We start from the raw sequence: 63,460 nt of genomic DNA, 5'->3' as shown, positions 1-63,460 counted from the left end.
CTATAGCCCCTGGAGAAAGTCCCTATAGCCCCTGGAGAAGGTCCTTATAGCCCCTATAACCCCTGGAGAGGGTCCCTATGGCCGCTATAACCACTGGAGAGAGTCCCTATGGCCCCTATAACTATTGGAGAGGCTCCCTATAGCCCCTGGGAAGGGCTCTACAACCCCTGGAGAGAGTCCCTGTGGCCCCTATAGCCCCCGGAGAGGGTCCCTGTGGCTCCTATAAGCCCTGGCAAGGGTCCCTATGGGCTCTATAGCCCCTGAAGAGTATCCTTATGGCTCCTATAGCCCCTGGGAAGGGCTCTACAGCCCCTGGAGAGGGTCCCTGTGGCTCCTCTAACCCCTGGCAAGGGTCCTTATGGCCCCTATAGCCCCTGACAAGGGTCCCTGTGGTCCCTATAGCCCCTGGCAAGGGTCCCTATGGCCCCTGTAGCCCCACGGGAGGGTGGGGGGCTCCGGGGGGGGGTCTCACCAGGTCGGGTCAATGACCTTGTACCAAGGGGGGGGCAGCCCCTCCAGCCGCGAGGCCTCGTAATCCACGTGGGCATCATCGTAGTCCTCGGCGATGATCTCCTCCTCCGGCTCTGCGGGAGGGGGGGCGGAGCTTGGACATGACCACGCCCACCAGGTGACCCTTCTATGGTCCTAGCCCCGCCCACCACAGCAACCCTTCTACGGTCACAGCCCAGCCCCCAGCTCCCGCCGGGACATAGCCGCGCCCACCAACCCCCCTTATATGGTCATAGCCCCGCCCCAAGACTGCTCCAGCTCCGCCTCTCGCCGGGCTGGCCACGCCCCCTCCCCGGTACCGGAGGGGTTCCCCCCATCCCCGGTTCTTACCGGGCTCTACGTGCTTGAGCAGGCCCCGCTTGGCCAGGCGGGACTGCAGCGCCACGGGCAGCGGCATCGCCTCGGCCTGCGGGAAGGGGGCGGTCAGCGGCGGCACCGGGAGCACCGGAAACACACCGGGACCCCAACCGGGAGACACGGAACCGTCCCGGGAGCTCCTCCGGTTGCCCCGGAAGTTCTCCGGGTCCTCGGTAGCCCCGCCCCCGTTGTTCCGGTAACGTGGGACCACCACACACCCCCCCCCGACTTGTACCTTCGGCGCGGCCGCCGCGCTCCTCACCGCCGCTCGTCACGTGAACCAGCGAGGCCAATCAGGGAGCAGGACGCCGCGGAGGCCAATAGGAATGCAGCCGTTCACCCTAATACCAATGAGAACGCGGTCACGTGGTGGAGGGGGAAGGGAGGGGCGAACCGGCAATGGAAGCCATGGTGACTGAGGTGTGTCCCGAATGGGCGCCGCCATCTTGGCGCTCGCGAAAGCCACTTCCGCACTCTGTGCTTTCCTGGACTACATTTCCCATCAAACCCCGCGCCTCCCTTCCCGTGGTGCCCCGCGAGCACCACTCTTTCCAATCGTGCTCTGCGCGGCGAAGGCAGCGGCGCCATGTTCCTGCAGTGCTACACCGATGAGCGTGGGGAGCGCGTTTACACACTGAAGGTACCGGGGAGGGGAGACCGGGGAGGCTCCGGGGGTCCCGGCACGGCTCGGCCTCACCCCTTCCCTTCCTTCCATCCCGCAGAAAGTGTCCCCGGGGGGGCACCCCACCCGCTCGGCCCACCCGGCCCGGTTCTCCCCCGACGACAAGTTCTCCCGGCACCGCCTGGTGTTGAAGCGGCGGTTCGGAGTCCTGCCCACACAGCAGGCACGGCCTGTCCTTTAACGGAGGGGCCGGCCCCGGCGGTCGCGGAATAAACCCCATGGGACACATTCGGCTCCGCGTCTTGAAGGGGGGGGAAACGGGAAAAGGGGGGGGGGGGGACGGACACGACACGGGAAAGGGAGGGCGGGCATTAGGACCGCACCTCGCCTGTTTCACGTAGCCCCGCCCCTAGCGCCCCCACCCAATCAACGCTCAGACTCCAACCCCGGCATCGCCTCCCATTGGCCACGCCCCTGCGGCAGAGAGTGGGGCGTGGCCTCGACACGTCACGCGGCGGTGGTGGAGGGCGCGCGCACACCCCTCCCTCCATTCCCGCCCTCTCCCCCTCCCCTCAGGTAAAGATCGTTCCCGCCTTCAAGCGTCGGGGAAAGGGCGGGAGAATGGACCCAAAATGGGGTTTTTTAGACCCAAAATAGGGTGGGGGTGGGAGAGGGAACGAGAGGGATCGGTCCCAAAAAGGGGGGAGGCTGGGATATGACCCGAAAAGGGGCGTTTTGTCCCTAAAAGCGGGCGGTGTAAGAAGGGAGCGGGGTGGGAAGCTCGGAAATCGGGGGGTTTTGCCCCAAAATGGTGGATTTAACCCCACACACACACCCAGGGGGGTGGGTTCCTCAGGAGGTGGGGATGGGAGCGTCGGTTTTTCCCCAAATGGCCCCATTTCATCCCAAAACAGAGGCCAGAGGCCCTGATTTTCCCCCAGAGCAGAGGTTTGCCCTCAAGGCATCACTTGCCCCCCACCCCAGTACCTTTTTTTCCCATTATAGCATCATTTTACCCCCAAATCCATCAGTTTTTCCTGTCAGATCATCACTTCTCCCATCAGAGCAGCATTTTCCACCTTGGAAATGTCATTTTTACCCCCCAAAACCAGCATTTTTCCCTCAATGCATCCCTTTTCAGTGTCAGGCTTTTCCCTCCAAGTGAGGGTTTTTTCCTCAAAGTGACTTTTTTTTCCAAAAACACCTTTTTTTTTTCCTCAAAACACCATTTATTTCTCCCATAATGTTCCATTCCAGGCCAGAGCTGTATTTTCTGCCTCAAAGTGCCTGTTTTTCTCCCAAAATTACCTGCTTTTTCCTTCAGGATTGTATTTTTTCCATAGCAAGGAGAGTGCTTTCCCTGGAATGTGATTCTCCCCCCCATATTGGTGGGTCCTGCCCCAAAGCCTCTCTTTTCCCCTCAAAAATTCCACTTTTCCCCTCAAAATAACTTATTTCACTGTAACTGCTCCTACCCCAAAAGTTTTCTCTTAAAATGTGGGGGTTTTTTGCGCATGGGGTTGGTTTGGTTTGTTTTTTCCCCACAAAAATATCTATTTTCCCCCCAGAATGGCAGAAACCTGATTTCTCCCCAAAATGCCTATTTCCCCCCTTATTTTGCCTTTTTTTTCTGGAAAAAAGTCCAAATTTGCCCCAAAACTGTTCATTTCCCCTCAGAAATCACTTTGATCCCCAAATACAGCTGTTTTACCTCTAAAATGCCCTTTCTTGTAGAAAAATACCCATTTTTACCTTTAAAATAGTTGGGTTTCTTTGGAACAGTTGTGGGTTTTTTTTTCAATATTACAATTTTCCCCTAAAAATTCCTTTTTTTCCTGGGGGAAAAAGAGTAAACCATGTTTTCCCTGAGAAACAACAGCATTTTCCCAGATATGGCTATTTCCCGTAAAGCTTCAGTTTTAATGGCGATAAAAATCCATGTTTCCCTGAAAAAGTCTCTTTTCCCTCAGAAATAGCTATTGTTTCCCAAAATAGTTATTTTTCCCTAAAAAATCCTTTGTTTCGATACAAAAAGGGCCACCTTTCTCCTAAAACTGGCTGTTTCTCCTCAGAATTCGGTTTATTTTCCCCAAAACCGGCCATTCTTCCTAAAAGTGGACTAAACCAGGCGTTTCCCCCCCAAAATTATCGTTTCTTCTTGAGGTATTCATTATTTAAGTGTAAAAATTCAGATTTTTGAGTCAAAATATCCCTGTTCTTCCCCAAATCGCACTTTTTCGCTCAGAAACAGCTTTTTTTTCCTAAAAACAGAGCCGGTTTTCCCATAAAATACCGGTTTATTGGAATTAATGCCCTTGTTTCTCCCAATCCCGGCTCTTCTCTCCCCATTCCCCCCCCCCCGCAGTGGCCATGTCGGGGGCGGGGCCTCGCGGAGGGGGCGGGGCCGACCCGTCCGAGAGCAGCCCGGAGCCGCCCTCCCCGTCCAGCTCCCGCCCCCCCCGCTCCGACTCCAGCCCCAGCCCCAGCGAGCAGACCACGCCCCCTCTCTCTGGCCGCGCCCCCTCCCGCCAAAGGGGCGGGGCTTCCTCTCGCCGCGCCCCGTCGGAGGCCGGGCTCGCGTGTGACCGGCACTTGGCGCTCTTCGAGGTGAGCTCTGCCTGTTAATTAAAGGCGGGTTGTTAATGAGGGTATCCTCATTAATTGATTAGAAAATGAACATGAGCCGGCTTCAGTGTGCACTCGCAGCCCAGAAAGCAACCATATCCTGGGCTGCATCCAAAGGAGCGTGACCAGCAGGTCCAAGGAGGTGATCCTTGAGTGAGACCTCACTTGGAGTCTTGTGTGCAGATCTGGTGTCCTCACCATAAAAAGGACATGGAATGTGTGCAGTTCTGGTGTCCTCACCATAAAAAGGACATGGAATGTGTGCAGTTTTGGTGTCCTCACCATAAAAAGGACATGGAATGTGTGCAGTTCTGGTGTCCTCACCATAAAAAGGACATGGAATGTGTGCAGTTCTGGTGTCCTCACCATAAAAAGGACATGGAATGTGTGCAGTTCTGGTGTCCTCACCATAAAAAGGACATGGAATGTGTGCAGTTCTGGTGTCCTCACCATAAAAAGGACACGGAATGTGTGCAGTTTTGGTGTCCTCAACATAAAAAGGACATGGAATGTGTGCAGTTCTGGTGTCCTCAACATAAAAAGGACATGGAATGTGTGCAGTTCTGGTGTCCTCACCATAAAAAGGACATGGAATGTGTGCAGTTCTGGTGTCCTCTCTATAAAAAGGACATGGAATGTGTGCAGTTCTGGTGTCCTCACCATAAAAAGGACATGGAATGTGTGCAGTTCTGGTGTCCTCACCATAAAAAGGACATGGAATATGTGCAGTTCTGGTGTCCTCACCATAAAAAGGACATGGAATGTGTGCAGTTCTGGTGTCCTCACCATAAAAAGGACATGGAATGTGTGCAGTTCTGGTGTCCTCACCATAAAAAGGACATGGAATGTGTGCAGTTCTGGTGTCCTCACCATAAAAAGGACATGGAATGTGTGCAGTTCTGGTGTCCTCACCATAAAAAGGACATGGAATATGTGCAGTTCTGGTGGCCTCACCATAAAAAGGACATGGAATATGTGCAGTTCTGGTGTCCTCACCATAAAAAGGACATGGAATGTGTGCAGTTCTGGTGTCCTCACCATAAAAAGGACATGGAATGTGTGCAGTTCTGGTGTCCTCACCATAAAAAGGACATGGAATGTGTGCAGTTCTGGTGTCCTCTCTATAAAAAGGACATGGAATGTGTGCAGTTCTGGTGTCCTCACCATAAAAAGGACATGGAATGTGTGCAGTTCTGGTGTCCTCACCATAAAAAGGACATGGAATGTGTGCAGTTCTGGTGTCCTCTCTATAAAAAGGACATGGAATGTGTGCAGTTCTGGTGTCCTCACCATAAAAAGGACATGGAATATGTGCAGTTCTGGTGGCCTCACCATAAAAAGGACATGGAATATGTGCAGTTCTGGTGTCCTCACCATAAAAAGGACATGGAATGTGTGCAGTTCTGGTGTCCTCACCATAAAAAGGACATGGAATGTGTGCAGTTCTGGTGTCCTCACCATAAAAAGGACACGGAATGTGTGCAGTTTTGGTGTCCTCAACATAAAAAGGACATGGAATGTGTGCAGATCTGGTGTCCTCAACATAAAAAGGACACGGAATGTGTGCAGTTCTGGTGTCCTCAACATAAAAAGGACATGGAACTGTTGGAACAAGTGCAGAGGAGACCATGAGGATGATCAGGGGCTGGAGCATCTCCTGTATGAAGATAGGCTGAGAAAGTTGGGGCTGTTCAGCCTGGAGAAGAGAAGGCTGCGTGGAGACCTCATAGCAGCCTTCCAGTACCTGAATTGGGGCTAATAGGGATGCTGGGGAGGGACTTCATTAGGGACTGTAGTGACAGGACAAGGGGTAATGGGTTAAAACTTGAGGGAGGTTTGGATTGGATATAAGGAGGAAGTTCTTCACTGTAAGGGTGCTGAGGCACTGGAATGGGTTGCCCGGGGAGGTTGTGAATGCTCCATCCCTGGCAGTGTTCAAGGCCAGGTTGGACAGAGCCTTGAGTGCCATGGTTTAGTGTGAGGTGTCCCTTGCCCATGGCAGGGGGGTTGGAACTGGATGATCTTAAGGTCCTTTCCAACCCAATCCATTCTATGATTACCACCCGTGTTTCCCACACAGGAGGAACTGGCCACCCGTCCCCGTGTCCCTGCCATGCTGCGCCGCATCGCCCAGTACAGCGCCCTCAGCCCTGACAGTGACACACCGGTGAGGCACCATCCATGGGGTGGCCATGGGGTGTCAGGGGGTTCCCCTGTGCTCCCCACACCGTGACCATGTGTGTGTGTTTGTCCCCTCCTTATGCAGCGGCGGGTGCTGGGGACGCTGTTGGGGGTGGCGGTGCCGGCGCTGCAGACGCTGCTGGGGCTGGTGCTGGTGCTGCGGCTGCCCTGGGTGGTCGGCACTGGAGGGGTGCTGCAGGCCTGCACCATCGGCTTCCTGCTCAGTGCCTGCGTGAGTGGGGTCAGGGGGCATGTTTGGGGTCAGAGGGTCATCTGTGGGGTCCTGGCTGGGGTCAGGGGTCCTGGAGTAGGGTTACAGCTGGGTCATGGCTGGTTTGGGGTCATGACAGGTTGTGTGTGGGGTCAGGGGTCACATCTGGGGCTGGAGGGTGGGGGGGGGTCTGGAGTCATGTCCTGGGGTCATGTTAGGGGCTGCACCTGGGGTCAGGGATCATGTCTGGGGCTCCATGTTGGTTCAGGGGTCATGTTTGGGGCTGTTGGGGGGATTGAGTTCATATCCTGGGGTCATGTCTGGGTTGGGGGTCATGTTAGGGGCTGTATGTGGGTCAGGGGTCATGTTCGGGACTTAATGTGGGGTTAGGAGTCATGTCCTGGGGTTATGTATGGGTTGGGGGTCATGTTAGTGGCTGTATGTGGGGTCAGGGGTTAAGTCCTAGGATCATGTGTGGGTCAGGGGTCATGTTAGGGGTCTCGTGGGGTCAAGGATCATGTCTGGGGTGTGTGTGGGGCCAGGGGTCACGTCCTAATGTGATGAGGGATGTCCCAAAGTCACCCATGGGAAGGGGTCAAAGGTCACGAGGGTAACGGGAGGTCAGAGGTCACAACCCTCTCCCCCCCCAGGCTGTGCTGACCGCTGTGTCACTGAGCGCCATTGCCACCAATGGCCTTGACCCCGGTGAGTTGGGGGGGGCCCACAAGTGAAAGGGTAAAGTGGGGGGGGGGGAGTCCCTCCTCCCAGCCCCACCCCCCCGCTGACCTCACGGTTGGGCCTGGCAGGGGGCTGCCCCTTGGGGCTGCTGTCGGGGGCGCTGGGCCCCGAGGCCGGGGGTGCCGTGGGGCTCTGCGCCTTCCTCAGCGCCGCCTTCACCGCTGCCGCCGCCGCCCTGGGCACCGCCGAGATCCTGCTGGTGCGTGGCGCGGCCCCTTTAAGGGGAGGGGGCGTGGCTACGGGAGAGGGGCGTGGTTTCCTCAGGCAGGGCAACGGGATTGGTCCGGGGGCGTGTGGGGTGGGATCTGATTTAAAGGAGAGCGGCCTTATAAAATGGGGCGGGGCTTCCCGTTGTGGGCGTGGCCTCCGGGGGTCGCTGTGCCCCGCTGGCCGCGTCCTTTCCTTCCCCATAGGTTTACGTGGCCCCGGGCGCCGCCGTTCTACCGGGCCGAGGCCGCACTCGGCGCCTGAACAACGGGCGCGGATACGGGGCCGTGCTGCTGGCGCTGCTGGGGCTTGGGGCTGCCGCCACCCCGGCCCCCACTGCGGCCGCCACACTGGGCCCTGCTGGGTTGGTGCTGGCACTGATGGGGCTGCAAGCAGGGGCCCTGCGTGCTGCCATTATGGGGGGCCCCCCACACCCGTGAGTGTTCCCCCCCCCCCAAACCCCCTTTTTATCCCCCTAACACCGTGCTGCACCGCACTAACCGGCATCTTGCCCCCCCACCTAAGGCTCTGCTTGCCTGCCCAGCCTGGTGGCTGCCTTCAGCCTTGCCCCATAGCTCTGCCCCACAGCATGGGCAACAACAGTACACAAGGAGCCACACGGGTGGCATTCCCAGGGCCCAGCACCCACCTGCTGGCACGTGAGTCCATATGGGGCAGATGGGGGGTGCGGGGACACCCTAAGGATGAATGGGGATAGGGGTGGGAGGGACCCATGCGTGTCCTGCCCCACAGAGAACCTGTGGCCCCGTCCCATTGAGGTGCGGGGGGGAGCAGCAGAGGGTGAGGAAGAGGAGGATGATGATGACTCCTCATTTGGGGTGCTGTTGGGGCTCAGCCTGCCCATCACCTCAGGTGAGTGTGGGGACCATGGACATTGGGGGGGGGGCACAACATTGTGTGGAACAAGGAGTTTTGGGGGGGGTCAAGACTCCAAGGGGGACCCAGGGGGTTGGGGGGGGCAGTTATTTGGGGTGCACCCTGGTGTTCTGGGGGTTGGGGGGGGCACTGTTATTTAAAGGGGATCTTGGTCTTTGAGGTGGGGAGACCCTGGTGTCTTGGGGGTGACCCACATATTTGGTGGGGGGGACGACACACACAACCCTGGTGTTTGGGGCAGGGGCCAGAATCCCATGCAGGACCCTGTTTTTTGTGGGGACCCAGGTATTGGGGGGGCGAGGTTCAAGCCTCCAGGTTCCCAGGGGACACGTGGGGGGCACCCCATGGAATAAACGGGGGGCTCACGGCATTGTTTGGGGTGCAGGAGTGCTGTGGGGCTGCAGCCGCTGCGGGGAGCTGCGGGACATCGCCACCTCCATCCCAGCCGGGAGCCTGGGGGCTGCCCTGGCCACCACCTTGGCCTGCATCCGCCCCATATGGGGGGGACCCCAGCATCTGGATTGGGGGGGGGGGGGTGCCCTGGGGAGGGGGTTATGGTGCAGAGACCCCATGTATGGGGTGAGGAGTTGGGGGGGGGTCTGGTTTTTGGGGGGCCATTTCCTTGACAGCCCAGACCTGAGCATGGCCCTGCTGCTGGGGGCCTCCATTGAGGGGCAGCTGCTGCGGGACAAGTGAGTGGGGGGTCCCCAATGGCCTTTGGGGGGGGGGGGGGTCGCTGATGGTGTTGCTGGGAGATCCCTGTTGTTCCTGGGGGGACCTCTATTGTCCCCATGGGGTCCCCACTGTCCCTATTGATGTCTCCTGGGGGGGTTCCTATGGTCTCGAGCATCCCAATGGGGTCCCTGGGGATGTCCCAGTGGGTTCTGGGTGGTCTCTAAGGGAATTCCCAGTGTTCCCTAAGTGTCCATGATGTCTCAGTGGTGTGCTTGGGTGCTACCTGTAACATCCCACTATTGCCCCCCCCAGGTTCGGAGCATCCCTACGGGGGACACCAGTATCCGGGGTGGCTTCATGGCCGTCCCCATGGGTACCATTGGCTGGGGCCGTGCTGTCAGCAGCAGGGGCCGGGCTGCAGGCGCTGCTGGGGGGCAGCCGGTTGCTGCGGGGCCTGGCCCGTACCCGTGCCCTCCCATTGCCACACGTGAGTACCCAGTGTCCCCAGTGCTGTCACTGGTGCTGTCACCCCCTCACCGGCTCTGTCCCCACAGGCACTGGGTCACGGGCGCCTCTGGCCATTGGCAGCAACGGTGACCGTGGCTGAACTCGGTGTCCTCTTGGGTTCCCTTGACCTCCTGTCACCCGTCCTGTCCGTGTGTGTGTTCATGCACCCCCTTTCCCCTCCCCATCACCCCCCCAATGACATCATGATGACGTCACACCGCATCACCCAATTCTCATTCATTAACAGCTTTTGGCTCACCTCTTACCTGGGCTTGAACCTGGCCTGTGCCCTTCAAGGGTTGTTGCCCACCCCAGGATGGAGCCCCCGTTGTCGCCTCTATCATTGGTGAGCCCTCCTACCTTGCACCCCCACATCTCCTTCCTTATGGCCAATCTAATCTGATTGATAGCAATAATTTCACTAGGAAAACTCAAAAGTAGCATCAATTTCTGCACAACAAAAATCAACCAGGTCCAAAAGGAGAGGCTGCAAACACTTTCAGTGTTAATAGTTCCATTTAAACAACAGTATGTGCAATAGACACAGGCCCTATATATAGACCCTCACATTAGCTAACCCTAAATAATGCAAATATGATAACAACAGGTGACAGAAGTATAATTTTTCATAAAAAGCATAATTTTATATCAACATGTATGTGCATGTGTATGAAAATGAACACATGTACATAGACTAGGCAGGTACACACACACCCCCCCACAATATGTGTACAATATGCATACATACCTGTCAGGTAGCACACACTTAAATGTTCTCTAGACATTTCCTATGGGATATTTCACTAACTGCAAATGTCCACACAGCATTTTACACTAGCTGTGAGGACACAACTAAAAGCTCTGAAATTTAGGTTTTTCTTCATGTTATCTCCATTGCAAATGTCTTTCTTTGCTCCTGGAAAGAACTGCCAAAGTGTTAAACCAGAGTAGAGGAAATAGGATAGGAAATTGGATAGGAACATATTGAGTTCCTATAGTTGGTTTCTTTAAAAAGAAGCACCTTTAGGACATCATTGAAGCACCTTTAGGACATCATAGAAGAATAATAAACCCTAAAACCCCCCCTCCATCCACAGGGCAGCATCGCTGGCAGGCGCAGGGCTATGCCTGGCACTGATGCTTGTTGCCTGCTGGTACTGTGGCCTGCTGGCCCTTGGCATCGGTGCCACTGCCTACAAGTACTTGGAGTACCGGGGGTAAGTGGGGTACATGTTTGGAGGGGGGGTCCCATGTGGGTTTTGGGGTCCCCCATCTCCTCCCTATCTCCCTGTTAACAGGGCACAGAGTGAATGGGGTGAGGGCCTGCGGGGTCTGTCGCTCAGTGCAGCACGGTTTGCCCTCCTGCGCTTGGAGGACGGGCGGCCGCCCGCGGCGAGCTGGAGGTGAGCGCTATGGGGCAATGTGTGGGGCAGCTGTGGGGCACAGAATCATCCAATAGGGTCGCAGGAGCAACCAGGGTGGAAAAGCCCTTTCAGTTCACCCAGTCCAACCGCTCCCCAGCACTGCTGAGGCCACCACTGCCCCATGGCACTGAGGCATCGTCTCCATGGGGTGTGAGCACCGTCAGGGACGGTGCCTGCAGCCTATTCCAGTGCCTGAGCACCCTCTGGGGCAGGGGTTGGTCCTCAGCTCCATCTAAACCTCCCCATGGTGCAGCTTGGGGCTGGTTCCTCTTCTCCCATCCATTGGGAGCAGAGCCCACCCCCTCCTGGCTCCATCCTCCTGTCAGGCACTTGTAGGGAGCTCAAGGTCCCCCCTGAGCCTTCTGAACCCCCCAAGCCGTTCCCCATCACATTTGAGCTCCAGGCCCTGCACCAGCCCCATTGCCCTTCTCTAGCCCCACTCCAGCCCCTCAATGTCCCTCTTATAGTGAGGGCCCCAGAGCTGAACCCAGCACTCGAGGTGCAGCCTCCCCAGTCCCTGCCCCTGCACTGGTGCTGATCCAGGCCAGGATGCTCATGCTCAGCTCCATCAATCCGGGTCCCTTCCCATGGGCAGTTTCCAGCTGCTCCTCCCCAAACCCCAAGCCTGGAGCCTTGCATGGGGTTGTTGTGGCCCAAGTGCAGGACCTGACCCTCACCCCATTGGCACAGCCCCATGGATGCAGCCTGTCCAGCTCCCACCCAGCCTGGTGTGAGCTGCAGACTCACTGAGGGTGCCCTCGGGCATGGAATCATCATCATGGAATGGTTGGGGTTGAAGGGACCTTAAAGCTCATCCAGCTCCAACCCCTGCCATGGGCAGGGACCCCTTGCACTGGAGCAGCTTGCTCCAAGCCCCTGTGTCCAACCTGGCCAGGGATGGGGCAGCCACAGCTCCCCTGGGCACCCTCACAGGGAAGAGCTTCCTTCAATCCAGTCTCAATCTCCCCTGTCCCAGTCTGACCCCATCACCCCTTGTCCTATCAAGTCCCTCATGCAGGTCCCTCCCCAGCATCCTTCAGAGCCTGGAACCTGCTCTGAGCTCTCCTCGCAGCTTCTCTCCTCCAGCCCCAATGTCCTCAGCCTGGCTCCTATGGGAGCTGCTCCAGCCCCTGCTCATCCCCTTCTGCCCTTGCCCTTGCTCATCCACATCATCCATGAAGTCCCTGATGCTGAGCCCTAAGAGACAGCACCGGGGATGGGGAGGGGATGGATGGGGATGGGGATGGGGATGGGATGGGGATGGGGATGGGATGGGGATGGGGATGGGGATGGGGATGGGATGGATGGGGATGGGATGGATGGGGATGGGGATGGGATGGGGATGGGGATGGGGATGGGGATGGGGTGGGGATGGGGATGGGGATGGGGATGGGGATGGGATGGGGATGGGATGGGGATGGGGATGGGGATGGGGATGGGATGGATGGGGATGGATGGGGATGGATGGGGATGGATGGGGATGGATGGGGATCGGATGGATGGGGATGGGGATGGGGATGGGGATGGGATGGGGATGGGACGGATGGATATGGATGGGGGCCGCTCACCCCTGCCCGTGCCCGCAGGCCGCAGCTCCTGGTGCTGCTGAAGCTGGATGAGGAGCTGAGGGCGACGCAGCCGCAGGTGCTGGCGCTGGCGGCGCAGCTCCAGGCCGGGAAGGGGCTCACGGTCGTCGGCACCGTGATCACCGGGGAGCTGCCCCGGGACCAGCCCCGGGCCCGCGCCGCAGAGCAGGTGGGGTCCTGTGGGGCTGGGTCCCTATGGGGCTGGGTCTCTATGGATGGGGGTCCCTATGGGGCTGGGTCCCTATGGGGCTGGGTGTCTACGGATGGGGGGTCCTATGCGGCTGGATCTCTATGGTTGGGGTCCCTATGGGATTGGGTGTCTATGGAATAGGGTTTCCTATGGGATTGGGTCTCTATGGATGGGGGGTCCTATGGGGCTGGGTCCTGAATGGGTTGGGTCCCTATGGGATTGGGTGTATATGGATGAGGATTTCCTATGGGATTGAGTCTCTATAGATGGGGGTTCTATGGGGCTGGGTCCCTGTGGGATATGGTCTCTATGGATGGGGGGGCCCCTATGGGGTTGGGTCCCTATAGATCTGGTTCCCTATAGGGTCAGCTCCCTATAGATCTGGTTCCCTATGGGATTGGCTCCCTATAGATCTGGTTCCCTATGGGATTGGGTCCCTATAGATCTGGTTCCCTATGGGATTGGCTCCCTATAGATCTGGTTCCCTATGGGATTGGCTCCCTATAGATCTGGTTCCCTATGGGCTCGGCTCCCTATAGATCTCTCTCCCTATGGGATTGGCTCCCTATAGATCTGTCTCCCTATGGGGTCAGCTCCCTATAGATCTGTCTCCCTATGGGCTTGGCTCCCTATAGATCTGTCTCCCTATGGGGTCAGCTCCCTATAGATCTGTCTCCCTATGGGGTCAGCTCCCTATAGATGTGGTTCCCTATAGGGTCAGCTCCCTATAGATCTCTCTCCCTATGGGGTCAGCTCCCTATAGATCTCTCTCCCTATGTGTACCCCCAAGCGCTGACCCCTTCCCCTCCATTGCAGGCCCTGCGGGAGGAGCTGACCGGCGCCGGTGCCCGCGGCTTCGTCCAGGTGCTGGTGTCACCGGGCCGGGGCCCGGGGCTGGCGGCGCTGGTGCAGGGCTGCGGCCTGGGGGCCCTGCGCCCCAACGCCGTGCTCATGGGCTGGCCCCATGGCTGGCGCCGGCGCCACGACCCCGCGGCCGCACGGAGATTTGTGGGTAAGGTTGGGGGTACAGGGGGGGTACAGGGGGGGTATGGGGGGGTACAGGGGGGGTACAGGGGGGGTCTGTGCCCCCCAACTCCTCAATTTCACCTTTTCCCCCCCATTTCAGAGCTGCTCCGGGTGGCGGGGTCCGGTGGCCGCGCGTTGCTGGTGACCAAGGGGCCGCTGGGGACTGGGGCGCCGGGGGGCACCTTGGATGTGTGGTGGGTGGTGGGAGATGGGAGACTGCTCACCCTGCTGCCCCTCCTGCTGCGGCAGCACCCGGTATGTGGGGCTGGGGGGGGTGGTTGTGGGGTGGTGTTGTGTGTAATGGGGGTTTATGGGGTACTGGGGGGGGGGGGTTGGGGGGGGCTGTGGGGTTGGTGATGGGCAGAGCTATGGGGTGGGTGATGGAGTGCAGAGGGTGCTGGGAAGGGCTATGGGGTGCTGTGGTGTGTGATAGGGGGGTTATGGGGTGCTGGGGGGGGCTATGGGGTGCTGTGGTGTGTAATGGGGGTTTATGGGGTACTGGGGGGGCTGTGGGGTTGGTGCTGGGCAGAGCTGTGGGGTGGGTGATGGAGTGCAGAGGGTGCTGGGAAGGGCTATGGGGTGCTGCGGTGTGTGATAGGGGGTTATGGGGTGCTGGGAGGGGCTGTGGGGTGCTGTGGTGTGTGATGGGGTTTATGGGGTACTGGGGGGGGTTATGGGGTTGGTGATGGGCAGAGCTATGGGGTGGGTGCTGGGAAGGGCTATGGGGTGCTGTGGTGTGTGATAGGGGGGTTATGGGGTGCTGGGGGGGGTTATGGGGTTGGTGCTGGGCAGAGCTATGGGGTGGGTGCTGGAGCATAGAGGGTGCTGGGGAGGGCTATGGGGTGCTGAGGGTCAGGTAGATGATTCTGCAAGCAATGAGTGCTGTAGGGCAGGTTCTATGGGGCGGTGGCTGTGGGGTGACCCCAGTGAACGGCGGGGGTGCGCAGGCCTGGCGCGGGTGTTGCGTGCGGCTGTTCACGGTGGCGCTGCTGGAGGACAACAGCGTGAGGCTGCGGCGGCTGCTGGAGGCCGTGGCCCGGCGCCGGGGGCTGCCTGCACAGACCCACGTTGTGGAGCTGGTGAGAGCCTGGCAACGGCACAGCGGCACCCATTGACACCATGGTATCACCCCATTAACACTGTGGTGTCACCCCATCAACACCACAGCGTCACCCCATCAACACCATGGTATCACCCCCATCAACACCACAGCGTCACCCCATTAACACTGTGGTGTCACCCCATCAACACCACAGGATCATCCCATTAACACCACAGCGTTACCCCATCGATACTGTGGTATCACCCCATCAACACCACAGCGTCACCCGTTAACACTGTGGTGTCACCCCCCCAACAGCACAGCATCACCCCAACACCACCACAGTGTCACCCCTTAACACTGTGGTGTCACCCCATCAACACCACAGTCACCCGTTAACACTGTGGTGTCACCCCATCACCATCACAGCGTCACCCATTAACACCATGGTGTCACCCCATCAAAACCACAGCGTCACCCATTAACACTGTGGTGTCACCCATTAACACCACAGCGTTACCCCATCAATACTGTGGTATCACCCCATCAACACCACAGCGTCACCCCATTAACACTGCGGCATCACCCCATCAACACGAGGGTGTCACCCCATCAACACCACAGTGTCACCCCATTAACACTGTGGTGTCACCCCATCAACACCACAGCATCACCGCACCACCACCATGGTATCACCTCCATCAACACCACAGTGTCACCCCATCAACACCACGGTATCACCCCATCAGTACCTCGCTGTCACCCCAACAACACCTTGATGTCACCCCATCACCACTGCAGTGTGACCCCAACACCACCTTCATGTCACCCCCATGCTATGACATCGCCCCACACCATGGTGTCACCCCATCAATATGTCACTGTCACCCCAACACCTTGAAGTCACCCCATGCTATGGCATCACCCCACACCACGGTGTCACCCCATGCTATGGCATCACCCCACACCACGGTGTCACCCCATCAATCCCTTGCTGTCACCCCACACCACAATGTCACCCAGCGCTACGGCATCACCCCATTGCCTCAGTGTCACCCAATGCTATGGCATCACCCCACACCATGGTGTCACCCCATCAATACCTTGCTGTCACCCCACACCATGGTGTCACCCCATGCTATGGCATCACCCCACACCACGGCGTCACCCCATGCTATGGCATCACCCCACACCACGGTGTCACCCCATCAATACCTTGCTGTCACCCCACACCACAATGTCACCCTATGCTATGGCATCACCCCACACCACGGTGTCACCCCATCAATACCTTGCTGTCACCCCACACCACGGCGTCACCCCATGCTATGGCATCACCCCACACCATGGTGTCACCCCATCAATACCTTGCTGTCACCCCACACCATGGTGTCACCCCATGCTATGGCATCACCCCACACCACGGTGTCACCCCATGCTATGGCATCACCCCACACCATGGTGTCACCCCATGCTATGGCATCACCCCACACCACGGTGTCACCCCATGCTATGCCATCACCCCACACCACGGTGTCACCCCTTCAATACCTTGCTGTCACCCCACACCACAATGTCACCCAGTGCTACGGCATCACCCCATTGCCTCAGTGTCACCCCATGCTATGGCATCACCCCACACCACGGTGTCACCCCATCAATACCTTGCTGTCACCCCACACCACGGTGTCACCCCTTCAATACCTTGCTGTCACCCCACACCACGGTGTCACCCTATGCTGTGGCATCACCCCACTGCCTCAGTGCCCCCCCCTTGCCCCGCTCTCACCCCTGAACCCCCGCTCCCCCCCCGGCAGCACGACAGCGACGTCTCCGCCTACACCTACGAGCGGACGCTGATGATGGAGCAGCGCTCCCAGATGCTGCGCCAGATGCGGCAGGCTCAGGTGACCTCACCCGTGATGTCACGTGACCTCACACACGTGACGTCACTCACCCGCCACGCCCCCAGTGGTGATATCATCCGTGACGTCAGAGTGACGCCTCACCCCCCCCCCCACAGGCCCCCAGCACAGCCGGGGAGGAAGAGGAGGAAGAGGAAGAGGGAGGACTCCCACGGCGAGGACCCAGCCCGTGAGCGGCACTGGGGGGGGGACTGGGATGTACTGGGAGGGTGCTCACGGCCCTATTGGGATGTACTGGGAGGATGCTCAGGGCGGTAGTGGGATGTACTGGGAGGGTGCTCAGGGCCATACTGGGATGTACTAGGAGAGTGTTGAGGACCATACTGGGCGGGCACTCAGGGCCATACTGGGATGTACTGGGAGGATGCTCAGGTCCATCCTGGGATGTACTGGGAGAATGCTGAGGACCATACTGGGAGGGCACTCAGGGCCATACTGGGATGCACTGGGAGGGTGCTCAGGGCCATACTGGGATGCACTGGGGGGTGCTCAGGGCCATACTGGGAGAGTGCTGAGGACCATACTGGGAGGGCACTCAGGGCCACACTGGGATGCACTAGGAGGATGCTTAGGGCCATACTGGTACTGGCGGGTGCTGAGGGCCATACTGGGACAGCACCATCCCATACTGGTTTGGGGGGCACAGGGAGGGTCAGGGCCATGGGGGGGGGGTGTCCTGGTCCCAACTGGTTGCACTGGTCCCAACTGGTCGCACTGGTTCCTGCCGGTCAGGGGGAACGTGCGGCGCATGCACGCGGCCGAGCGGCTCAACGAGGTCCTGGGGCGGCACTCGGGGGGCGCCCGCCTGGTGCTGCTGGACCTGCCCCCCCCGCCCCCCCGCGGGCCACGGCCCCTCGATAACTGTATCCTGGAGGAGTGGGGGGATGGGAGGGTGGGGGATAAACGGGGGGGGCAGTGGGGAAAATTGGGGTCAGTGGGGCAGCCATGGGGCAGAGGGGTCATTGGGGCAGCTGTGGGGCAGAGGGGGCTGTGGGGTAGCTGTGGGGGGCAGCCATGGGGCACAGGGGTCACTGGGGAGCTGTGGGGCAGAGGGGGCTGTGGGAGCAGCCATGGGGCAGAGGGGTCACTGGGGGAGCTGTGGGGCAGGCATGGGGCAGAGGGGTCACTGGGGCAGGCATGGGGCAGCGGGGTCTCTGGCGTAGCTGTGGGGTAGCCATGGGACAGAGGGGTCACTGGGGGAGCTGTGGGGCAGAGGGGTCACTGGGGCAGCTGTGGGGCAGAGGGGGCTCTGTGGCAGCCGTGGGGCAGAGGGGTCACTGGGGCAGCCATGGGGCAGAGGGGTCACTTGAGCAGCTGTGGGGCAGAGGGGTCACTGGGGCAGCTGTGGGGCAGAGGGGGCTGTGGGGGCAGCCATGGGGCAGAGGGGTCACTGGGGGAGCTGTGGGGGCAGCCATGGGGCAGAGGGGGCTCTGTGGCAGCCATGGGGCAGAGGGGTCACTGGAGCACCCATGGAGCTGTGGGGCAGGTCCTTGACATGGGGCAGACCTCGAGTTCCTGGAGGTGCTGACAGAGGGGCTGGGGCCGGTGCTGCTGGTGCGAGGAGGGGACGGGGACAGCCCTGGGCCCTGAGCGCACCAGTACAGACCAGTGCTCCCAGTTCACACCCCGGCGCTCCCAGTACGATTCCAGCCTGAGCCGCAGCTCTTCAAGCATGATCCCAGTACGGTCCCTGCACTTCCCAGTATGGACTGAGCCAGTGCTCTCCAAGTCAGGTCCCATTATGGACCAGTGCTCCCAGTATGGACTCTTAAGGCTCCCAGTTAAATGCCAGCCTGAGCTAAAGCAGGACCCCAGTGCGGACCCCAGTGCTCCCAGTTGAGCACCACCACTCCCAGTCCAGATCCAGGCCTTTGCCAGCCCCATTGGACGCTCCGCTCCCAGTTCCATCAGCCACTGGTCCCAGCCTCACCGGGACATCGCTCCCATCGGGAAGGGACCAGACCCATCCAGTACCCACACTGGTGAGTGCTCCCGGTCCCAGCGTTCCCCATCATCCCCCATGGCCCATCCCAACGTTAAACTGGGGTTTAACACCAGGGCTCCATCTCAATGCGTTGACAATGGCGCTGCCGTCCCCAAGCGTTCATTAACGCGCTAATTAACGCTCTAATTAACGCTCTAATTAACGTTTCTGACCCCCCCCCCTTCCCCAACAGGGACGACTGAGCCCCCCCATACCCGCTCCATGCTGGGCCCCCCGAGGGGCTCCACCACCCCCAATCCGCTGCTCCACACATGCAATAAAGGCCTCACTAATTAATAACCGGCTTAATGAGCGCTTTAATGACCTTCAAGCCGCCGTAGCGCGGGGGTTGACGGGCGTTATGTAAATGAAGCGAAGTTTCAGCCAATAAGGGAAAAGCTGGGTGGAAGAGCCAATGGGAGGAAGGGGAAGTCCCGCCCCCCCCTTCCTCCTCCCCGCGCGCGCGCTGCCCGACGGGCGGAAGTGAGGTTAAAAAAAAAAAAAAAAAAGGAAGAGGGGGCGGGGGGTTTAAAAAAAAAAAAAAAGAGGAGGAGGAAAAAGGAAAAGGAAGAGAAAGAAAAAAAAAAAAAACTTCGGCGGCGGCGGAAAATGGCGGAAAATTTAAAAGGTTCGCGCGGGGTGGCGGGAAGCGGCGGCGGGAACTGGCGCCGCTTGGCGCGCTTTCTTCCCGCGGGGCGCGCGGCGATCGTTTGGCGGGAGATAAGGGGGGGGAGGCGGGGAACGGAATCGAACCAGGACCGAACCGGGACCACGGCGGGGGGGGAGGGGGAGGGGGGGTGATGTCGGTTCCGTTTCTCCCCGTTCCGTTCCGTTCCGTTGCGTTCCGTTGCTCCCCGTTCCCCGCCATGAACGCGGTTCCGCCCCGCAGCCCCATCGTGCTCCGTGTGCTGCAAGTCCTCATGGCCGCAGCTGCAGGACCTGTGCCGCCGGGAGCAGCTGCGGTGCCGGGCCCTCGGCATCACCCGCCGCAACCTGGGCGACTTCGAGGTCGAGTACCTCTGCGACTACAAACGAGTGCGGGTGAGCCGAACCCCCCCTATAAAACCCCCCTTTTTAACCCCCCTTCCCCCCATATAGGGACCCCCCCACTTTAATCCCTGCCTCCCATAGAACGAGGAGTTCTACCTGGTGAAGTGGAAGGGATACCCCGAGGCCGCCAACTCGTGGGAGCCCCGCAAGAACCTGCGTTGCCGGGGGTTGTTGAAGCAGCTCCATCAGGACCTGGCCCGTGCCCCTGGAGGCCCGGTGGAGCCCGGCCCTCGGGGGCTTCCCGCTCGCGTTGCTTCCTACCTGATGCAAAAGGCAGAGCAGCGCCGGGCGCTGCAGCGTTGGGAGCAGCTCCTCAACAGCACCCGCAGCCACCGGGGCCGCATCAGGGTGGAAAACGAGGTGGACTTGCACGGGCCCCCCCGGGACTTCGTTTACATCAACGAGTACAAGGTGGGGCCCGGCGTCACCCTGACACCGGTGGCTGTGGGCTGCGAGTGTCAGGATTGCATGGCGGAGGCGGCGGGCGGTTGTTGCCCCGGTGCTTCCCACAACAAGTTCGCCTACAACGAGGAGGGTCAGGTGCGGATCCGAGCGGGGCTCCCCATTTACGAGTGCAACTCGCGGTGCCGCTGCGGCGCCGACTGCCCCAACCGCGTGGTGCAGAAGGGCATCCGCTACGACCTCTGCATCTTCCGCACCGGCAACGGGCGCGGGTGGGGCGTCCGCACCCTGGAGCGCATCCGCAAGAACAGCTTTGTCATGGAGTACGTTGGGGAGGTGAGAGGTGGCAATGGGGACATTGGGGGGGGGGGGGGGGTGTTGAATGGGTGGTGGTTAATGGGATCTGCCCCAGATCATCACGTCGGAGGAGGCGGAGCGCCGGGGGCAGGTTTACGACCGGCAAGGAGCGACGTATCTCTTCGACCTGGACTACGTGGAGGACGTGTACACGGTGGACGCGGCGCACTACGGCAACATCTCCCACTTCGTCAATCACAGCGTGAGTGCGGGGGGGGGGCAGGAGGTGGATTGGTAAGGGCAAGGTTGGTTAATGTGGGTGAGTTCCCTTCATATGGGCAAGGTTGGTTAATATGGGTGAGTTCCCTTAATATGGGTGAGTTTGGTTAATATGGGTGAATTCCCTTCATATGGGCAAGTTTGGTTAATATGGGTGAGTTCGCTTCATATGGGCAAACTTGTGTCATTTGGGCAAATTCGCTTCATATGGGCAAATTCGCTTAATATGGACAAATTCACTTAATATGGGTGAATTGACTTCATATGGGCAAATTCGCTTCATATGGGTGAATTCACTTCTTATGGGCAAATTTGCTTAAATGGGCGAATTCCCTTAATATGGGCAAATTCGCTTCATTTGGGCAAATTCGCTTAAATGGGCAAATTCGCTTCATATGGACGAATTTGCTTCATATGGGCAAATTTGCTTAAATTGGCAAATTTGCTTTATATGGGCAAATTCGCTTCATATGGGCAAGATTGCTTATATGGGCGAATTCGTTTTATACAGACTTCATTTGGGCAAATTTGCTTCAGATGGGTGAATTCGCTTCATATGGGCAAGTTTGCTTATATGGGCAAATTCGCTTCACATGGACAAATTCGCTTCACATGGGCAAATTTGCTTATATGGGCAAATTTGCTTTATATGGGTGAATTCATATGGGCTAGTTTGCTTAAATGGGCAAATTCGCTTAATATGGGCAAGTTTACTTCATATGGGCGAATTTGCTTCATATGGGCAAATTAGCTTAAATGGGCGAATTCCCTTAATATGGGTGAATTCCCTTAATATGGGCAAACTTGCTTCATATGGGCAAGTTTGCTTTGTGTGGGCAAATTTGCTTAATATGGGCGAATTTGCTTCATATGGGTGAATTCGCTTCATATGGGCGAATTTGCTTAAATGGGCAAATTGTTTAATATGTGTGAATTCACTCAATATGGGTGAATTCATATGGGCAAATTTGCTAAACGTGCACGAATTCTCTTAGTATGGGCAACTTTGCTAAATATGGGAAATATTCGTTTAATATCGGCAAGTGGGAGGGGCTTCGTCTGCCGAGGGCGGGGCCTGTGGGTACATGATTGGCTTATCTATGGGAGTGGGTGGGGCTTCGTAGGATTGGGGGTGTGGCTTTTCGGGGCTCCGCCTACTGCAGGGACACGGTATCCTCAATGGAAGGGGGTGATTGGCCAGCGGCGGGGGGGGGGGGGGCGTGGTTTCAGCTGTCACAGGGGTGAGGCTTGCTTTGGCACCGCCCACTGTGGGGCTCTTATCCAATGGCATCGCGAGGGGGGCGTGGTTTCATCGGTTGTGGGCGGGGCGCAGTGCGACCCCAACCTGCAGGTGTACAACGTGTTCATCGAGAACCTGGACGAGCGGCTCCCGCGCATCGCGCTCTTCGCCACCCGCTTCATCCGCGCCGGCGAGGAGCTCACCTTCGACTACAACATGCACGGTACCGGCCCCCCTCTGCCCCCCAACCCCTGCCCCACACCTCAGCCCGCTCACCCCGGTGCTATGGGGCCACCAAACCCCACATCCCGCACCCCATTCATTGTGCTTTCACCCCCAGTGGACCCAGTGGACGCCGAGAGCACCCGCATGGACTCCAACTTCGGGCTGGCAGTGGGGGGCTCCCCCCGCGCCCGGGCCCGTATCGAGTGCAAGTGTGGGGCTGCTGCTTGCCGCAAGTACCTCTTCTGAGCCCCACAGCGCCGGGGCAAACACGCTTGTTGAACACAGAGGGGTGCAGTGCTGTGAAGTGGGGGGACACACACACATGGTAAAGGGGGGGGGGGGTCAGGCATGCTGCCGGCGCCACACGATGACGGTGCCGGTGGCATCACTGGAGGCCAAGAGGCTCTCGTCGCAGTTGAAGGCAACAGCGAGCACGGCGCCGCCGTGGCCCTGCAGGGTGTTAACGGTGGCTCGCGCCGTGCGGCCCACGTCGAAGAAGTGAACGCAGGCGTCCTCGCTGCCCGTCACTGCGGGGGGATAGGGGTAAAGAGGGGGTGTTGGGATGCGTTCCCCTTCCTCAGTGCCCCCAAACAGGACCCCAATCACCAGCACCACCACCACGTACCCACACAGGCTCCCTGCCGGAAGGACATGAGGGGACAGAAGCAGCTCCGTAGGGGCTGCTCCCGGTGCTTCGTGGGGAAGCTGCGCCGTAGCCGCAGCCCCGGTGCTCCTGAGCCCTCCTCTTCCACTACCCTATGGGGACAAAACGGGGTGAGCTGCTGCTTTTCAGCCCCCCCCCCATTGTGAACCCCCCATTTTGGGGGTCCCCCTCAATACCTGAACAGCAGCAGGCGGTCAGGGCAGGCGTTAACCAGCAGTGAGGGGTCAGGGGCCTCACGACTGGCCCAGGCCCGTGCAGAGAGCGATGTGATGGAGCCTCCTGCCTGCACCACCACACGTGAGGCCTTTGTCAGCCGCCCTGACAAAAAGGGGGGGGGGTTACAAAGTGGGGGTCCACCTTGTGCTGCCACAGAACCCCCCCACTATGGCTCCCACCTACCAGTGCCAGGGTCACAGAGGAAGGAGGAGACGGAGCCGCGGTCGTCACCGGCCCAAAGGATGCGGCCGGGGGCATCGAAGCAAAGGGCCAGCACCCGCCCGGGCAATCGGCCCGCGCCGCCCCGTGCTGGCTTCCCAGTGGAGATGTTCACCACCCGCACCATGTGCCGGGCGCTGCCCACCTGGGAATGCCATGGGATACCCCAATGGGATGGGGATGTGATGACCCCCCCCCCAAAACCACTCAGGGTGGGTTGTTGGGATGGAGAATAGGGAGATGGGGAGGGTGCTGCATGCAGGACATGGGGGATGTGGGGTTATGGGGTGCCACTGACCACAGTGAGGTTGTTGTTGAGCGGCTGGAAGGCGCAGCACAGCAATGCAGCCCCATCGGGGTCGGGCACGCGGCGGATGCAGCGCCCATCGGCAGGAGCCCAGAGCCTCAGGGTCCCATCCAAGGAAGCCGACACCAGGACATCGTTGGAGAGGGACCAGGCAAAGTCGGCCACGCCGGCACCGTGGCCCCGCAGCACCTGCAGCACGGCCGGCGGCCCCGGTGCCAAGCGGCACACGGAGATGGTGCCGTCCAGAGAGCAGCACGCCAGCAAGTGCCGGTCGTCGTGGGCGAACTGCACCTTAGGCACTGGGCAAACCGTGGAGGGTGTCAGTGCTTGGGGTGCACCAGAGCCAAACCATCATCACCCATCCCCCCTCCCAGTGCCCTCCCAGTTACCGGCGCTGTCCGTGTGCTGGTCGAAGACGTGGTAGACACCGGCGAAGGCGTAGTTCTCACTCAGGGTCGTGTCCCCGGCCATGGCGCGGCTGGCTTCAGCCAATGGGGTCGGCACCACACCGGGGGGGCTGTGGAGAGATGGGGCTGGGAATCAGCACCCAATACACCATATCCCCCCCCACCACCACCACCAAAGGACCCAGGGGTGCTCACCGCTCATCGGGGCCCCCGCGGGGTACCCCAGGGTGGGAGCCGCGGCTGAGGGAGCGCCGGTGTCCTCGTGCCACGCGTGGGTCGTCCTCAAAGTCCTGGGGGAGAGGAAAGAGTTGGGGGGAGCAATAGAGCCATGAGGATCCCAACCCAAGGGCCCCCCCAAACATGTTCTGCAGCTCTGAGGAGCATAGAATCAGATGGGGTTGGGGTGGAAGGGACCTTAAAGCTCATCCAGCTCCAACCCCTGCCATAGGCAGGGACCCCTTCCCCTGGAGCAGCTTGCTCCAAGCCCCTGTGTCCAACCTGGCCAGGGATGGGGCAGCCACAGCTTCCCTGGGCACCCTCACAGGGAGGAGCTTCCTTCAATCCAGTCTCAATCTCCCCTGTCCCAGTCTGACCCCATCACCCCTTGTCCTATCAAGTCCCTCATGCAGGTCCCTCCCCAGCATCCTTCAGAGCCTGGAACCTGCTCTGAGCTCTCCTTGCAGCTTCTCTCCTCCAGCCCCAATGTCCTCAGCCTGGTTCCTATGGGAGCTGCTCCAGCCCCTGCTCATCCTCATGCCCTCCCCTGGCCTCGCTCCATGTCCCGCTGACACCACCAGCACTGCAGTGCTGCAAGCGGGGGTCTCACCAGAGCAGACCCCCCCCCATCCCGGCCCTACCTCCATGCGGTCCAGCGTGGTGCGGCTGGCCCGCAGGGCGCTGCTGCTGTGGGCCCGGCAGCTGCTCTGCTCGGACAAGGCCCCGTAGCGCTGGGCCAGCAGCCGGGTCCGCACCCGCAGGTACCAGCGCCGGGTGCTGCCTTCCAGGGCTCCCCCCTGCGCCTGCTCCCGCAGTAACTGGCTCCGGCGCCGCACGTACTGGGTCCGGAACTGCGGCCAGCGCGGGGTGCGGTAGGCCGCGTACCTGCGGATATCGACACCCCGGTACCGGCTTCTGCTCCCCCGCAACCCCACAGAGGGACCGGGGCAACCGGTGACACGGACCCGGGGCCTTCACCCCCCCCTCCACCGCCCTGCACAGGGAAACCCTCCCGGGCTCACCTCGCATCCACGGCGAGCACTTGCTGCCACACAGCGGCCATGGCGGCGGCGGCGGCGGCCGCCCCGTGGGGGCCCTAAAGGAGGAGAACGGGGTGAAGCCGGGACCGGAGGGGGGGAGGGGGGGGTGCTGACGGGCCCGAGCGCCGGTACCTGCCCGTCCCACTCCACCTCCGCCTCCCGCCGCCGGGTCCCCGCAGGGCCGGGCCGGGCCGGGCCGGGGCGGAGCCACCGGAGGCCGGGTCCGGCCGCGGTCCCCGCCCCTCAAAAATGGCGGCCGCCGCCTCACGTCTAAAAATGGCGCCGGGCGTTGCCGTGGTGACGGGGGCACGCCCCTGCGAGGTGGGCGTGGCTAGAGTGGGGATTGGCTGAGAGCGCGAAGGGGCGGGGCTTGTTCGCTCCCCTATGGCGCGACATCATGCGGCATTTAATGGCAGTACACCCCCACGCACCTCACCGACTTTGCGACATAACGCGGCGCTTGGCGGCACCCATCCACCGTGTAGCGAACCGGGCTCGCTTGACGGCAGGAGGGCAGACTCGCTGTGCGACGTTTGCGACCTCACGCTGCCCTCGGCGGCACCCATCCACTGTGTAGCGAACCGGGCTCGCTTGACGGCAGGAGGGCAGACTCGCTGTGCGACGTTTGCGACCTCACGCTGCGCTCGGCGGCACCCATCCACTGTGTAGCGAACCGGGCTCGCTTGACGGCACCCATCCACCGTGTAGCGAACCGGGCTCCCTTGACGGCAGCGCGGCATCCTCGCCGCGCGACGTTTGCGACGCGCGGCGGCGCGCTTTACGCCAGGGGGACGTGTGGGGCGGGCAGTGGAGGCCCGGTCCGGGTCCGGGTGCCGGTCCCGGTCCCTCCGTGCCCCCCCCGGTGCCCCGCAATGGCAGCATGCCGCTGGCCGTGAGCTGGCCGTTCCCCGCGGGGCAGCCGCTGCCCTGGGCCCTTGCCAGCCGCATCGTTATGGGCCTGGTTGGCACCTACAGCTGCGTCTGGACCCGTGAGTGCCGCGGGTTCGGTGTAGGCCGCGGGCGGTGGAGCCGGTGGGGGGGGATCACGGGGGTCACCGTGAACCCCCCCCCCACCCCCAGGGTACCTGAACCGGCTGCGCGTGCACAACGCAGAGGTCCTGCACGAGCTCGTGGAGCGGCGCGGGCCCCGCACCCCCCTGCTCACACTCTCCAACCACCAGTCCTGCATGGACGACCCCCACCTGTGGGGTACGGCCTGGGGGGGAGGGGTATGGGGGTCTCTATGGGGGGGAGTGGGGGGTTTCCATGGGGGTCTCAGGGGGGATGGGGGGTTTCTATGGGGGTCTTTATGGGGGGACTGGGGGATTTCTATGGGCGTTTCTATGGGGAGGACTGGGGGGTTTCTGGTGGGGGTCTCTACAGGGGACACTGGGGGGTTTCTATGGGGGTCTCTATGGGGGACTGGGGGGTTTCTATGGGGTATCTATGGGGGACTGGGGGGTTTCTAGGGGGGGTCTCTATTGGGGGACTGGGGGGTTTCTATGGGGGTCTCTATGGAGGGACTGGTGGGTTTCTATGGGGGTATCTATGGGATGGACTGGGGGGTTTCTATGGGGGTATTTATAGGGGGACTGGGGGGTTTCTATGGGGGTCTCTATGGGGGACACTGGGGGGTTTCTATGGGGGTTTCTACGGGGGACACTGGGAGGTTTCTATGGGGTTTCTGTGGGGGACACTGGGGGGTTTCTATGGGGGACACTAGGGAGTTTCTATGGGGGTCTCTAAGGGGCACACTGGGGGGTTTCTGTGGGGGTCTCTATGGGCGACACTGGGGGGTTTCTATGGGGGTTTCCATGGGGGGACTGGGGGGTTTCTATGGGGGACACTGGGGGGTTTCTATGGGGGTCTCTATGGGGGGGACTGGGGGGTTTCTATGGGGGTCTCTATGGGGGACACTGGGGAGTTTCTATGGGGGTCTCTATGGGGATGGGGGGTTTTTATGGGGTCTTTTATGGAATGGGATTTTTATGGCGTTTCTTTGGGAGGACTGGGGGTTTCTATTTGGGTCTCTACAGGGGACACTGAGGGGTTTCTATGGGGGTCTGGACTGGGGGGTTTCTATGGGGTATCTATGGGGGGACTGGGGGGTTTCTAGGGGGCTCTGATTGGGGGGTTCTTGGGGGTTTCTATGGGGGTCTCTATGGAGGGACTGGTGGGTTTCTATGGGGGTATCTATGGGATGGACTGGGGGGTTTCTATGGGGGTATTTATAGGGGGACTGGGGGGTTTCTATGGGGGTCTCTATGGGGGACACTTGGGGGTTTCTATGGGGGTTTCTACGGGGGACACTGGAAGGTTTCTATAGGGGTTTCTGTGGGGGACCTGGGGGGTTTCTATGGGGACACTAGGGAGTTTCTATGGGGGTCTCTAAGGGGCACACTGGGGGGTTTCTGTGGGGGTCTCTATGGGCGACACTGGGGGGTTTCTATGGGGGTTTCCATGGGGGGATGGGGGGTTTCTATGGGGACACTGGGGGGTTTCTATGGGGGTCTGGGGGGACTGGGGGTTTTTTGGGGGTCTCTACGGGGGACACTGGGGGGTTTCTATGGGGGTCTCTATGGGGGGACTGGGGGGTTTGTATGGGGTCACTATGGGGCACACTGGGGGTTTCTATGGGGGTCTCTACAGGGAGGACTGGGGGGTCTCTATGGGGGTCTCTACGGGGGACTGGGGGGTTTCTATGGGGGTCTCTGGGGGGGACTGGGGGGTTTTTATGGGGGTCTCTATGGGGGACGCTGGGGGGCTTCTATGGGGGTCTCTATGGGGGCTCTACAGGGAGGACTGGGGGGTTTCTATGGGGGTCTCTATAGGGGGACTGGGGGGTTTATGGGGGTCTCTATGGGGGACGCTGGGGGGCTTCTATGGGGGTCTCTATGGGGGCTCTCAGGGAGGACTGGGGGGTTTCTATTTGGGGGGTTTTTGGTCTCTATGGGGGACACTGGGGGGTTTCTATGGGGGTCTCTATAGGGACTGGGGGGTTTCTATGAAGGTCTCTACAGGGGGAACTGGAGGGGTCTCTGGGGGAGGGGCCCTGTATGTGTCTATGGGGGTTTTTATGTGTCTCTAAGGGGGTCCCTGTGTATCTCTAAGAGGGTCCCTGTGTCTCTATGGGGTCCCTGTGTGTCCATGGGGGTCCCTGTGTCTCTATGGGGTCCCTGTGTGTCCATGGGGTCCCTGTGTGTCTATGGGGTCCCTGTGTCTCTATGGGGTCCCTATGGCTCTCTTTGGGGTCCCCCCCGGTAACCCCCCCCTTTGTTCCCTGGCCCAGGTTCCCTGAAGCTGCGGCACGTTTGGAGCCTGCACAAGATGCGCTGGTGAGGAGGAAGGGGGGAGGGGCAGGTTTGGGGGTTCCCTGTGACCCCCCCAAATTCACCCCATGTCCCAACCCCCCCCCATGACCCCCCTATTTCCCAACGCCCCCCCCCCATCACCCCCCCAGGACCCCCACGGCCGCCGACATCTGCTTCACCCGGGAGCTGCATTCGCTCTTCTTCAGCCTCGGCCGCTGCGTCCCCGTGTGCAGGGGTGAGGATGGGGGGCACTGGGGGGGGATCTATGGGGGGGGTTGGGGTTAGAGACTGGGGGGTGCTATGGGGGGGGTTCTATGGGGGAGATCTATGGGGGGTTAGGTTTAGAGACTGGGGGGTTCTATGGGGGATTCTATGAGGGGGTTCTATAAGGGGGGTTAGCGTTAGAGACTGGGGGGGTTCTATGGGGGGGTTAGGGTTAGAGACTTGGGGGCACTGGGGGGGTTCTATGGGGGGGTTCTATAGGGGGCGTTAGGGTTAGAGACTGGGGGGGTTCTATGGGGGGGTTAGGATTAGAGACTGGGCGGTTCTATGGGGGGGTTCTATGAGGGGGCTTAGGGTTAGAGACTGGGGGATTCTATGGGGCGGTTAGAGACTGGGGAGGGTTCCATGGGGGGCTTAGGGTTAGAGACTGGGGGGCACTGGGGGGTTCTATGAGGGGGTTAGGGTTAGAGACTGGGGGGGTTCTATGGGGCAGTTAGAGACTGGGGGGGGTCTATGGGGGGGCTTAGGGTTAGAGACTGGGGGGGCACTGGGGGGTTCTATGGGGGGTTAGGGTTAGACGGGGGCAGTGTGGGGTTCTATGAGGAGGGTTACGGTTAGAGACTTGGGGGGCACTGGGGGGGCTTCTATGGGGGGGTTAGGATTAGAGACTGGGGGGGCACTGGGGGTGTTCTATGGGGGGTTTCTATGATGGGGGTTCTATGGAGGGGTTAGGTTTAGAGATTGGGGGGGAACTGGGGGAGGGTGCTATGTGGAGGGGTTTCTATGGGGGGTTTAGGGTTAGAGACTGGGGGGTGCTATGTGTTTGTCCCAAGTTATACTGGAGTGGGTTGGGGGGGGACCTATGGGGGGGGTTCTTTGGAAAGTATTCTATGGGGGAGGTTGTATGGGGGGTGGTTTGGGGGGACCTATGGGGGGGTTATGTGGGGTTTGCTATGTGGGGGGGGTTTGGGGGGTTTATGGGGGGTTAGGTTTAAGGTTAGGGACTTGGGGGCACTGGGGTTGTCTCACTTTATATTGGGCTGGGTTGGGGGATTCTATGGGGGGGTCCTATGGGGGTTTTTATGGGGGGGGTTCTATGGGGTGTCCTATGGGGGGCTTCTATAAAGCGGGTTCTAATAAGCGTGTCCTATGGGGGGGTCCTATGAGGGGGATTCTAATGAGGGTGTCCTATGAGGAGGGTCCTATGGGGGTGTTCTATGGGGGTGTTCTATGGGGGGGTCCTATGGGGGTGTCCTATGGAGAGGGTCCTACGGGGGTGTTCTATGGGGGGGTCCTATGGGGGGGGTTCTATGGGGGTGTTCTATGGAGAGGGTCCTATGGGGGGGTCCTATGGGGGGTCCCCAGTTCCTTACCCGTGTGCGTGCAGGGGACGGCGTGTACCAGCGCGGGATGGATTTCATCCTGGACAAGCTCAACCAGGGGGACTGGGTCCACGTCTTCCCCGAAGGTACCGGGGGGAGCAGTGGGGCTGGGGAGGGGCTTGAACTGGGGGAACTGGGGGAGGTCGGGGGTTGGATGTGCTGCCCCCCCCCATCCCCACTGTGGCTTCCTGTCCCCCCCCAGGCAAAGTGAACATGGGGCAGGAGTTCGTGCGCTTCAAGTGGGGTGAGCCCCGTAACCGTGCTCCACAGCACCCCGTCTGCCCCACAACTGTGCCCCACATCCAGCCCCTTCTGCTCCACAATCACCCCTTTCTGCCCCATAACCGTGCCCCACAGTTACCCCTTTCTGCCCCACAACTGTGCCCCACATCCAGCCCCTTCTGCCCCACAACTGCCCCTCTCTCCCCCACAACTGTGCCCCACAACCACCCCTTTCTGCCCCACAACTGTGCCCCACATCCAGCCACTTCTGCCCCACAACCACGCCTTTCTGCCCCATAACCATGTCCCACAATTACCCCTTTCTGCCCCACAACTGTGCTCCACATCCAGCCCCTTCTGCCCCACAACCACCCCTTTCTGCCCCACAACCACCTTTCTGCCCCACATCTGTGCCCCACAACCACCCCTTTCTGCCCCACAACTGTGCCCCACATCCAGCCCCTTCTGCCCCACAACCACCCCTCTCTGCCCCACAACTGTGCTCCACAACCACCCTTTCTGCCCCACATCCAGCCGCCTCTGCCCCACAACCACTCCTCTCTGCCCTCCAACTGCACCCTACACCCCCCGTCTGCCCCACAGCCGTGCCCCACAACCCCTTCCCTCTCCCCCACAACACCCTCAAATGCTTCTTGGCCCCCGTTACCCCCTCAACACCTTCCCCATTGCCCCTTTTCTGTCCCCCACACTTCTCCTGTGCCCCTTCCCTGCTCTCTTGTGCCCCCCAAGCTCTGCCCAGCCCCACAGAGCGCCCCCCTTTGCCCCCCATAGGCATCGGGCGTCTCCTGGCCGAGTGCCGCCTCGACCCCATCGTCCTGCCCCTGTGGCATGGGGGTGAGCAGGGCTGGGGGGGGGGCTGGTATGTGGGGCAGGACTTGGGGGGGGGGGTGGTTATGGGGCAGGGGGATGTGGGGCTGGCTCCCGCTGTGGGGCCCGTCCTGGTGCTCGGCCACGCAGGCGGCTGCTGACCCCATGGCAGGCATGAACGACGTCCTCCCCAACACCCGCCCCTACGTGCCCCGTGTGGGGCAGGTGAGTGAGCCGGGATGGGGGGAGTAACGCTATGGGGCAGGGTGTGGGGCGGGGGTGCCGCAGGTTGAGCTGTGGGGCAGGGCGTGGGGTACTGACGCACTGACTCTGCCCCATAGCGGATCACAGTGGTTGTGGGGCGACCGTTCAGCGTCCGGCCCCTCCTGGAGAGGCTCCGGGCTGAGGGCACCTCAACGGTGAGTACCTGGGGGGGATGCCCCATAGATGTGGGGCTGCTATGGGGCATCCCCACGGCGCTGTGGGCCCGTGCCCCATTGAGTTCTATGGGGCCTGTTCTTTCTGCCCCATAGATGGAGATAAGGAAGGCGCTGACGGACTTTGTGCAGAAGGAGTTTGAGGCGCTGCGGGGCCAGGCCCGGGCGCTCCATCGCGCCCCATAGCGTGCGGTGTGCCCCACGGAGGAACACATGGCTCTGCCCCACACACAGGGGGCTGTGCCCCACAGGATGACAGCCCCACAGATGGACAGACTGCCCCATTGCCCTTGCAGCACCATGGGGTGCAGGTGAAGGACAGACCGATGGATGGGCATCCTGCCCCATAGCGTGCCCCACACCCACTGCCTGTGCACGGTGCCAATAAACGGGGTGAAGCCTCAGTGGGCTCTGTTTTGGGGGGGCAAAGGGGCCCCCCAAAGCGCTGTGGGACGGACACAACCCCAACCTGATCCCATGGGTTTATTGAAGCAGAAGCTGTGTGAGGGGGTCCCATTGCCCACACCCAGGGGACCCCCATGGAAAGGATACGGTGATGGTGCTCAGACCCATTGAAATGGGGCTCAAACCCCTCCCTGCCCCCCAATAGAGCAACAGGGTCCTAAATATGGGGGGGGGTCCCCTAGAAACACCTTTGAGTCCTGCCCCCAGCTCTTGGGGTGTGTGCCTGGTCCATTCATTCACTCCTCCTTCTTGTCCCGAGGGCCATCATGGGCTGCCTAATGGGGTGTTAAGGGGGGTTAGGAGGTTATTAGGGGGGGCTATGGGGGGGACATGGGGGTGTCAGGGCCCCCCCATACCTGCAGGCGCGCGTGTTGGTCCAGCAAGCGGTCGTATTCACGGGTCAGCCCCTCTGCCTGGCGCCTCATGGCCTGCACCTCGTTCTCTGCCTTCTCCAGTGCTTATGGGGGGGGGATAAAAGGGGATGGGGGGGGTTAGGGTCACCCCAAAACCTTATAACCCCCCCCCTGGTTTGAGCCCCCCCTTTGCCCTTACTGCGCTTGCTGGCTGCCAGCTCCTCCTTCAGCTTCTCCACCTTGGCCTTGAGCGTCTCATTCTCATCCTGGGTAGGGGAGGAGCCGCTTCCATCGCCCCCCCCCTCCTGTAGCTGCTGGGGGGAAAAAGGGGGGGGGACAGGGACACAGCATGGTTGGGTCCATGCCTTTGATAGGGTGAGCGTGGGGGTGTCCGTGTGTCCCCCCCCCCCATTCCCTTCCATTGTTGGTACCTTCCGGAGGGCATCGTTGTCCTCCATGTAGCGCCGGGCGGCCTGGCTGGCCCCTTCGGCCTGCTTGCGGAAGGCCTCACTGGAGGCGCCCAACAGGGCCTGCTGCGAGATGAGGGTGACGAGGCGGCGGAGGAGGCTGCGGGAGGGGGGGATGGGGATGAGCAGGGCCATGGACCCCCCCAAAGGGGGAGCAGCACCCCTAAATCATCACCACACCCCCCCATCCATTACCCATCACCCACAAGGAGAGCAGGAGCGCGAAGCCGGCCAGGTAAAGGTTGCGCTGAGCGCGGAACAGCTTCATGTGGAAGTGCTCCAGGGCGCCGGGGCTGCTGCGCAAGGCCTCGCGGTCCGTCACGTCATACTTATGGGTCTCCCGGTAGGCGTCTATAGGGAGAACGGTGTGTGTATGGGGTTTAATACAAGGGGTGTATGGGGTGCACCCCCCTCCCCCCGGTTCACCCCATTGCCCTGCACGCACCTAGGAGCAGCAGGACGAGGATGACGATGAGGACGATGAAGACGGTGTTGCCGTACGCCACGGCCAGGCCCACCAGGCGCGACTTGAAGATCTTCTGCCATCTAAAAGGGGGGGGACGGGGTGAGGATGGGACCCGAGACCCCCCCCCCTTACACACCATTGCCCCCTATAGACCCCATGGATCCCCCCCCCCTCTTCCAGCCCTACCTGGCCGCGGACACGAACGGGATGCAGAGCAGGAGGACGAGGAAGACCTCGGCATAGAGGAAGGTGGCGACCGCCGTCCACTGCAGGCTCATGGCGGCCTGAGGGGGGGCAGAGGCAGCACCGATGGGCACCGGATCGCGGGCACCGCCCCCCCCCCCCGGTTCCCTTCACAGGGACCCGCCCTCCCTCCCTTCCTTTCCCCTCCCCCAACCCGGTTCCGAACCGGGATCGCGATCGTTTCCCCCCCCCCGCCTTTCGCACCGTCCGGTAGCGGCGGCGCCGCGCCCGCCACTCCCGGCCCTACCGGAAGTAGGTTTAGGCCCGGAGCGGAAATCCCGCCCACTCCTTTGGGGGTAACAGCGAATCAGCGCTGCCGGAAGTGCAGGTGAGGGAATGGGCGGTGCCATTTGCCGTTCGTTACGCCCAGGGAGGAAGCAGCCGCGGCCATGACAGACCAGGCGGGAAAGCCTTGGTGACAAAGGGGGCGTGACCATGCAAATTAGCAACTATCGGAGCGCAGGGGACGCCGGGAGGATTCAACGTTGGGGTAAAGGGCGGGGGTGATCCGGGAATCAGCGCACGGGAAACCGGGATGAGCGGTGCGAACGAGCGTGGGGATGGGAGGAGAGCGGAGCTGGAGGGCGGAGCCGGGTCACCGTGACGTCAGTTAGTGTGGGCCCGCTTGCATTCAGGGGCAGGGAAATGCCTCCGGTTTCCTGGTTAAGGCCAGGTATAGCCTCTGTTGTCATCAGTGTGATGTTTAAACCGACCCTGAGGTTTGGACAGGAGCCGAAACCCCATTGAGCCTGCATGGAAGCAAGAGGTTTCTGGCGGTGACGAAGAGGAACGAGAGGCCTTCATCCTCACGACCCCCTCCAGGAGGCACTGTGCAAGCGCACCAATGGGATGGATGCCGGGAACCCGATTATGCTGCTAAACGGGAATAGGGTTTGCATATGTATGAGGCGTGAAGCAGTCCCGTGTGTAGGTAAGCGTTGTGTGCAGTATAAACGACCCCAGTGGCAGAGGGAAGGTGCGCCTGCTATGGAGGAGCGGTCCCCGTGCGCCCCAGTGCTGAATAAAGCATCCCTACCTTACAACTATAACGGGCTGTGGAGTCAATCCACATATCAATATTAAGCGGATTTTGGGGTGTGGGAGCCGGACCCGGAGCTTGCTCCATCTGCTCCGTGCATCGCCCCAGGACCTGGGGCTGGTCAAGGACAGAGCGATGCTTCCCCTTGGTTGTGTCCATGGTGATGCCCCATATCCCAGTCCTGCTCCGTTTCCTCCTCTTCTGCTCATAGGGACCCTAAATCATCCAGTACAAAGCTTCCTCCTCCTTCTGCCCATGGGAGCCCTAAACCGGGCTCCTCCTCCTGCTCCCAGGACCTCCAAGCCCTGCTCCCTCCTTTCTACTGACCATGGTTCTTCTCCTCCTGCTCACAGGGACCCCACCACACCTAGACTGGGTTTCTTCCTCTTATAGGGAGGTTCTGCTCATGGGGACCCCCCCGCTGGCCTCCCTCCTCCTCCTCCTCCTCCTGTTCTTCTTCAAGCATTCAGGTTCAGGCACAGCCCCATTTACCGGACACCCTTGTCTTTAATAACAAAGCTCAGCCCCTAAAACAGTCCCAGTGAGGGCAATGAACCCGATAACAATGAACCCGACAACAACCAACCCAATAACAGTGAACCCAACCCAACACCACCCATCCAGTATCACCTAACCCAACAACAACCAACCCAATAACAGTGAACCCAATAACAACCAACCCAATAATAACCAACCCAACACCAACCAACCCAATAACAACCATCCCAACCCAACACCACCCATCCAGTATCACCTAACCCAACAACAACCAACCCAATAACAGTGAACCCAATAATAACCAACCCAATAATAACCAACCCAACACCAACCAACCCAACTCAACACCACCCACCCAATACCAACCAACCCAACAATAACCAACCCAACACCAACCAACCCAACACCAACCAATCCAACACAACCCAACACGACCCAACCCAACAGCACCCAACCCATCACCACCCAACACCAACCAACACCAACCAACCCAACCCAACACCAATCAACCCAACAGCACCCAACCCACTAAGGCCCATCCAACACCAACCAACCCAACGCCAACCAACCCAACCTAACCATAACCAACCCAACAGCACCCAACCCACTAAGACCCATCCAACACCAACCAACCCAACCTAACCATAACCAACCCAACAGCACCCAACCCATCACCACCCATCCAACACCAACCAAGCCAACACCAACCAACCCAATACCAACCAACCCAATACCAACCAACCCAACACCAACCAACCCAACACCAACCAACCCAATACCAACCAACCCAATACCAACCAACCCAACCTAACAATGACCAACCCAACACCACCCCACCCACCACTACCCAACCCAATACCACCCATCCAACAGCAACCAACCCAACCGAACCATAACCAACCCAACAGCACCCAACCCCAACCAACACCATTCACCCCCCCCCAAATCCACCCCCCCCATCAGCCATTTCCTTCAGGGCCCTATCAAGTGCCCCCCAAAAGTGGCCTCTGCCTCCGCGCTGCACTCGGGGTCGTTGCTCCTCAGCAGGGGGATCCGGGGCTCCCGTTGCCGCTGCAGCAGCAGCCGGGCCGTCAGCAGGCACCAGAGGAACACGGTCACCCAGGCTGAGGACTGTGGGGACACACAAGGAAAGAGGGGGGGGGGTCCCCAGTTTCTCTCCTTGCTGCTATAGGTCCAGCCCCACCGCATCCCCCTGCTCCAACTCACCTGCGCGCTGCTGAGGTTGCTGTAGAAGCGGATGGGGCTGTAGAGCGCCCATGGTGCGTGTTGGGCATCCCAGCAGCTGTGTGGGGGGACACAGGGATGAGAGACCCCCCCAAAGGAAGTCCAAAGGGACCCCCCCCCCACCAAACCCCACCCCAGGGGTTGGTCGCTGGTACCTGGATACCCTCTTGGTGTCCAGGATGGATGCGCAGAGAGCGTCCATCCCCACGCGGAGGATGCAGGCTGAGATGAGGAGGAAGAAGAGGATGATGATGGTGATGGCCAAGGTGACGCGGAGCCAGGAGCGGTCCCTATGGGGATGGGAGCAGCATCAGCAGCGCAGGGATCCAGGATGGGATGGGAATGGGGGGGTCACATCCAGCCCCTCATCCCCCTTCTCACCACTGGGACTTGCCGGTGCAGCAGCCGAAGATGCCGTAGAGGAGCGATGAGAAGCAGTAAAGGGCAACCACGATGGAGACACCGGAGACGAAATAGCAGAGGGAGGGGTGGCTGAAAGCCTTGGGCACCAGCGCGGTCCCGTTCCAGCTCACGCTGCCATAGAGGAGGCACCAACCACCAAACTCCCCCTGCAATGGGGCAGCAACGAGAGGAGGATGATGGGGACCTCCCCCCCCCCATAGCATCCATAGGGACCTGGGAGCAGCCGTGGCAGGACCGACCGGTGAGGTGAGGTGGAGGCATGGGGAGGAGGAAGGAAGCTCAAGCCCCAGCTGCCTCCTGCACTCACATAGGGCGGCTGCAGCCATGGGATGGGCAAAGTAGGGGCTCAACCGCCCCCTTTGTGCCCCACAGCAATGGGGGAGCATCAATGGGGGGGGCAGGAGATGCGGGCATGGGGACCAGGGTCAATGTAGGGGCAGGATGGAGACAACCGGGGCCAAGTGTGGGGTGAAGCTGCTGTGCCCCACATCCCACCCCCCTGCACCCTGAAGCAATGGGGTCACATTCCCCCCATATCCCCCCCCATATCCCATCCCGGTACCTGCGCCACGGTGAGGGCCGACGCGCAGGCGATGCCGCAGAGGAAGGCGGCTCCGTGGAGGACCAGTTCCACCAGTTGCAGGGTGGACACGGCCATCTTCCACCCATGGGTCTGCCTCTGTGTCCCGCCCCTTTGCGTGCTCGGCTCCTCCTCCTCTGCCCCACGGCACGGGGATGGGCTCATCCTGGCTGGTCCCAGCACGTCCTGGTGCAGGTGCTGGCACTGCTGAGCGCCGCGGCTCCTTCTCCCATCAGTCTGCTCCTCCCTCTAGCCGTACATCCTCAAATCATCCACATTAGAATCCATGCACCCGACTGTCCATGCTGCCACCCAGCCTCAGATCTGCCCATCCATCCATCCTAGAACCCATCCATCCATCCATCCATCCATCCTAGAACCCATGCATCCATCTGTCCATGCTGCCACCCAGCCTCAGATCTATTCATCCATCCTAGAATCCATCCATCCATCCATCCATCCATCCATCCTAGAATCCATGCATCCATCTGTCCATGCTGCCATCCAGCCTCAGATCTACCCATCCATCCATCCATCCATCCATCCATCCATCCATCCATCCTAGAACCCATCCATCCATTCATCCATCCATCCTAGAATCCATGCATCCGACTGTCCATGCTGCCACCCAGCCTCAGGTCTATTCATCCATCCATCCATCCATCCATCTGCCCATACTTCAATCCAGCCTCGGGACTGTCCATCCATCCATCCATCCTAGAATCCATGCATCCGACTGTCCATGCTGCCATCCAGCCTCAGGTCTATTCATCCATCCATCCATCCATCCATCTGCCCATACTTCAATCCAGCCTCGGGACTGTCCATCCATCCATCCATCCTAGAATCCATGCATCCGACTGTCCATGCTGCCACCCAGCCCTCGGTCCATCCATCCATCCTAGAACCCATCCATCTGCCCATGCTTCCATCCATCCTAGAACCCATCCATCCATCTGCCCATGCTTCCAGCCACCTTGGGTCCATCCATCCATCCTAGAACCTACACATCCATCTGCCCATGCTTCCATCCAGCCTCAGATCTGACCATCCATCCATCCTAGAATCCATGCATCCGACTGTCCATGCTGCCATCCAGCCCTGGGGCCATCCATCCATCCTAGAATCCATCCATCTGCCCATGCTGCCATCCAGCCTCAGGTCTATTCATCCATCCATCCTAGAACCCATCCATCCATCTACCCATGCTTCCATCCAGCCTCATGTCCATCCATCCATCCAACCTAGAACCCATCCATGATGATGATGATGATGATGATGATGATGATGATCCATCCAGCTTGGATCCATCCCTCCCTCCCTCACGCACCCCCCCAGCAGCCTCATCCCACCCTCCAACCCCAACAGCCACAACAGCACCGCTCTCCCCTTCCCCCCCATTGCCCGTACCCCAAGCAGCAGCCCCCCAAAACCCCTCCATGCCAAGAGCTCAACACCTTTTATTACCCCCAACCCCCGCGGTGCCGGTGCCGGTGCCGGTGCCGTCCCCCTGCTCACAACAGGAGATGCAGCGAATACTCAGCACGAGGCCATCGCCGCGCGGGCCGGGGGCTGCGCCCGATCATGGGCAGCTTCTGTGCGTACCGGGACACGTGCCCGGGCCCGTGGTGCTGGGGGAAGCTGGTTTGGAAGCGGCGGCCCTGGCAGCGCCGCCCCGCCTGGCGCCCGGCGATGACGAAGCTGAACCGGGGGGCCCCGCGCGGTGCGAAGCGGCACTTCTGGAACACATCACGGGGACCGGGCCGGTGGCCGGGCTGCCGGGGAGCCCCGCGGGGCCGGGGGAGGCTGGCGGTGCGGTGCAGCACCGGGCGCGTCGCCATCGTTACCACCGCCACCGCCTCCTCATCGCGCGGGCTCACCGTGGCGCTCGCCGTCAACTGCGGCATCTTCCGCGCCGCGCCTTCACCCCCAAAACTGGGGGGGTCCTTGCGGGGACCCTCGGGGGGCCCCTCGTTGGGTTGGCCTGCGCTCGGTGGCAAACCGGTGCCGAACCGGGCGGCCAAGCTGTCGCCGAAGAAGTCGTAGAGCTCGCGGTACATGTGGTGCAGGGAGAGCGCGGGCGGCGCGGCGGGGGGCGAGGAGGAGGAGGAGGAGGACGAGGAAGATGGGGGCCCCCCGCTGCCGCCCCCCAACTGCAGGAAGGGGCGCCCGAGGCCAAAGCCAAGCTCCGGGTCCTGCTTGGGGCTGTGCCGCGGTGAACCCTCGTGGCGCGGATCGGCGCTGGGCACCGGTGCTTGTTGAGCCTTCATCTTCAAGAGTCGCTCAACAGCCACCTGTACGGGGAGGGAGGAAAGAGGGGGGCAATGGGGAGCTTGTGTGCCCCACAACCAGCCCCACGGCGCGAGCTGGGGGCTCACCAGGATGGCTCCATAGACTTTGTGCCCATCGGCTTTGACCTGGGCGTTGGAGACCGAGTAATCATCCAGGACCGCCTGGAGGTTGGTCCAGTAGGTGGGGAGATGCGGGTACAGCACCCGCTCGACGGCCTGCGGAGGGCACAAGGGTGAGGAGAGCAGCGGGATGGGATGGGGGTGACCCACACATCGCGGTTGAACCCCTCCACCATCGCTCACCTTCCACCCCAAGGCGTGCAGCCCCACCACGGCGCCGTAATGGGAGCAGAGCGGGCGCACTGGGTCAGCCAGAACCTTCTGGAGCGAGAGGAGGATTTGGTGGTAGAGGCCGCTCACCAAATCACCGTGAGTCCTATGGGGCAGGGGTAACACAAAAGGCATCGCACTGGTGCTGTGGGGCCTGATGTGGGGTGAGGGTACCCCCCAAAGCTCACCAGAAGATGCGGCTGAGCAGCATGGCAGCGTAGTCCCGGAGGGTCCAGTGGTCGTTGAGGGGGTTGATGGAGGCGGCCAAGGGCTCCAGGACGCAGTACATGACGCTGGCGATCAGACTGCACACGTAGGAGCCGAGGCACAGGAAGGGGTTCTGGATGAGGCTCCGGGCGATGTGCAACAACCGGTTGAGCTGCTCCAGGTCGTGGCTCACGGATTTCACCTATGGGCAACCGGTGGCGGCACCGGGAGTGGGGTCGGTGAGGAGACGCATCCCTCCTGTTGGTGGGGAGCTACATCCCCATCCCCATCCTCATCCCCATCCCCATCCCCATCCCCATCCCCATCCATCCCCATCCCCATCCCCATCCATCCCCATCCCCATCCCCATCCCCATCCATCCCCATCCCCATCCCCATCCCTATCCCCATCCATCCCCATCCCCATCCCATCCCCATCCCCATCCCATCCCCATCCCCATCCCCATCCCCATCCCCATGGCAGCGCCGGTGCTCACCCCGCTGACCACGTAGACGAAGTAAGGCAGGAGCGCGGCGATCTTGGAGTTGGTCTGGAGGTCCTGGAGGGCCACCTAAGGGTGAGGAGCAGGGGGGGTCAGCCCCATGTTGGGGTGCTGGGGGTGAGGAGCAGGGGGGGTCATGCGCCATGTTGGGGTGCTGGGGGTGAGGAGCGGGGGGGTTTCTTGGGGTGAGGAATGGGGGGGGTCAGCCCCATGTTGGGGTGTGAGGGTGAGGAACAGGGGGGCTCAGCCCCATGTGTTGGGGTGCTGGTGGTGAGGAGCAGGGGGGATCAGCCCCATGTTGGGGTGCTGGGGGTGAGGAGCAGGGGGGTCAGCCCCATGTTGGGGTGCTGGGGTGATGAGTGGGAGGGGGTCAGCCCCATGTTGGGGTGCTGGGGGCGAGGAACGGGGGGGGTGAGCCCTATGTGTTGGGGTGCTGGGGGTGAGGAACAGGGGGGGTCGGCCACATGTTGGGGTGCTGGGGGTGAGGAGCAGGGGGGGTCCGCCCCATGTTGGGGTGCTGGGGGTGAGGAGCAGGGGGGTCAGCCCCATGTTGGGGTGCTGGGGGTGAGGAGCAGGGGGTATCAGCCCCATGTTGGGGTACTGGGGTTGAGGACAGGGGAACCCCCAACCCCAACGCACCTTCATCAGCTGGGGGTCATCGCCCAGCACCGCGCGGGTGACGTGCTGGTAGTACTTGAGCAGGTCATCGGTCAGTGTGGACACGGCGCTGGGCACTGCGGTGGCGGTCGGGTGTGGGGGGGACAACAACATCACCCCATGGTCCCCTATGGGGAGGACAAACCCCCCCCTCCAACCCACTGCCACCCCCCCCATACCGGCTCCCTGTGGCTCCAGGTTGCCTTTTCCATCCAGGTAGGAGATGTGCACTGGAAGAGAGCGCGGTGGTGATGGCACTGGGTGCCCACACTGGGGATGGGGGGGGGTCAGGGTGCTGGGTGCCGGTCCCTCACCCCTCACGGCCGTCTCAGCGCATCCCTTGGGGATGTTGGTGGCCAGCGCCAGCTCCACCAGGTTCACCTCGCGATCCTCTTGGAAGTACAACTCCCCTTCCTTGATGGCCCGGAAGGGCAGCGCATCCTGGGAGCCGTATCCGCACACAGCCTGCTCCAAGGGATGGCAATGGGGATGCTGCTATGGTACCCTCAGCATCCCCCCCCCCCAGCACGGATGTGGACCCGGTGCCCATCTCCGCACCTCCACGTTGCTCCAGCGCAGCGCCCGGTTGAAATCCTCCACCGTCAGCTTCCGCCTCCGCGTGTGCTTCATGAACTGGGAGCTGTTCTAAAGGAGGGGGGGGCACCGTTACCGGTACCGCTACCGGCACACAGGAACAGGCCTCGGGAAGGGCCGGGCCGCGCCGGCCGCACCTGCGTGGCCTCCCGCAGGCGGTAGCAGACGTCCTCGGCCAGCAGCGCCGCCACCTCGTCGCTGAGCTCCAGCCCGGTGCTCTCCGCCATCAACCGCACCGAGTCCCGGGGCAGCTCCACGAAGCGCCGCTCCTCCCGCTCCGACATGATGCCCGGCGGGCCCAGGCGGGCTCCGCCCACCGCGTCGGAGCGGGCCAATCAGAGCGAGGCGCTGGGTGCGTAGGGGGTGGGGATATGCTAATAAAAACGCGAAGGGGACGACGGGAGACGGCGGAACGGGGTTTTGGGGGTTTGGAGGGGGGCCTCTGCATGAGGAACCGGGAGGAGATGCGGGATACTGCGGGGAGCAAAGCGAAGAACGGGACGGGAGAGCGAAACCGGGTGACCGTGATGTCAGTAAGTGCGGGCCTGCTTGTCCATGGGAGCAGAGGAGAACGCCAAGCGTTACCCTTTTGCCTAAGCTCAAGCGTAATGCCTCGAGGAGAGGTGATGCGCGGATTGATTCCACAGCTCGTTATAGTTGTAAGGTAGGGATGCTTTATTCAGCACTGGGGCGCACGGGGACCGCTCCTCCATAGCAGGCGCACCTTCCCTCTGCCACTGGGGTCGTTTATATTGCACACAATGGTTACCTACACATGGGACTGCTTCACGCCTCATACATATGCAAACCCTATTCCCGTTTAGCAGTATAATCGGGTTCCCGGCATTCATCCCATTGGTGCGCTTGCACTGTGCCTCCTGGTGGAGGCCGTGAGGATGAAGGCCTCTCGTTCCTCTTCATCACCGCCGGGAACCTCTTGCTTCCACGCAGGCTCAATGGGGTTTCGGCTCCTGTCCACACCTCAGGGTCGGTACAAGGCGGTTTTAGGTATCCCAAAGCAGGAACATGTCAAGCTTGCAGACGTTGTTCCTCTGCTGTCTTTGGTTCCTTTTCTTTCCATGGATGCTGATTAAACAAGGATGTCTCCCATGTTAAGCTACGAATCCCATCTACAACAATTCCACCCGGCAGCTGCGACTCCTCCAGTTCTGCTTCACCGTTCTGGCTGCTTTGCTATGGTTCTGCTTCACCAAGCACAGCGATTGCTCAAGCAAGCAGGCACAATGGGAACCCTTTATTCCCTGGGGTCAGAGGACTTTCTATAGGGTGGTTAAACCTAAAAACCCGTTCTTGCGCTGCGGTTGCTGCTGATGCTCCATTGGGGATAAATACCCGCTCTGTGGGTAGACCTGGTGTCCCATCCCCAGTCCCCTCCCCATGGTCCACAGAAAGGGGCTGGAGAAGTGAAGCTGCAAGGTGAGCTCAGAGGCTCTCATCAAGGACTGGTGCGATGGGACAAGGGGTGATGGGTTCAAACTGGAGCAGGGCAAGTTCAGGTTAGGTCTAAGGAAGAAGTTCTTTACTGTGAGTGCTGAGGAAGGAACCAGGTGATGGATGACCCTCATCCAGATCATCCATGACCCATCTACGATCCGGATGAGGGGACACGGAGCAAGGGCAGAGGGGGATGAGCAGGGGCTGGAGCAGCTCCCATAGGAGCCAGGCTGAGGGCATTGGGGCTGGAGGAGAGAAGCTGCGAGGAGAGCTCAGAGCAGGTTCCAGGCTCTGAAGGATGCTGGGGAGGGACCTGCATGAGGGACTCGATAGGACAAGGGGTGATGGGGTCAGACTGGGACAGGGGAGATTGAGACTGGATTGAAGGGAGCTCTTCCCTGTGAGGGTGCCCAGGGGAGCTGTGGCTGCCCCATCCCTGGCCAGGTTGGACACAGGGGCTTGGAGCAAGCTGCTGCAGGGGAAGGGGTCCCTGCCCATGGCAGGGGTTGGAGCTGGAGGAGCTTTAATGTCCAAGACACCGGTAACGCTTGGCTCTGCCTTTAACCAAGATAAGAATCCCTCCTCCATAGACCCGGCTGTGCTGGGCTCCACCGTGCTCTCCCTCATCCCCAGCTACTTGGTCACCCCTAAGGGCACCTGGAGCCGCTGTGGTGGCTTCAGTGGAGCCCTCTCCCCTCCTCATGAGCCTCAATCACCTCATGAACCCCAACTCCCACCCTCCTCTGGGGTCAGTGGGCGCTTTCACCCTTGCCTCCTCATGCCCATCCTGCAGGAGCAGTTTCCTCCCCAAGGACTCATCTGGGGCATTCTGAAGCCATTTGGGGTGCAGGGCTGGGGCCAGCGGAGCTGCGGGGTGGGGAGCGGTGTTGGGAAAGGGCTCGGAGCAGTTTTGGGGTGTAAAGGGGCAATTTTGGGGTCTGAGTTGGGAGCTCCCCCATTGCCCGGGCTCCAGCCGCATCCTTCATCCCCGAATCGATGGGCGGGGCCATGCAAATCAGCGCTGTGAGGGGCGTATGGTGTGTGATGCAAATGAGGGTTCCCCGGTGCCGCTCAGGGGGCGGGGCTATGCTAATGAGATACAAACCGGCTCGCAGAGGGTGCCGGGAGGTCCACAGCGGGCGGGTTCCCGGTGCTCAGCGGGGTTCGGTGCCCGCGGGATGAGGACGAGGACGCGGGACGGTGCGGGGAGAGCAGCGGGCAAGGAGCCGTGGGGCGGAGCGGGGTGAGCGTGATGTGAGTGAGTGCGGGCCCGCTTGGGGCCGGGGACAGGGGGGCAGGGAGGGCATCGCTTCTCGGCCTTTTGGCTAAGATCAAGTGTAGTATCTGTTCTTATCAGTTTAATATCTGATACGTCCTCGATGAGAGGACTTTATATTAAACGGATTTTTGGGCGTGGGAGCCGGACCCGGAGCTTGCTCCATCCGCTCCGCGCATCGTCCCGGTATTGCAGCGCCTCCGGGCTCGGTGCACCCCTACGGGGGATCTCGTGGTGGTCAAAGACAGAGCGAAGCGTTAGAGCAATGGTAGCTTCCCGATGTTATTCCTCTGCTGTGGGATAACTCGGTACCTGCTCCATTATAGACCTGGTATCTCGTCCCCAAACCCCTCCATGGTCTCCAGAGCAGGGGCTGGAGCAGCTCCCATAGGAACCAGGCTGAGGGCATTGGGGCTGGAGGAGAGAAGCTGCGAGGAGAGCTGCGAGCAGGTTCTAGGCTCTGAAGGATGCTGGGGAGGGACCTGCATGAGGGACTTGATAGGACAAGGGGTGATGGGGTCAGACTGGGACAGGGGAGATTGAGACTGGATTGAAGGAAGCTCTTCCCTGTGAGGGTGCCCAGAGGAGCTGTGGCTGCCCCATCCCTGGCCAGGTTGGACACAGGGGCTTGGAGCAAGCTGCTGCAGTGCAAGGGGTCCCTGTGCATGGCAGGGGTTGGAGCTGGATGAGCTTTAAGGTCCAAAACACCGATAACGCTTGGCTCTGCCTTTAACCAAGGTAAGAATCCCTCCTCCATAGACTCGGCTTTGCTGGGCTCCATCGTGCTCTCCCCATCCCCAGAACATTGGTCATCCCTAACGGCAGCTGGAGCCGCTGTGGTGGCTTCAGTGGAGCCCTCTCCCCTCCTCATGAGCCTCAATCACCTCATGAACCCCAACTCCCACCCTCCTCTGGGATCAGTGGGCACGTTCACCCTTGCCTCCTCATCCCCATTATCCCCCCAGTTTCCTCCCCAAGGACTCATCTGGGGCATTCTGAAGCCATTTGGGGTGCAGGGCTGGGGCCAGCGGAGCTGCGGGGTGGGGAGCGGTGTTGGGAAAGGGCTCGGAGCAGTTTTGGGGTGTAAAGGGGCAATTTTGGGGTCTGAGGTGGGAGCTCCCCCATTGCCGCGCCTCCAGCCGCATCCTTCATCCCCCAGCACAGCCACATCCTTCATCCCCGAATCGATGGGCGGGGCCATGCAAATCAGCGCTGTGAGCGGCGTATGGGGTGTGATGCCAATGAGGGTTCCCCGGTGCCGCTCAGGGGGCGGGTCTATGCTAATGAGATACAAACCGGCTCGCAGAGGGTGCCGGGAGGTCCACAGCGGGCGGGTTCCCGGTGCTCAGCGGGGTTCGGTGCCCGCGGGATGAGGACAAGGACGCGGGACGGTGCGGGGAGAGCAGCGGGCAAGGAGCCGTGGGGCGGAGCGGGGTGAGCGTGATGTGAGTGAGTGCGGGCCCGCTTGGGGCCGGGGACAGGGGGGCAGGGAGGGCATCGCTTCTCGGCCTTTTGGCTAAGATCAAGTGTAGTATCTGTTCTTATCAGTTTAATATCTGATACGTCCTCGATGAGAGGACTTTATATTAAACGGATTTTTGGGCGTGGGAGCCGGACCCGGAGCTTGCTCCATCCGCTCCGCGCATCGTCCCGGTATTGCAGCGCCTCCGGGCTCGGTGCACCCCTGCGGGGGATCTCGTGGTGGTCAAAGACAGACCGAAGCCAAGCGGGCCCGCACTCACTCACATCACGCTCACCCCGCTCCGCCCCACGGCTCCTTGCCCGCTGCTCTCCCCGCACCGTCCCGCGTCCTTGTCCTCATCCCGCGGGCACCGAACCCCGCTGAGCACCGGGAACCCGCCCGCTGTGGACCTCCCGGCACCCTCTGCGAGCCGGTTTGTATCTCATTAGCATAGCCCCGCCCCCTGAGCGGCACCGGGGAACCCTCATTGGCATCACACCCCATACGCCCCTCACAGCGCTGATTTGCATGGCCCCGCTCATCGATTCGGGGATGAAGGATGTGGCTGGAGCCGGGGCAACGGGGGAGCTCCCACCTCAGACCCCAAAATTGCCCCTTTCCACCCCAAAACTGCTCCGAGCCCTTTCCCAACACCGCTCCCCACCCCGCAGCTCCGCTGGCCCCAGCCCTGCACCCGAAATGGCTTCAGAATGCCCCAGATGAGTCCTTGGGGAGGAAACTGCTCCTGCAGGATGGGCATGAGGAGGCAAGGGTGGAAGCGCCCACTGACCCCAGAGGAGGGTGGGAGTTGGGGTTCATGAGGTGATTGAGGTTCATGAGGAGGGGAGAGGGCTCCACTGAAGCCACCACAGCGGCTCCAGGTGCCCTTAGGGGTGACCAAGGTGCTGGGGATGAGGGAGAGCACGAGGGAGCCCAGCACAGCCGGGTCTATGGAGGAGGGATTCTTACCTTGGTTAAAGGAGAGCCAAGCGTTATGAAGCGTTACCGGTGTTTTGGACCTTAAAGCTCATCCAGCTCCAACCCCTGCCATGGGCAGGGACCCCTTCCCCTGGAGCAGCTTGCTCCAAGCCCCTGTGTCCAACCTGGCCAAGGATGGGGCAGCCACAGCTCCCCTGGGCACCCCCACAGGGAAGAGCTTCCTTCAATCCAGTCTAAATCTCCCCTGTCCCAGTCTGACCCCATCACCCCTTGTCCTATCAAGTCCCTCATGCAGGTCCCTCCCCAGCATCCTTCAGAGCCTGGAACCTGCTCTGAGCTCTCCTCGCAGCTTCTCTCCTCCAGCCCCAATGCCCTCAGCCTGCCTCCTATAGGAGCTGATCCAGCCCCTGCCTGCTCTGGAGACCACGGAGAGGTTTGGGGATGAGACCCCAGGTCTACCACAGAGCGAGTACCGAGTTATCCCGGGAAGAGCAGCATCAACCACAGCAGATGAATAACATCGGGACTCTACCATTGCTCTACGGTTTTGCTCTGTCTTTGACCACCGTGAGATCCCCCGCAGGGGTGCACCGAGCCCGGAGGCGCTGCAATACCGGGACGATGCGCGGAGCGGATGGAGCAAGCTCCGGGTCCGGCTCCCACGCCCAAAAATCCGTTTAATATAAAGTCCTCTCATCGAGGACGTATCAGATATTAAACTGATAAGAACAGATACTACACTTGATCTTAGCCAAAAGGCCGAGAAGCGATGCCCTCCCTGCCCCCCTGTCCCCGGCCCCAAGTGGGCCCGCACTCACATCACGCTCACCCCGCTCCGCCCCACGGCTCCTTGCCCGCTGCTCTCCCCGCACCGTCCCGCGTCCTTGTCCTCATCCCGCGGGCACCGAACCCCGCTGAGCACCGGGAACCCGCCCGCTGTGGACCTCCCGGCACCCTCTGCGAGCCGGTTTGTATCTCATTAGCATAGCCCCGCCCCCTGAGTTGCACCGGGGAACCCTCATTGGCATCACACCCCATACGCCCCTCACAGCGCTGATTTGCATGGCCCCGCCCATCGATTCGGGGATGAAGGATGTGGCTGTGCTGGGGGATGAAGGATGCGGCTGGAGCCGGGGCAATGGGGGAGCTCCCACCTCAGACCCCAAAATTGCCCCTTTACACCCCAAAACTGCTCCGAGCCCTTTCCCAGCACCGCTCCCCACCCCGCAGCTCCGCTGGCCCCAACCCTGCACCTGAAATGGCCTCAGAATGCCCCAGATGAGTCCTTGGGGAGGAAACTGGGGGTATAATGGGGATGAGGAGGCAAGGGTGAACGTGCCCACTGATCCCAGAGGAGGGTGGGAGTTGGTGCTAATGAGGGGATTGAGGCTCATGAGGAGGGGAGAGGGCTCCACTGAAGCCACCACAGCGGCTCCAGGTGCCCTTCGGGATGTCCAATGTTCTGGGGATGAGGGAGAGCACGATGGAGCCCAGCACAGCCGGGTCTATGGAGGAGGGATTCTTATCTTGGTTAAAGGAGAGCCAAGCGTTATGAAGCGTTACCGGTGTCTTGGACATTAAAGCTCATCCAGCTCCAACCCCTGCCATAGGCAGGGACCCCCTCCACTGGAGCAGCTTGCTCCAAGCCCCTGTGTCCAACCTGGCCAGGGATGGGGCAGCCACAGCTCCCCTGGGCACCCTCACAGGGAAGAGCTTCCTTCAATCCAGTCTCAATCTCCCCTGTCCCAGTCTGACCCCATCACCCCTTGTCCTATCAAGTCCCTCATGCAGGTCCCTCCCCAGCATCCTTCAGAGCCTGGAACCTGCTCTGAGCTCTCCTCGCAGCTTCTCTCCTCCAGCCCCAATGTCCTCAGCCTGGTTCCTATGGGAGCTGCTCCAGCTTCTCCTCGGCACACCATGGAGGGTTTGGGGCCGGGACACCAGGTCTATCACAGAGCGGGTATTGAGTTGCCAGCAGCAGCAGGCGCAGCACAGGGATAGCATCGGGACCCTACCATGGCCCTGAGGCTCCGCTCTGTCATTAACCCTCTCCCCGCACCCTCCCAGCGTCCCCTTCGGATCTTCATTTGCATAGCCCCGCCCCCATAGACACACCCCGCGTCTCTATGGGCGTGGCTTGTTGCTAGAGGCGAGCCCGTCTCGCCCCCGTGTGGTCACTAGGGGCGGGGACTGTCGCTTGGGGCGTGACATCCCGCCCACTCTGGCTGTTGATTGGTGCTGCGGGCGCCTGTGGGCGGGGTTTGTTGCTGAGTGGCCCGGAGCGCTTCCGGCGGGGCGGATTTTGCTCCGGAAGCTGTGCTGGCGGCTGCCGGTGACCCGGAAGCGCTGTGCGGGGCGGGGCTGCGGCGGATGATGGCGGCGGAGGAGCCTCAGCAGCAGCCGGAGCCGCTCGGCGGCGACGCGGACGGTACCGGAGGGACCCGGCACTGCGCCCCATAGCGCCCCATAGCACTCCTACGGCACCCTATAGGGCCCCCATAGCTCCCCATGGCACTCCTACGGCACCCTATAGCGCCCCATCGCGCCCCATAGCACTCCTATGGCACCCTATAGCGCCCCATAGCACTCCTACGGCACCCTATAGGGCCCCAATAGCTCCCCATAGCACTCCTACGGCAACCTATTGCACCCGATAGCACTCCTATGGCACCCTGTAGTGCCCCATAGCACTCCCATGGCACCCCATAGCACCCCAGTAGCGCCCCATAGCACTCCCATGGCACCCTATAGCACCCCAATAGTGCCCCATAGCACTCCTATGGCACCCTATAGCGCCCCATAGTTGCCCATAACCCCCCATAGCCCCCCAAAAATGCCCCCATAGCACTCCTATAGCGCCCCATAATGCTCCAGTCTCCCCCTGTTCCCTCATAGGCCCTCCCAGCACCCCAATACCCCCCTATAGCTCCCCTATCACCCCCCCCCAATCCCATAGGGTCCCTGTAGCCCCCCAATGCCCCCCTGACCCAATTTGGGGGTTCCCATGGGGGGACGGACAAAGGCCCCGTGTCCATGGGGGTCCCCCCTTGACACCCACCACCCCCATAGGTGTGAACTGCCTGGCCTACGATGAGGCCATCATGGCCCAGCAGGACCGGATCCAGCAGGAGGTGAGACCCCCAACCCCCCCCCCCGCTTTGAACCCCATCCCCCCTCCCAAGTGCTTGAGGGGACCCCAAACCCCACTTTGGGGCTCCCCCCCCGCCCCGTTCCCGGCTCCCGGTGCAGATCGCGGTGCAGAACCCGCTGGTGTCGGAGCGCCTGGACCTGGCCGTGCTCTACAAGGAGTACGCCGAGGATGACCACATCTACCAGCAGAAGATCAAGGTGGGTTAGGGGGAGGGTTAGGGGTTAGGGTTGGGGGTTAGGGTTAGGGTTAGGTGTTAGGGTTAGTGGTTGGGGGTTAGGGTTATTGTTAGGGTTAGGGTTTGGGGTTAGGGTTAGTGGTTAGGGGTTAGGGTGTGGTGTTAGGTTAGGGTCAGGGTTAGGGGTTAGGGTTTAGGATTAGGGGTTAGAGTTAGGAGTTAGGGGTTAGGGTTAGGGTTAGGGGTTTAGGCTTAGAGTTAGGGGTTAGGGTTAGGGGTTTATGGTCAGGGTTAGGCATTAGGGGCTAGGTGTGGTTTGGCTTAGGGGTTAGTGTTGGGGGTTAGTGTTAGTGGTTACAGGTTAGGGTTAGGGGTTTGGGTTTGGTGTTACAGTTAGGGTGTAGGGTTAGAGGTTAGGGTTTTGGGTTAGGGTTAGGGTTAGTTGTTAGTGTTAGGGGTTAGAGTTAGGAGTTAGGGTTAGGTGTTTAGGGTCAGGGTTAGGCATTAGGGGTTAGGGTTGTGGGTTAGGGTTTGGGTTTAGTGTTAGGGTCAGGGTTAGGGGTTAGAGTTTGGGGTTAGGTTTAGGGTTAGGGGTTATGGTTAGGGTTTGTGTTAGCATTAGGTGTTAGTGTAGGGTTTAGGGTTATCGTTTGTTTTAGGGCTTATGGTTAGGGGTTAGTGTTAGGGTGTGGGGCTGGGGGGCACTGAATCCCTCCGCTATGGGTCTCGGTGGGGGGAGGGGCTCCTGCTCCCCCCGCCCCTCTCCTCTTCAGCCCCCTCCCACCCCCCCCGTTCCAGGACCTGCTCCAGAAGTACTCCTACATCCGGAAGACGCGGCCGGACGGGAACTGCTTCTATCGAGCCTTTGGCTTCGCGCACCTGGAGGCGCTGCTGGAGGACGGGCAGGAGCTGCAGCGGTGGGGGAGCCCCCCCCCATAGCAGGGAACCCCCATAGCAAGGACCCCCATAGGAGGGACCCCCTATAGCAGGATGGCCCCATAGCAGGAACCCCCCCATAGCAAGGACCCGCATAGCAGGGAACCCCCCCCCATAGGAGGGACCCCCTATAGCAGGATGGCCCCAATGCAGGGACCCCCCCATAGCAGGGACTCTCATGTAATGGCCCCCCCCCCCCTCAACCTTGGGTGCCCCTTCCCAAGTCCTTTGGGTGTCATTGGCCCTCCCAGACTCAGGGACCCTCTCCTCCCCCCCCATATACTTGGTGGTCCCGCCCCTCCCCCACTATACCCAGGGCTCCCTCCCGGGCATCCTGGGGTCCCCTTCCCAAGTCCTCTGGATGCCCTTTGTCACCCCCCGTCATGCCTATGGGTCCCCCCCCAACCCCCCTCTGTGTCCCCCTGTCTCTGGGGGCTGGTGCCCCCCATGACCCCTTCCCATTGCCCCCCCCAGGTTCAAGGAGGTGTCAGCGCGCAGCAAGGAGGAGCTGGTGGCTCAGGGCTTCACCGAGTTCACCATTGAGGACTTCCACAACACGGTGGGACATGGGACATACATGTGTGTGACGGTGACACGTGTGTGATGGAGACACGTGTGTGTGTGACGGTGACACATGTGTGGGACGGTGACACGCGTGTGTGTGACGGTGACACACATGCGTGCGTGATGGTGATATGTGTCTGTGCCAGTGACATGTATGACAGTGACACGTGTGTGTGACGGTGACACGTGTGTGTGTGACGGTGACACGTGTGTATGACAGTGACTGTGTGATAGTGACACGTGTCTGTGACGGTGACACGTGTGTGTGTGCAGGTGACACGTGTGTGTGTGACAGTGACACGTGTCTGTGACAGTGACACGTGTGTTTGACGGCGACACGTGTGTGTGTGTCAGTGACGTCTGTGTGCCGGTGACACGTGTGTGTGTGACAGTGACACACGTGTGTGTGACAGTGACGTGTGTGTGATGGTGACACGTGTGTGTGTGACGGTGACACGTGTGTGTGTGACGGTGACACATGTGTGTGGGATGGGGACACGTGTGTGTGGGATGGTGACACGTGCGTGACAGTGACACGTGCGTGACAGTGACACGTGCATGACAGTGACACGTGTGTCTGTGACAGTGACACGTATCTGGGACAGTGACACGTGTCTGGGACAGTGACATGTATGACAGTGACCACGTGTGACAGTAACACATGTGTGTGTCAGTGATGTGTCTGTGACAGTGACGTGTGTGTGTGACTGTGACACCTGTGTGTGACGGTGGCTTGTGTTTGACAGTGGCATGTGTCTGTGCCAATGACATGTACGTTATCCATGTCAACACACGTGCATGCACCCCGTTACCCGTGTGTTGCCCATGTTAAGACGCGTGTGTGACACACGTGTGTGTGACAGTGACACGTGTGTGTGGTTTGTTACCTATGTGTTGCCCATTTTAACACGTGGGTGTGCTGATGAGCTGTGTGTTGCCCATGTTAACACCAGTGTGTCCCCATATGTTACCCATGTTAACATGTGTGTCCCTGTGTGTTGCCCACGTTAACACGTGTTTACCCATGTGTTACCCATGTTAACCAGCGTGTGTCCCTGTGTTACCCATGTTAACACGTGTGCGTCCCCGTGTGTTACCCATGTTAATACATGTGCGTCCCCATGTGTTAGCCATGTTAACCCATGTGTTCACCCGTGTGTTGCCCATATTAATGCGTGTGTCCCTGTGCGTTATCCATGTTAACCCATGTGTGTCCCCATGTGTTACCCACGTTAACCCATGCGTGTCCCCATGTTAACCCATGTGTGTCCCCATGTGTTACCCATGTTAACCCATGCGTGTCCCCATGTGTTACCCACGTTAACCCATGTGTGTCCCCACGTTAACCCATGTGTGTCCCCACATTAACCCATGTGTGTCCACATGTGTGTCCCCACGTTAACCCATGTGTGTCCCCACGTTAACCCATGTGTGTCCCCATGTGTGTCCCCACATTAACCCATGTGTGTCCACATGTGTGTCCCCACGTTAACCCATGTGTGTCCCCATGTGTTACCCACGTTAACCCATGTGTTACCCACGTTAACCCATGTGTGTCCCCACGTTAACCCATGTGTGTCCCCATGTGTTACCCACGTTAACCCATGTGTTACCCACGTTAACCCATGTGTGTCCCCACGTTAACCCATGTGTGTCCCCACGTTAACCCATGTGTGTCCCATGTGTGTCCCCATGTTAACCCATGTGTGTCCCCACGTTAACCCATGTGTGTCCCCACGTTAACCCATGTGTGTCCACATGTGTGTCCCCACGTTAACCCGTGTGTGTCCCCATGTGTTACACACGTTAACCCATGTGTTACCCACGTTAACCCATGTGTGTCCCCACGTTAACCCCTGTGTGTCCCATGTGTGTCCCCACGTTAACCCATGTGTGTCCCCACATTAGCCCATGTGTGTCCCCACGTTAACCCATGTGTGTCCCCATGTGTTACCCACGTTAACCCATGTGTGTCCCCACGTTAACCCATGTGTGTCCCCACATTAACCCATGTGTGTCCACATGTGTGTCCCCACGTTAACCCATGTGTGTCCCCATGTGTGTCCCCACATTAACCCATGTGTGTCCACATGTGTGTCCCCATGTTAACCCGTGTGTGTCCCCATGTGTTACCCACGTTAACCCATGTGTGTCCCCACGTTAACCCATGTGTGTCCCCATGTGTTACCCACGTTAACCCATGTGTTACCCACGTTAACCCATGTGTGTCCCCACGTTAACCCATGTGTGTCCCATGTGTGTCCCCACGTTAACCCATGTGTGTCCCCACGTTAACCCATGTGTGTCCACATGTGTGTCCCCACGTTAACCCGTGTGTGCCCCCATGTGTTACACACGTTAACCCATGTGTTACCCACGTTAACCCATGTGTGTCCCCACGTTAACCCATGTGTGTCCCCACGTTAACCCCTGTGTCCCCATGTGTTACCCACGTTAACCCATGTGTGTCCCCACGTTAACCCATGTGTGTCCCCACGTTAACCCCTGTGTCCCCATGTGTTACCCACGTTAACCCATGTGTTACCCACGTTAACCCATGTGTGTCCCCACGTTAACCCCTGTGTGTCCCCATGTGTGTCCCCACTTTAACCCATGTGTGTCCCCACGTTAACCCATGTGTGTCCCCATGTGTTACCCACGTTAACCCATGTGTGTCCCCACGTTAACCCATGTGTGTCCCCACGTTAACCCATGTGTGTCCCCATGTGTTACCCACGTTAACCCATGTGTGTCCCCATGTGTTACCCACGTTAACCCCTGTGTGTCCCCACGTTAACCCCTGTGTCCCCATGTGTTACCCACGTTAACCCATGTGTTACCCACGTTAACCCATGTGTGGCCCCACGTTAACCCATGTGTGTCCCCATGTGATACCCACGTTAACCCATGTGTGTCCCCACGTTAACCCCTGTGTCCCCCCACATTAACCCGTGCGTGTCCCCACGTGTCGCAGTTCATGGAGCTGATCGAGCGCGTGGAGCGCCGCGTGCCGCTGCCGGAGCTGCTGGCGGCCTTCAACGAGCCCAGCACCTCGGATTACCTCGTGGTTTACCTGCGGCTCCTCACCTCCGGCTGCCTCCAGCGCCACCGCCGCTTCTTCGAGCAGTTCCTCGAGGGCGGGCGCAGCATCAAGGAGTTCTGCCAGCAGGTGAGGGCCAGGGCCCCGGCTGGGCCTGCAACGGGCCTTGAGCACGTCTGGAATGGGTCTGGAATGGGTCTTGAATGGGTCTTGAATGAGCCTTGGATGGGTCTTGAATGGGCCTTGAATGGGCCTTGAATGTGCCTTGAATAGACCTTGGATGGGTCTTGAATGAGCCTTGGATGGACCTTGGATGGGTCTTGAATGGTTCTTAAATGGGTCTTGAATGGGACTTGAATGAGCCTTGAATGGACCTCGAATGGGTCTTGAGTGGGCCTTGAATGGACCTTGGATGGGTCTTGAATGGGACTTGAATGAGCCTTGAATGGACCTTGGATGGGTCTTGAATGGGACTTGAATGAGCCTTGAATGGACCTTGGATGGGTCTTGAATGGGACTTGAATGAGCCTTGAATGGACCTTGGATGGGTCTTGAATGGGTCTTGAATGGGCCTTGAATGGGCCTTGGATGGGTCTTGAATGGGACTTGAATGAGCCTTGAATGGACCTTGGATGGGCCTTGGATGGGTCTTGGATGGGCCTTGAATGGGTCTTGAATGGGTCTTGAATAGGCCTTGAATGGGCCTTGAATGAATCTTGGTTGGGTCTTGAATGGGCATTGAATGGGCCTTCACTGGGCCTTGAATGAGCCTTCAATAGGTCTTCAATGGGCCTTGAGTGAGTCTTGGTTGGGTCTTGAATGGACCTTGCATGGGTCTTGAATGAGCCTTGAATGGGCCTTGGATGGGTCTCGAATGAGTCTTAAATGGGCCTTGGATGGGTCTTGAATAGGCCTTGAATGCGTCTTGAATGGATCTTAAATGGGTCTTGAATAGGCCTTGGATGGGTCTTGAATGAGCCTTGAATGAGTCTTCATTGGATCTTGAATGGGTCTAGAATGAGTCTTGAATGGACCTTGAATGAATCTTGGTTGGGTCTTGAATGGGTCTTGAGTCGGTCTTGAATGGGCCTTCAGTGGGCCTCGAATGAGCCTTCAGTGGGCCTTGAATGAGCCTTCAATAGGTCTTCAATGGGCCTTGAATGGGTCTTGAATGGATCTTGAATAGGTCTTCAATGGGTCTTGAATGAGCCTTCAATAGATCTTCAATGGGTCTTCAATGGGCCTTGTATGGGTCTTGAACAGGCCTTGGATGGGCCTTAAATGAGCCTTGAATGAGCCTTGAATGGGCCTTGAATGGGTTTTGAATGGGCGTTGAATGTGTCTTGAATGGACCTTGAACGGGCCTTGAATGGGTCTTGAATGAGCCTTGAATGGGCCTTGAATGGGTCTAGAATGGGCCTTGAATGGGTTTTGAATGGGTCTTGAATGGGCCTTCAGTAGGTCTTAAATGGGTCTTGAATGAGCCTTGAATGGGTCCTGAATGTGCCTTGAATGGGCCTTCAATAGGTCTTGAATGGCACTTGAATGAGTCTTGGTTGGGTCTTGAATGGGCGTTGAATTGGTCTTGACTGGGTCTTGAATGAGCCTTGAATGGGTCTTGAATGAGCCTTGAATGGGCCTTGAATGGGTCTTGAATGAGTCCTGAATGGGCTTTGAATGAGTTTTGAATGATCCTTGAATGAGTCTTCATTGGATCTTGAATGGGCCTTGAATGGGTCTTGAATGGGCCTTGAATGGGTCTTGAATGGGTCTTGAATGGGTCTTGAATGGGTCTTGAATGGGCCTTGAGTGGGTCTTGAGTGGGTCTTGAATGGGCCTTGAATGAGCCTTGAATGGGTCTTGAACGCGCCTCCCATGAGCCTTCCATGAACCTTGTTCCCCCCCCCCCATTTCCCCTCTCCCCCCCCTTCCCCTCCCATCCCCCCCCAGGAGGTGGAACCCATGTGCAAGGAGAGCGACCACATCCACATCATCGCCCTGGCGCGGGCTCTGCACGTCTCCATCCTGGTGGAATACATGGACCGGGGGGAAGGGGGGGCCACCAACCCCCACGTCTTCCCCGAGGGCTCCCAGCCCCGCGTCTGCCTCCTCTACCGCCCCGGCCACTACGACATCCTCTACAAGTGAGCGCCTGCACCAGCACTGGGGGGCCCCCACCCCCCCGGCACCCCTCTTCCTCCCCACCCCCACCCCCCGCACCCCAATAAAGACGTGGCCCCACTCACTCTGGATGTTTATTTGGGGGGTGGGACCACTTGGGGGTTGCGTTGGGGTGTCTGTACAAAGGGGGTGGGAGGTAGTTGGGGGGTGGGAGGGGGCATCGATGGGGGGTCCATGGGGTGGGAGGGACCACATTGGGGGGATCCATGCAATGGGGGATGCTCATTGGACCCCTTTGGGGGAACATTTGGGGGATCCATGGAGGGGGGAGCACATTTGAGGGGTCCATGCAGGGAGGGGGCAGTCATTGAACACCTTTAGGGAGCACATTTGGGGGTCTGTGCAGTGGGGCCTGGACACCTTTTTGAGGGTCCATGCAGTGGGGGGGGCACTTTGGACACCTTTAGGGGGCACATTTGGGGGTCTGTGCAGTGGGGGGGCACATTCAGGAGGGTCCATGCAGTGGAGGGGTGCTCATTGGACCCCTTTAGCAGGTACATTTGGGGGTCTGTGCAGTGGGGGGGCTCATTGGATCCATTTGGGGGTCCATGCAGTGGGGGGGGCTCAGTGGATCACTTTAGGAGGCACATTTGGGGGGTCCATGCAGTGGGGGGGGCACATTGGACCCATTTGGGGGGCACATTTGAGGATCCATGCAGTGGGGGTGTACATCTGGGGGGGGTCCATGCAGTGGAGGGGTGTTCTTTGGGCTCCCTTAGGGGGCATATTTGGGGGTCCATGCAGTTTGGGGGGGCTCATTGGACCCCTATAGGGGTTAAGTTTTTGGGGGTCCATGCAATGGAGGATGCTCATTGGACCCCTTTAGGGGCCACATCTGGGGTTCCATGCATTGGGGGGGGCTCATTGGACCCCTTTAGGGGGTAAATTTGGGGGGTCCCTGAGAAGGGGGGGGCACTTGTGGGTGCAGAGAGGGGCACTTTGGGGCTGGGGGGGGTGTCTTAGAGCATGTGACACATCCCGGCCCCCCTCCCCCCCTTGGGATCAAACACGGGGTGGGGGGGGTTGGGGGGGGGACACAAACGCCCCCCTCCCCCCCCGCACGCGCCCTCGTGCAACCCCCCCCTCCCCTCCCCCCCCCGCCGTGTCCCCGCGCACCGGGAGGCGGCGCATCCCCCCCCCTCCGCCGCCTTCCCACGCCCGCAGCCGCCGCCGCCAGCACCGGGCCCCATCGCAGCGACCGGCACCGACCCCGGTGAGCGCCCCCCCCCCTTCCCCTCCCCTCCCCCGCTGCCGGGACCCCCAACCCCCACCCGGGACCCCCCCCCCTGCATCCCCATCCCATCCCCCCCCCGTTGGTACCCATTGATGCTCCCGCGCGGGGGGGGGGGAGGAGGGGCCGGAGCGGCGGCAGCGGGGCCCATCCCCCCGCCTGCAGCACCACCGGAGCGACCCCCCCCCCCCCCAGGGCCCCTCCGAACCCCCCCCCCCAAAACCGCTGCTTCCTCCCCTCCCCCTCCAATGCCGGGGATGCTCCAAGAGGGGGGAGGGGCCCAGGCAGCCGGGGAGGGGCGGGGGGGGCGACGCGCGCGGGAGATTGAATCCCCCCCTCCCCGCTCCCCTTTAACCCCCCCCGGCCCCCCCGAACCCCCTCAACCCCCCCATCCCCAGTGATGCTCAGCCAGGGGGAGGGGCACAGGCAATGGGGGGGGGGTCCGGGGGTCCCAGGGTGCTGTTCCCTTCCCCCCCCCCCCCCCCACCACAGCCCCCACCCCCCAACACCCATGGGTGCTCCAGTTGGGGGGGGGGGGGGTGGGAACAGCACCAGGCCCTTGGCTGATGCAATGGTGACCCTGGGGGCACGGGGGTCCCCGGGGGGGGTGCATTGGGGGGGGCCCCTTCCCTTAATGAGCTGCTGTTAATGGGGCTGGTTCATTAACACGGGTGGGTAATGAGCACCCAGGGGGGACCCCAACACCTGGGTGCTGGTGGGAGGCACATGAGGACCCCCCCTTCTCCTCCCCCCCCCAAGGCTCATGACCTCTTTTCATCCCATCCCCCCCCCCCCAAAAAGCGGCCCCCCCAAGGCGGGGGGGCCATGGAGCACCGGAGCCGGTAGCAGCGGCCTCGCACTAGGACCTGGACCCATTGCACACAGGTAGGGCCCCCCCTCTGCCTATGGGGTGGGGGGGGGCCTTGCCCTATATATGGGGGGCAGCTGGGGGGGGGGACAGAACACTGATCTCCTATGGGGAGGCTGTGCCCTATGGGGGGCTGCCATATATATGGGGGTCTTGCCCTATATATGGGGTTGGGGGTGCAGCACATAGGTCCCCTATGTGGGTGTCCCTGTGCTATGTATGGGGTAGATTGTGGGGTCCCTGCCCTATATATGGGGGTCAATGGAGGAGCAGTGAGTAGGTCCTTTATAGGGGTGTCCCTGAGTTACCTATGGGGTTCAATAGGGGGGTTCCTCCCTTATATGTGGGGTTTTGGGGGGATGCACACAGGTCCCTTATATGGGACTGGGGGGGGGATCCCTGCCTCATCTGTGGGGTTCAGTATGGGATGTCCCTATCTAAGGGGTTCAGGGGGGTTCCTGCCTTATCTATGGGGTTCAATAAGGGGTTGCTGTCCTATGTATGGGGCTCAGTGTGGGGTGTCCCTATCTATGGGGCTTGGGAGGGGGATCCCTATCCTGTGTATGGGATTTGGGGGTGGTCCCTGTCCTATGTATGGAATTTAGGGGGGATCCCTGCCCTGTCTATGGGGTTCAGTAAGGGGTCCCTGTCCTATGTATGGGGTTCAGTGTGGGGTGTCCTTACCTATGGGGATTTGGGGGTGGTCCCTGTCCTATGTATGGGATTTAGGGAGGATCCCTGTCCTATATATGGGGCTCAGTAAGGGGTCCCTTGTCCTGTGTATGGGGTTCAGTGTGGGTGTCCCTATCTATGGGGTTCAGTGCAGGGGGTCCCTGCCCTATGTATTGAGTTCATTGTGGGTGTCCCTAACTTTGGGGTTCAGTGGGGGGGTCCCTGTCCTAAGTATGGGGCTCAGTGTGGGGTGTCCTTATCTATGGGGTTTGGGGGGGTGTCCCTGTCCTATGTATGGGATTTAGGGGTGGTCCCTGCCCTACGTATGGGATCTCAGGGGGGTTCCCTGCCCCATCTATGGGGCTCAGTGGGGGGGTCCCTGCTCTATGTATGGGGCTTATTGTGGGGTGTCCCTATCTATGGGGTTCAGTACAGGGGGTCCCTGCTCTATGTATGGGGTTCAGTGTGGGTGTCTCTACCTATGGGGTTCAGTGGGGGTTCCCTGCTCTATGTATGGGGTTCAGTGTGGGTGTCTCTACCTATGGGGTTCAGTGGGGGTTCCCTGCTCTATGTATGGGGTTCAGTGGGGGGGTCCCTGCCCTATGTATGGGGTTCAGTGTGGGTGTCCCTATCTATGGGGTTCAGTGGGGGTTCCCTGCTCTATGTATGGGGTTCAGTGGGGGGGTCCCTGCCCTATGTATGTGATCACGGTGGGGGTCTCTGACCCATCAATGGGGGTCAGTAAGGGGTCCCTATGCTATGTATGGGGCTCATTGTGGGGTGTACCTACCTATGGGGTTCAGTGGGGGGGGTTCCTGTCCTATGTATGGGGCTCATTGTGGGGTGTCCCTATCTATGGGGTTCAGTGCAGGGGGTCCCTGCTCTATGTATGGGGTTCAGTGTGGGGTGTCCCTATCTATGGGGTTCAGTGGGGGTTCCCTGCTCTATGTATGGGGTTCAGTGTGGGTGTCCCTACCTATGGGGTTCAGTGGGGGGGGTCCCTGCTCTATGTATGGGGTTCAGTGGGATGGTCCCTGCTCTATATATGGGGTTCAGTGTGGGTGTCCCTACCTATGGGGTTCAGTGGGATGGTCCCTGCTCTATGTATGGGGTTCAGTGTGGGGTGTCCCTATCTATGGGGTTCAGTGGGGGTTCCCTGCTCTATGTATGTGATCACGGTGGGGGTCCCTGACCCATCAATGGGGGTCAGTAAGGGGTCCCTGTGCTATGTATGGGGCTCATTGTGGGGTGTCCCTACCTATGGGGTTCAGTGGGATGGTCCCTGCTCTATGTATGGGGTTCAGTGTGGGTGTCCCTATCTATGGGGTTCAGTGGGGAGGCCCCTGCTCTATGTATGGGTTTTGTGGGGGGAGTCCCAGTCTTGCCTATGGGGTTCAGTGCGGGGGGTCCCTGCCCTATGTATGGGGCTCATTGTGGGGTGTCCCTATCTATGGGGTTCAGTGGGATGGTCCCTGCCCTATGTATGGGGCTCATTGTGGGGTGTCCCTACCTATGGGGTTCAGTGGGGTGGGGTTCCTGTGCTACCTATGGGGTTCAGTGTGGGTGTCCCTATCTATGGGATTCAGTGGGATGGTCCCTGCTCTATGTATGGGGTTCAGTGTGGGTGTCCCTACCTATGGGGTTCAGTGGGAGGTCTTTGCTCTATGTATGGGATTTGTGGGGGGAGTCCCAGTGTTATCTATGGGGTTCAGTGCGGGGGGTCCCTGCCCTATGCATGTGCTTTGGGGGGTTGTGTGTCCCTGTTTCACCGGGTGACACCGACCCCCCCCTTCCCACAGGCGCCCCCTTTCCCCCCATGGCCCCCCCTCCCCTTTCCCCCCCTTTTCCCCCCCCTTCCCCTCCCCTCTCCCCCTTCCTCCTCCTCCTCCTCCTCCTCCTCCCCCCCCTCCCCTCCGTCACCCCCTGCCCCTCCGTTTGCCGCTGCGCCGGGGGCCGCGTTTACTGCAACGACCGGGGCCTGACGGCGGTGCCGGAGGGGGTCCCCGCTGGGGCCACCACCCTCTTCCTGCAGAACAACCGCATCGGGGACGCGGGCATCCCCGCCCGCCTCGCTCGGCTCCCGGCGCTCCAGGTCCTTTACCTGTACGCGAACGCCCTGGAGCACTTCCCCGCTCACCTCCCTCCGGCGCTGCGGGAGCTGCACCTGCAGGAGAACAACGTGCGGGGGCTCTGCCGCCGGGCGCTGGCCCGGGCCCCGCTCCTCGAACGCCTCCACCTGGACGACAACTCCGTGTCCGCCGCCGGCATCGAGGAGGACGCGTTCGCCGACAACCGCCGCTTGCGGCTCCTCTTCTTATCCCGCAACCACCTCAGCAGCGTCCCCCCGGGGCTGCCGCCGGCGCTGGAGGAGCTGCGCCTCGACGACAACCGCATCCACACCATCCCCTTGCGCGCCTTCGAGGGGCTGCCGGCCCTGCGCCGCTTGGTGCTGGACGGGAACCTGCTGGCGAACCAGCGCATGGCCGACGACACCTTCAGCCGCTTGGGCAACCTCAGCGAGCTCTCCTTGGGCCGCAACGCTCTGGCCGCTCCCCCGGCGAACCTGCCCCGAGCCCGGCTGCGCCGCTTGTCCCTGGCCGCCAACGCCATCAACCACGTCCCGGCGGGCTCCCTGGCTCGGATGAGGGCGCTGGAGCGCTTGGATCTCTCGGACAACAACCTGACCACGCTGCCCAGGGGGCTCTTCGATGACCTGGGCAGCCTGAGCCACCTGGGGCTGCGGAACAACCCCTGGTTCTGCGGCTGCAACCTGGCCTGGCTGCGGGACTGGCTGCGGCGCCGGGCCCCGCGGGGGCTGGAGGTGAAGGGGCTCCTGTGCCAGGCACCGGCCCGGCTGCGGGGGCTGCCGGTGGGGGAGCTGCGGGGGGAGATGGATGCGTGCGAGCCCCCCCCGCACAGCGCGGGGACCCCCGGTACCGCCGCCGTGTCCCCCCCCGTCTCACCGCCGGCGGAGGGGGGGCTGTGGGTGCAAGCGGCGCCGGGGGGGGCCTTGAGGATCCGGTGGCCGCCGGCTCCCCCCGGAGCATCCCTGAGGCTGAGCTGGTTCCGGCCGGGGCTGGGCTCGGTAACGGAGACGCTGGTGCGGGGGGACCGGGGGGAGTACGTGGTGACGGCGCTGCAGCCGCGAGCCCCGTACCGGGTCTGCCTCTCGGCGCTGGACCCCGCGGGCGGCCCCGGGACCCCGCTCTGCGCCCAAGCCCGAGCCGGGGCCGCCCCCCAAGCACCGGCATCACCGGGACCCCCCCGGCACCCGTCGGGGGCTCCCATCGCGCTCCCACCCGCGGCCGCTGCGGGGGGGGCGGCGGCGGCGGCGGCCGGGCTGGTGCTGGGGGTGCTGGGGGGGGGGTGGTGGAGGAGGAGGAAGAGGAGGAGGATGGGGGGCGCCGACCGGGGGGGGCCGCCGGTACCGGCCCATAAAGCGGGGGGGGGCACCGGGGGGCGGTTTCCGCTGCGGCCCC

General features: G+C 60.7%; 11 protein-coding genes and 3 non-coding genes across 19 annotated transcripts in view; 8 read left to right on the top strand and 6 right to left on the bottom strand.

Moving 5' to 3' along the window:
- Positions 1 to 1,090, bottom strand: part of LOC133226288 (polyglutamine-binding protein 1-like) — a 2,824-nt gene extending 1,734 nt beyond the window's left edge. For both annotated transcript variants that reach the window (XM_061379627.1, XM_061379628.1), the window contains exons 1-2: positions 841 to 1,090; positions 473 to 584 (exon numbers count right to left, since the gene is read on the bottom strand). In XM_061379627.1, coding sequence (XP_061235611.1) covers positions 473 to 584; positions 841 to 907 — 179 coding nt within the window. In that variant the 5' untranslated portion in view covers positions 908 to 1,090. The remainder of the gene's footprint in view (positions 1 to 472; positions 585 to 840) is intronic.
- Positions 1,091 to 1,420: 330 nt separating this feature from the next.
- LOC133226289 (H/ACA ribonucleoprotein complex subunit 3-like) lies at positions 1,421 to 1,775 on the top strand. Its single transcript, XM_061379629.1, has 2 exons — positions 1,421 to 1,507; positions 1,590 to 1,775. Exons 1-2 carry the CDS (start codon positions 1,454 to 1,456, stop codon positions 1,728 to 1,730), a joined length of 195 nt encoding a protein of 64 aa, XP_061235613.1. The 5' UTR covers positions 1,421 to 1,453; the 3' UTR covers positions 1,731 to 1,775.
- A 2,060-nt stretch (positions 1,776 to 3,835) lies between these two features.
- LOC133226279 (solute carrier family 12 member 6-like) lies at positions 3,836 to 18,432 on the top strand. Its single transcript, XM_061379615.1, has 23 exons — positions 3,836 to 4,096; positions 6,195 to 6,281; positions 6,381 to 6,527; positions 7,157 to 7,211; positions 7,313 to 7,443; positions 7,658 to 7,887; positions 7,977 to 8,110; positions 8,205 to 8,324; positions 8,734 to 8,832; positions 8,983 to 9,040; positions 9,336 to 9,510; positions 9,578 to 9,681; positions 9,778 to 9,876; positions 10,628 to 10,747; positions 10,829 to 10,933; positions 12,541 to 12,709; positions 13,547 to 13,742; positions 13,857 to 14,011; positions 14,704 to 14,835; positions 16,616 to 16,705; positions 16,822 to 16,892; positions 17,456 to 17,586; positions 18,228 to 18,432. Exons 1-23 carry the CDS (start codon positions 3,860 to 3,862, stop codon positions 18,311 to 18,313), a joined length of 2,931 nt encoding a protein of 976 aa, XP_061235599.1. The 5' UTR covers positions 3,836 to 3,859; the 3' UTR covers positions 18,314 to 18,432.
- An 884-nt stretch (positions 18,433 to 19,316) lies between these two features.
- LOC133226284 (histone-lysine N-methyltransferase SUV39H1-like) lies at positions 19,317 to 22,484 on the top strand. The gene is made up of 6 exons (XM_061379622.1): positions 19,317 to 19,415; positions 19,578 to 19,748; positions 19,839 to 20,495; positions 20,572 to 20,718; positions 22,069 to 22,198; positions 22,316 to 22,484. The coding sequence occupies exons 1-6, from the start codon at positions 19,317 to 19,319 to the stop codon at positions 22,444 to 22,446; spliced, it is 1,335 nt and encodes a 444-aa protein (XP_061235606.1). The 3' UTR covers positions 22,447 to 22,484.
- Positions 22,485 to 22,536: 52 nt separating this feature from the next.
- Positions 22,537 to 25,456, bottom strand: LOC133226281 (WD repeat-containing protein 13-like). The gene is made up of 10 exons (XM_061379619.1): positions 25,402 to 25,456; positions 25,252 to 25,325; positions 24,871 to 25,114; positions 24,209 to 24,303; positions 23,996 to 24,123; positions 23,598 to 23,905; positions 23,264 to 23,444; positions 23,041 to 23,182; positions 22,826 to 22,956; positions 22,537 to 22,727 (listed from the first exon to the last, which is right to left on the bottom strand). Exons 2-10 carry the CDS (start codon positions 25,290 to 25,292, stop codon positions 22,543 to 22,545), a joined length of 1,455 nt encoding a protein of 484 aa, XP_061235603.1. The 5' UTR covers positions 25,293 to 25,325; positions 25,402 to 25,456; the 3' UTR covers positions 22,537 to 22,542.
- A 650-nt stretch (positions 25,457 to 26,106) lies between these two features.
- On the top strand, positions 26,107 to 31,938 carry LOC133226290 (tafazzin-like). 2 transcript variants are annotated; one of them, XM_061379631.1, is made up of 10 exons: positions 26,107 to 26,258; positions 26,350 to 26,478; positions 28,559 to 28,604; positions 28,730 to 28,815; positions 30,190 to 30,270; positions 30,387 to 30,428; positions 31,199 to 31,261; positions 31,407 to 31,459; positions 31,576 to 31,653; positions 31,768 to 31,938. In XM_061379631.1, exons 1-10 carry the CDS (start codon positions 26,150 to 26,152, stop codon positions 31,855 to 31,857), a joined length of 777 nt encoding a protein of 258 aa, XP_061235615.1. In that variant the 5' UTR covers positions 26,107 to 26,149; the 3' UTR covers positions 31,858 to 31,938. The 2 variants fall into 2 exon arrangements, with proteins under 2 accessions (XP_061235615.1, XP_061235614.1); XM_061379630.1 differs by having other exon boundaries at positions 31,157 to 31,261.
- A 388-nt stretch (positions 31,939 to 32,326) lies between these two features.
- On the bottom strand, positions 32,327 to 33,926 carry LOC133226291 (B-cell receptor-associated protein 31-like). 3 transcript variants are annotated; one of them, XM_061379633.1, is made up of 8 exons: positions 33,913 to 33,926; positions 33,609 to 33,706; positions 33,402 to 33,502; positions 33,163 to 33,307; positions 32,921 to 33,056; positions 32,689 to 32,803; positions 32,493 to 32,593; positions 32,327 to 32,411 (listed from the first exon to the last, which is right to left on the bottom strand). In XM_061379633.1, the coding sequence occupies exons 2-8, from the start codon at positions 33,698 to 33,700 to the stop codon at positions 32,373 to 32,375; spliced, it is 729 nt and encodes a 242-aa protein (XP_061235617.1). In that variant the 5' UTR covers positions 33,701 to 33,706; positions 33,913 to 33,926; the 3' UTR covers positions 32,327 to 32,372. The 3 variants fall into 3 exon arrangements, with proteins under 3 accessions (XP_061235617.1, XP_061235616.1, XP_061235619.1); XM_061379632.1 differs by lacking the exon at positions 33,913 to 33,926 and adding an exon at positions 33,870 to 33,894; XM_061379635.1 differs by lacking the exon at positions 33,913 to 33,926 and adding an exon at positions 33,870 to 33,894 and having other exon boundaries at positions 32,689 to 32,800.
- A 2,214-nt stretch (positions 33,927 to 36,140) lies between these two features.
- On the bottom strand, positions 36,141 to 37,531 carry LOC133226280 (transmembrane protein 179B-like). 2 transcript variants are annotated; one of them, XM_061379616.1, is made up of 5 exons: positions 37,433 to 37,531; positions 36,829 to 37,016; positions 36,603 to 36,737; positions 36,430 to 36,505; positions 36,141 to 36,333 (listed from the first exon to the last, which is right to left on the bottom strand). In XM_061379616.1, the coding sequence occupies exons 1-5, from the start codon at positions 37,526 to 37,528 to the stop codon at positions 36,175 to 36,177; spliced, it is 654 nt and encodes a 217-aa protein (XP_061235600.1). In that variant the 5' UTR covers positions 37,529 to 37,531; the 3' UTR covers positions 36,141 to 36,174. The 2 variants fall into 2 exon arrangements, with proteins under 2 accessions (XP_061235600.1, XP_061235602.1); XM_061379618.1 differs by having other exon boundaries at positions 36,141 to 36,273.
- A 1,431-nt stretch (positions 37,532 to 38,962) lies between these two features.
- On the bottom strand, positions 38,963 to 42,315 carry LOC133226286 (TAF6-like RNA polymerase II p300/CBP-associated factor-associated factor 65 kDa subunit 6L). Its single transcript, XM_061379624.1, has 10 exons — positions 42,169 to 42,315; positions 41,996 to 42,082; positions 41,752 to 41,902; positions 41,617 to 41,667; positions 41,420 to 41,514; positions 40,775 to 40,849; positions 40,260 to 40,480; positions 40,045 to 40,177; positions 39,829 to 39,957; positions 38,963 to 39,744 (listed from the first exon to the last, which is right to left on the bottom strand). The coding sequence occupies exons 1-10, from the start codon at positions 42,313 to 42,315 to the stop codon at positions 38,965 to 38,967; spliced, it is 1,869 nt and encodes a 622-aa protein (XP_061235608.1). The 3' UTR covers positions 38,963 to 38,964.
- A 2,476-nt stretch (positions 42,316 to 44,791) lies between these two features.
- Positions 44,792 to 44,982, top strand: LOC133226292 (U2 spliceosomal RNA). The gene has a single exon (XR_009729467.1). It is a non-coding gene; the product is annotated as a U2 spliceosomal RNA (small nuclear RNA).
- Positions 44,983 to 46,258: 1,276 nt separating this feature from the next.
- On the top strand, positions 46,259 to 46,449 carry LOC133226294 (U2 spliceosomal RNA). Its single transcript, XR_009729469.1, has one exon. It is a non-coding gene; the product is annotated as a U2 spliceosomal RNA (small nuclear RNA).
- A 1,294-nt stretch (positions 46,450 to 47,743) lies between these two features.
- Positions 47,744 to 47,934, bottom strand: LOC133226293 (U2 spliceosomal RNA). The gene has a single exon (XR_009729468.1). It is a non-coding gene; the product is annotated as a U2 spliceosomal RNA (small nuclear RNA).
- Positions 47,935 to 49,473: 1,539 nt separating this feature from the next.
- OTUB1 (OTU deubiquitinase, ubiquitin aldehyde binding 1) lies at positions 49,474 to 57,214 on the top strand. Its single transcript, XM_061379626.1, has 7 exons — positions 49,474 to 49,591; positions 50,233 to 50,294; positions 50,413 to 50,511; positions 51,288 to 51,406; positions 51,900 to 51,984; positions 54,964 to 55,158; positions 56,980 to 57,214. The coding sequence occupies exons 1-7, from the start codon at positions 49,534 to 49,536 to the stop codon at positions 57,175 to 57,177; spliced, it is 816 nt and encodes a 271-aa protein (XP_061235610.1). The 5' UTR covers positions 49,474 to 49,533; the 3' UTR covers positions 57,178 to 57,214.
- A 4,652-nt stretch (positions 57,215 to 61,866) lies between these two features.
- Positions 61,867 to 63,460, top strand: part of LOC133226283 (leucine-rich repeat transmembrane protein FLRT1-like) — a gene marked incomplete at its 5' end in the record, with an annotated part of 2,896 nt that continues 1,302 nt past the window's right edge. The window contains one exon of the mRNA XM_061379621.1: positions 61,867 to 63,254. Within this exon, the coding sequence (XP_061235605.1) occupies positions 61,867 to 63,254 (1,388 nt within the window). The remainder of the gene's footprint in view (positions 63,255 to 63,460) is intronic.

Source organism: Neopsephotus bourkii, unplaced genomic scaffold (assembly GCF_033783945.1).
Source record: "Neopsephotus bourkii isolate Nb327-2 ecotype Australia unplaced genomic scaffold, CSIRO-AGI_Nbou_v1 NB_1779, whole genome shotgun sequence".
Classification (NCBI taxonomy): Eukaryota; Metazoa; Chordata; class Aves; order Psittaciformes; family Psittacidae; genus Neopsephotus; species Neopsephotus bourkii.
This window is presented reverse-complemented; position numbering and strand designations above follow the sequence as displayed.

Bases quoted from the DNA above. Each gene is read 5' to 3' on its own strand.
- LOC133226289 (XM_061379629.1), top strand. From the start codon at position 1,454: ATGTTCCTGCAGTGCTACACCGATGAGCGTGGGGAGCGCGTTTACACA. The intron at 1,508-1,589 runs GTACCGGGGAGG...TCCATCCCGCAG, and splicing joins AGCGCGTTTACACACTGAAG to AAAGTGTCCCCGGGGGGGCA.
- LOC133226279 (XM_061379615.1), top strand. From the start codon at position 3,860: ATGTCGGGGGCGGGGCCTCGCGGAGGGGGCGGGGCCGACCCGTCCGAG. The intron at 6,528-7,156 runs GTGAGTGGGGTC...CTCCCCCCCCAG, and splicing joins GCTTCCTGCTCAGTGCCTGC to GCTGTGCTGACCGCTGTGTC. The intron at 10,748-10,828 runs GTAAGTGGGGTA...CCCTGTTAACAG, and splicing joins AAGTACTTGGAGTACCGGGG to GGCACAGAGTGAATGGGGTG.
- LOC133226284 (XM_061379622.1), top strand. From the start codon at position 19,317: ATGGCGGAAAATTTAAAAGGTTCGCGCGGGGTGGCGGGAAGCGGCGGC. The intron at 19,749-19,838 runs GTGAGCCGAACC...TGCCTCCCATAG, and splicing joins GCGACTACAAACGAGTGCGG to AACGAGGAGTTCTACCTGGT. The intron at 20,719-22,068 runs GTGAGTGCGGGG...GGCGGGGCGCAG, and splicing joins CCCACTTCGTCAATCACAGC to TGCGACCCCAACCTGCAGGT.
- LOC133226281 (XM_061379619.1), bottom strand. From the start codon at position 25,292: ATGGCCGCTGTGTGGCAGCAAGTGCTCGCCGTGGATGCGAG. The intron at 23,445-23,597 runs GTCAGTGGCACC...TGGCATTCCCAG, and splicing joins TCAACAACAACCTCACTGTG to GTGGGCAGCGCCCGGCACAT. The intron at 22,957-23,040 runs GTATTGAGGGGG...TTGTCCCCATAG, and splicing joins GACCGCCTGCTGCTGTTCAG to GGTAGTGGAAGAGGAGGGCT.
- LOC133226290 (XM_061379630.1), top strand. From the start codon at position 26,150: ATGCCGCTGGCCGTGAGCTGGCCGTTCCCCGCGGGGCAGCCGCTGCCC. The intron at 31,262-31,406 runs GTGAGCAGGGCT...ACCCCATGGCAG, and splicing joins CCTGCCCCTGTGGCATGGGG to GCATGAACGACGTCCTCCCC. The intron at 31,654-31,767 runs GTGAGTACCTGG...TCTGCCCCATAG, and splicing joins GGGCTGAGGGCACCTCAACG to ATGGAGATAAGGAAGGCGCT.
- LOC133226291 (XM_061379633.1), bottom strand. From the start codon at position 33,700: ATGAGCCTGCAGTGGACGGCGGTCGCCACCTTCCTCTATGCCGAGGTC. The intron at 33,503-33,608 runs GTAGGGCTGGAA...CCCCCCTTTTAG, and splicing joins CCGTTCGTGTCCGCGGCCAG to ATGGCAGAAGATCTTCAAGT. The intron at 33,308-33,401 runs GTGCGTGCAGGG...TTCTCCCTATAG, and splicing joins CCTCGTCCTGCTGCTCCTAG to ACGCCTACCGGGAGACCCAT.
- LOC133226280 (XM_061379616.1), bottom strand. From the start codon at position 37,528: ATGGCCGTGTCCACCCTGCAACTGGTGGAACTGGTCCTCCACGGAGCC. The intron at 36,506-36,602 runs GTACCAGCGACC...CCCCCCACACAG, and splicing joins GACACCAAGAGGGTATCCAG to CTGCTGGGATGCCCAACACG. The intron at 36,334-36,429 runs GTGAGTTGGAGC...GTGTCCCCACAG, and splicing joins GCAACCTCAGCAGCGCGCAG to TCCTCAGCCTGGGTGACCGT.
- LOC133226286 (XM_061379624.1), bottom strand. From the start codon at position 42,315: ATGTCGGAGCGGGAGGAGCGGCGCTTCGTGGAGCTGCCCCGGGACTCG. The intron at 41,515-41,616 runs GTATGGGGGGGG...CCGCCACCGCAG, and splicing joins CCTGGAGCCACAGGGAGCCG to TGCCCAGCGCCGTGTCCACA. The intron at 40,178-40,259 runs GTGAGCTTTGGG...CCTGCCCCATAG, and splicing joins CTGCTCAGCCGCATCTTCTG to GACTCACGGTGATTTGGTGA.
- OTUB1 (XM_061379626.1), top strand. From the start codon at position 49,534: ATGATGGCGGCGGAGGAGCCTCAGCAGCAGCCGGAGCCGCTCGGCGGC. The intron at 49,592-50,232 runs GTACCGGAGGGA...CCACCCCCATAG, and splicing joins GCTCGGCGGCGACGCGGACG to GTGTGAACTGCCTGGCCTAC. The intron at 51,407-51,899 runs GTGGGGGAGCCC...TGCCCCCCCCAG, and splicing joins GACGGGCAGGAGCTGCAGCG to GTTCAAGGAGGTGTCAGCGC.